This window comes from Hakea prostrata, chromosome 8, assembly GCF_041222555.1.
Source record: "Hakea prostrata isolate BN-2017 chromosome 8, UWA_Hpros_2, whole genome shotgun sequence".
NCBI lineage: Eukaryota > Viridiplantae > Streptophyta > Magnoliopsida > Proteales > Proteaceae > Hakea > Hakea prostrata.
In genome coordinates this window covers 22,906,778-22,978,866 of record NC_142607.1, presented here as the reverse complement: position 1 = coordinate 22,978,866, position 72,089 = coordinate 22,906,778, and positions in this window count along the sequence as shown.

Genomic DNA, 72,089 nt, shown 5'->3' with positions numbered 1-72,089 from the left:
ACTTCAAGGTCTAACATTAAACAAGTCTTTCTTTATCCCAAAAAAATAGGGTACCCCGGGCTAGGTTTGGGCTGGATTTCACATTCTCACCCCCTTAAAATAATTTCGTCCTCGAAATTGGGAGAGTACTAGGATTCTAAGGAGATGGAGGACATTGCTTTTATCTTGACTTTTCTTCTCCCAAAATCTTTGGAAAACAATTAACAATAAAACTTTTGTAAGAAAACAAGGGATAAATCTAACATGCCTTGAAATCAAATCAAAAGTATGATAATGGCTTCATGAAGACTTCACAAGGATCATGGCAAAGACCAATATGAAGATCATAAAACCCTAAGAATGAAAGGAGATTGTAGAAGAGATGGTTGCAAGGATGCAGCATCTTCTTCATAGTCTCAATTACAAAGAATAAAAAAGTAAGATCATGGCTTTATGAAGATTTCATAAGGATCATGGTAAAGATCAATATGAAGATCATAAAACCCTAAGAATGAAAGGAGATTGTAGAAGAGATGGTTGCAAGGATGCAACATCTTCTTCATAGTCTCAATCACAAAGAATAAAACATAGTAAGAGTAAAGTAAGATCATGGCTTTATGAAGATTTCATAAGGATCATGGTAAAGATCAATATGAAGATCATAAAACCCAAAAAAATGAAAAGAGATTGTAAAGAGATGGTTGCAAGGATGCAGCATCTTCTTCTAAATCTCAATCACAAAGGGTAAAACATAGTAAAAGTAGATCAATACAATACAAGAGAGATTACTAACCTTTGATTGAGGAACAGGGGATGAAAAGCTTGAAGTCTTGAAATAATTAGAAGGAATAACAAATCATGAAGATCACACTTGATTTCCTTTCGAAATCATCATGTGGGGAAAACACAAGGTTATAGGGTGTATGGAGGTCCACTCTAGAATAGCAGGGATAGGAGGATCAGTCATGGGAATTACTTAAGATCACCCTCCTATCAAAGGGAAATAAAAGGCACAAGAAGAAATAGAGGGGAGAAAAGATCAGCTTCGGGGTGAACTTCTACCAAACAAAACTAGGCAACTCATACGACAGTCGACAGAGAATAAATCGAATAATGCATATGGTAGGTATGGATTTGGCACAGTAGCAAGGTTAGGATTAGGCGGGATTTCACACCAACCATGGATTGTCCGGAGGGTTTCAGGACCCATTTACCCGGCTTGAGTGATTGAGACCCACCTAAAGACGTATGGTGCTATGACTTAAAGCATGTCTACCATAGAGACTAGCATGTGTAGAGTTAGTATCATATTTGCATCATGTGTTTCATATCATCTTGCATCATGTTATGACTTGTATCATATGGTTTATGTATTATGGATTAACCGCCTTGTTGAGTTCTTTTGAACTCACTCCTTTCTGTGCAATTGTTTTGTTAGACTTCTCTGTAGGTACTGACAAAGCCGATGGCTCATACTTTGAGACGGACCAAGATCTCGCATACTACACTGAAAGTCTTGGCCATTATGAAAGTTACGGTGAAGGTGCCGAGGGTGATTACCCTCCGTACCAAGATTAGCTTGACTTTGGTGTGGGAGAAGCCTTGCTTAGTTTCCTTCGTGTACACTTATGAAGACACATTGTATAAGACCGAGGAGACCCTAGCTTAGGCTTTATGCTGTTCTTTTGGAACTTGGATCTGTAACCTAATATTCACTAATATACTCTTTACATTTTGGGATATGTAACTTTACTTGATTGACTACTTTCCGCTGCCATTGAAGGAGTGACTTCCGATCGCTCTCTCTCTTTTGAGATTATATTTATAATTTTGGTATCATCTTTATTCCGCACTCTGATTTTTTGTTCTTATCTTATTCATGATTTCTTTTATTATATGCTTTTACCTTGATTATTATTGTTCATGATTGTATTATCATGTATGTGAGAGGCATGGTTGCTCGATACTTGATCTTCGGGACTGTGGATCACATACCCGGGTATGCTTGGTAGGGTGGGTGGATGTGATAGAGTGGTATCAGAGCCCAAAGTTCAAGTAAAACCCCAACCATAGAAACGATAATGGAACATTCCTGAGTCATAGATCCAGAAGTGACTCCTGTATTCTTAGAGTGAATAATAGATAACGTGGATTAGAAACTTAATTAATGAAGCATAAGTGATTTGTTGAATAATGTACAATAATTATAATATAACAAACGTCACTTAATGAAATAAAAAGAAAAGTGAATAATGCACAATAATAAAGTGAAATAAAAGCGAATTTCATTAACTTAAGAAAGTTTTACATCAAACTACATGTGAAAGCATAAACTGAAATCCTAGTACAATATGTCTATCTAGGAGACCGCCTTTGATCCCTAAATGCCCTGACATCATTCGAGATTTGTGTGAGCTGAGACTGTAGCTGATCCTGTCTGGACTCTATCTGTGTATGCCTCATCTTTATCGTCTCATACATTTGTGTATGCCTTGCCTCCATCATCTCATACATTTGTGTCTGTCTCGACTCTATCCTCTTATACATCTGCTCCTATCTGACCTCCATCCTCTCTAGCATGGAAGTCATGGAAAACATCTGTGCATGTAAGTTAGGTGTCTCTGGAGCGGCATGTGATGGGCCCCCTGTCTCAAAGTGTGATGCAGGACCTTGATCATCCTGACCAGCATCAGGCATCTCTGCATCCTCTCCATCCTAATCATCTGAATCTAACCCATCCTGTCTAGACCTGTAAACGGACTGGATTCGGCTCGGATACACTAGTATCTGAATCCGAATCCGATTAGCAATTGCGCTATCCGAATCCGAATCCGACAAAAATTTAGAGAAGGCATCCGAATTCGAATCCAAAACTTTATCGGATATCCGATAATAATTCGATCCGATAAAATATCCGATTATTGATTGATAATTGTCACTTTTTTTACATTTTTTATTATAAATTTCTAATTTCCGATTACCGAATACTGCTATCCAAATCCGATTATCGGTATCCGAATCCGATTATCATCTATTTTTAAAGAAAAAATGTTAAATACTTTACTCTATCCAGATAAAAATTTATCCGGATATTTATCCGATCCGATAAGCAATTATCTGAATCCGGTTACTTAGCGGACGGATACATAGATTTTCCGATAAGAAAAATTTTGGATACGGATACCCTTAAACGAATAAGAATGCGAATTCGGAGGCGAATTTCGGCTATCCATTTACAGGTCTAATCCTGTCCCTCAACCACTGGTGCCACCTCATCCTCATACTCGAACTTTGACTCATTCTCCGGACCTAGTGATCTCACAACATTATCTAGTTGCATGAGTCCAATGGTCCTAGTGCCGATTAGATATCCTGAACCTCTGGTCATCTCCTCACCCTCGAATCCCACCCCAAAATGCTGAAGATGAGTGTCAGTAGTCGTCCAAAACATAGATTCCTCATACTCAAGTGCTCTACAATATCGATCATGACATTCTGTATAATATATACCAGATCTATCTCAAAACCCATGTAAATGGAATATATAACTAAGGCCTCCATCACTGTGACCCGATGGCGATGTCCTGCCTTGGGCATAATGTTCCTGCCCACAATTCGACCAATCACCCTTGCAGCCGGAGTCATCTCTCCACTGATCTGTGGACTATGGCATCGATCGTCATCCCATAGTGTGGCACATATCTCGTGCAACTCATATGGAAGGACATGTCTGTCCACTCTACCACTGACTGGTATCCATGTGCAAGCGTGCGGGTAGAAAGGTACCCTGAAAATCTCTGCGAGTGTGCGGGTAGTGAAGCAAATCCGTGTCCCCCGGACCTGACTAACTACTACCAGCTGAAGCATATCTACTCCCAACCCCTCCTCAAATGATGTCAAATTGTTGTAGAACAGCCGAACCAACTCCAGATAGACCGGTAAATCCTCTGTGAAAAGGTGTGTCCATCTCAGCTTACCAAACCGTCGTCTGATCCTAAAGGTCCTCAAATCTCGCAACTGAAGTGCTCGATTGTGCTCAATGTGGCAATGTCCGAAATAAGTCTCATGTAAAAACTGTGAAATCCAGCCCAAACCTAGCCCGGGATACCCTATTTGTTTTGGGATAAAGAAAGACTTGTTTAATGTTAGACCTTGAAGTTGGACCTTGATTTCATTGTTGTTATCCTTAAAAGCCTTAGGAGGCCATGTCTGGCCTTATCCTTACCCTGACCCGGCCCGGAATTTATATTGTCTGTAGATCCAATGACTCGAAGTGGTGGAAAAATTCCTTTTGGACCCTTTTGGTTGATGATTTGGTGTCGGAACCCAAGCCCATGAACATTGACAATGATGCCCCTCACTTGAGAGCATTGTCAGTGTTAGTTTTGAATCTGCGCACCAAAGAGGGGTGAATTAGTTGAAATACCTAATGAACTTCTGTGCACAATCCGAAGGTATTTCCAGAAACTAGACTTCTTGATGGACTTGTAGGAGAAAACCCCACTCAATTTGACCCCATATAGCCCCCCAAATCCCTGTCCGAAGTTGCTGAACTATGTCTGGCAAATCCTGCTTGCGCATCGAAGAAGGTGAGCTTAGTTGGTGGACCTAATGAACTCTCATGCTTGATCCAAAGGTATTTATGGAAACTATACTTCTTTATTGACTTGTGGAAGAAAACCTCACTCAATTTGACCTTGTATAGCCTTCCGAATCCCTGTTCGAAGTTGCTGAACTATTCTTGAAAATCCTGTTGAGACTTTGTTGGTCGATACTATCAACCAAAGGTATCGACCAAAACAAGCCCAGAATTGTGAAAAAGGTGCTTTTGGATATTCTTTTATCCTTTTAAGTGAAACCTCGAACCTAAATCATTATTTCACTCTTTTCAACATCTGAGAATGTGGGAAAGCTCCTCTAAGCCTCCTCCTTGGCTTGGGTGTTGATCTTCTTCAAGAATCATTGTCTCTCTTCTCTAATCTCTTCTCCAAGGTATGTAATCTCTCACTCTCTCTCTAATCTACTTCTACCTCATCTTGTTCTTGCTACTAAGTTCGTGAAGAAGGTGCTGCAACCTTGCAATCACCTCTTCTACAAGCTCTCTTGGGTTGATTAAACCTCTCTTCATTCTTTCCATGCTATGTTTCTTATACTTGATGTTCTTGCTTTCTTATTTTGATTTCCTCTTCATGGAAACATGAGTTCATCTTCTTAATCTGATTTCTTTAGCAAATAGATCTGATTATATGTTAGTAATTGTTTATATTCTGTTGTTCATCATCCTATTGCTTAAATTCCTAAGTTCTCTTGCAATTGCAATCGATTTCATTGAAGAACATGATTCTTGCAAGTTTGAACCTAGGACCTCAAATTGGGGGTTTTCAATTCGACCATTGGATCATGTTAATTCTTGCTACGTAGTCTCCTGCTACTGTTCTTAAGCATCCCTCCAAGTTTCGTATCGATCCGAGACCCGGAACACCAATTTTGAGCCAAAACCCAAAAAGCCAGCTTGCTGTCTGAAATTCTTTTGGTCGATGCCAATTGGTCGATATTATTGACCCAATGCATCGACCAACAAGGTTGCTGTCAGCAACTTTTTCCCAATTTTGATTCGTTCGATCTCCGATTGTTCTGATTTCTTCTCTAATCCTTCATGTATGTTTGTTTAGGGCTTAAGACTATAATTGGACCATTCTCTTGTGACTTTGGATCATCTTCTTCACAATTTGAGGTAAGGACGGTTATTGCCATATAACATAGACTGTATGACTTTTACACTATTGTTGGTAACTTAGTAGACTTAACTTATTAATTGATTTTATACATCATATGACTACTGTAGTTACCTTATGACAGTAGCAACCATGCTTAATTACTTGATTTATCATGTGCACTTATTCTTGTCATTTATTTATATACTGCATTATGAGATGTTATGATATGTTTTCAATATGATAATGTATTGTTGATATGTAATGCATGGAAATAAGCATGTGATTGCTTAGGTATGATTTGGGGTTGGGGAGTGCCCTATTGGTACTTCTGTCCTTGGACATCGGAGGGAATAGTATGGGATGTTTTCCGAAGATGCCCATCGACGCTTTCCTGGATCATTGGATTACATACATAGGACTTGTCTAGATGTATGGCTAGGATGTCCCTGTCATATCAGACCCGAATCGGAAGGGCATTGAGACCGAACGACCTGTGGTAGTAGTGTGGATTTGTGGGCGCTCAAGACCGGTAACCACTCCGTGAGAGGACATGAATTGCATTGCGGTTACCCGAAAGGGGCCATTTATTGGTAGGGTTGCAAATGGCTAGACTTGGGCTCACGGGCGCTCAAGACCGGTGAAATGATCCGTGAGGGGACGTGAGAGCTTCCCGTCTACTATTTGTGGATGACCAATAGGGTTGATGAGTCCGGTGAGTAATATCCGTGACTCTAGTGTGAAGGATACCAAAAAGGATCCCGAGAGGGGAGGAATGGACGTATCTGGAACTGACATTATATGACTAAGTAGATGACTTGCATTGGGCTAGGCTTTACCTTGACATGCTCCAATACTTAGACCAAATGGTGATGTGAGAGAGTGGTGACCGAAACCCCCAACCATGGATTTGTCCGAGAGGGATGCAGGACTCAATTTCCCCCCGGTGATGAGTGACTGAGAGTACCTAAAGAAGTATGGTGCTATGACTTAAAGCATGTCTACCATAGAGACTAGCATACTTAGAGTTAGAATCATATTTGCATCTTATGTCTCATATCATCTGCATCATTTCATGATTGATATCATATGGCTTATGTATTATGGAATAACTTTCCTTGCTGAGTTCTTTTGAACTCACTCCTTTTTGCCACATATTTGTTAGACTTTTCTGCAGGTACTACTACTGTTGACTGTGACGGTCAACACTTTGAGGACTAAGTTGGTGACTCATACCACTTTGGCTATGGTGACTACATCGGTGAAGGCTATCAGTTCAAGACTCATATTTGTCAGGAGTAGATCCGGCCTGGCTTAGTTTCTTGTGATTATGTTATTGAGGAGACATTGTATAAGTTAGAAGAAACTGTAACTTAGTTGCTTGCTTACCTTTTTATTTCCCTTCTTTGGAGATCTGGTTGTAACCTTTACCTTATTTCGATCTACCTTCCGCACACGTTTGTAGAGTGTATTTCCGCTATACTCTATAGTTGTCTTTTGATTTGGTACTTGTTATTCCGCACTCTGATGTTCTTTGTGATCCTTCTATGATCATTTCTTAACTTTTATTATTAGATTACTTGAATACTATAAATTGTTCTTGCTTTTGATTATATTATTGTGATAAGTGGATATGATCGTTCCGAAATTGGATCTGTTGGGTTGTGGATCACTCCTGAGTAACCCAGATAGGGTACCCCCTAGGTGGAATTGGGGCGGGATGTGACAAAAACTCTGCCTGTGGTGTTGTAAATCTATGTCTGTCTATGACCTCCTCTCGAGGCTGAGGCGGAGCCTATCCTCGACCTCTCTTGGCCCCTGCTAATCTACCTCTACCACAGTCTCCTCCTCGTCCTTGTCTATCCATGATGACTGTACCTATAGAAAAGATTAAACAAGTCAATGTTAGAGAATTACCAAAGAAGTTTGTACAAGAAGGGTATTTTCGTAATTTTTGGAAATTTTTGATTTTGGGGAAAATTCAAATTGAACATACTAGCATGTGCATATTACCTTGAATTTCATGCTTGTGAAGTTTACTTGAAGAAAACCCCTCGAAATTGCGGCCTAAAGCGAAAAATTCAGCAAGTAGAAGATGGGATTTTGGCTTCTTTGGTCAAAATTGGGGATTTTTAAAATATCGAAATTGGTTGAAACGAATTGCATGAGTACCTCTAGCATATCATTTCTAGCATGTGACAACTGATTTTATGTTTGATGCGTCCAAAATCTGCTCAGCCCTTAGATCTCCTCGTGATAACCTGTAAAACGAAAGCGTCAGATGTGGCCCGACCGCTGGGGTCGAGAGTCCACCTCCGAAGGCTAAGTCAGTTGATGAACTTAATCACAAACGGCTCTGCTAGAAGCATAGAGCTAAAGAACGAAGAACTGGGAAAGGTGATCTAGATAGCAGAACGCTGATAGTTTAAGTCTATCAGAATGTATTTGAACCTGAGTCTCAGATCGTGTGTTTTCGATCCCCTCACCTAGTATGGTAGTGAGGATTATATAGAGTGTACCTTCAAATCTCCTTCGTTGGATGCACTTGAGCCTTCTTCGGGTAGTCGTTGGATCTTAATAGTTAGATCCGTTGAGCAATAGACTTCTACTAGTTTGGGCTAGTAGAGGACTCCTGAGATAACCTTTAGGTTATGTGATGATTATCCCTTCGCTAATGATTATCCGCAGCCGTCAATTCGAGTCTGCCATCATTAGGGTAATTACCCTAATCCATAAGTAGGATTAGGGCACGCTTGTAGCCGAATAAGCTTTCTTCTTCAGCAAGCCATCTTCCGGATCCGGTTCGCTCGGGAGCGAGTTGGTTCCCTCCATCTCGATTGGGGTCGAGGGTCGGACCATGTATGAACCCGGTTTGATCATAATTTCTCCATATCACGAGCCCCCCAGACCAAGCGTTCGGTCGATCCCGAGGGCTTGGTTTTTAACTGGGTTCTTCGTCAGGCGATAATCTCTGCGTGCTTCATTAAATGTCATATCACATTTAATGCGGTGGTCACTTTTCCTCGAGCGTTGTGAGTGTAAGGCCACGTGTCTCCTTGCAGTCGATTTGTTGTGGCTCACGTCATCCAAGCGACGGTTTCCGAACGTGAGTTCAAACTTTCAAAACGTCTTTCAATCTCGATCGTTGATTTTGAATCAATCTTGATCGTTCAGATTCCCAAACACTCGTGCGGGGGTTTTAAAAGCGGTTCGTTGTCTTCGTAGGTTTCATTCTTCCTTTCTGGAATTTGAACCTTTGTTGTCTGCTTCGCGCCTTCTTGCTCTCAAGCTTCTGCCTCACTGAATCAGTAAGTTTACTGGTCTTTTTCTTTTTGTAGTTTACCGAAACAAGTAATGGCGGACGACGGGGCTTCTCTGGTACCCAGTGTTGGTAATAGCAGTGAGGCTTTTGCTTCTCCTGCTCCCGAACAATCGGATAGTGATAACAAAACCCTAACTGTCCTCTGGCGCGAGTTTGCTGAAGTTTCTCAAAAAGGTTTAGAGAGAAAAACCGAAACTCCTCCTGCCCTCCTCAAGTCTGGATCTTCCAAGATTGTCGAGTCTTCTAGGCAGCCTCAAACTTCCAAGTCCGATGGTGGACCTGGCTCTGTTCCCTCCATCTATAATGAGGAAACCCTTCTTTCAGCCATCCAAGATTTTGATTTTCCTTCCTCTTATCAGGTTAGGGCTCCCCACCCTGATGAGAGAGTTGATTCAAACCTCTCGAGTGAATTTTCTCTGTATATAGATGCACTGGAAAGCGGGGTTCGCTTTCCCTTTTTTAATCCTTTGTTCTCCGCAGTTCTGAATCATTGGGACATTTGTCCCGGAATGCTCCTTCCCAATAGCTGGCGTCTCATCGTCGACTTCTTGGGTTTGTGTTTTGAACTTGGCATTACGCCATCTCTTTCTCTCTTTGTACATTTTCATGTTCTTTCTATCTCCCATCCTCCCGGATGGGTTTTTTCTGTCCAAACGCAATAAGGCTGAACTTGATTGGAGGGGCAGCATCCTTGTTAAAGGAACTTGCCCTTCTAACCACAAAAGATGGCGCGAACGATACTTTTTCTGTCGAGCGCCTCCATCAGATCTTAACTTCCCAACCGCCTGGAGGAGGTGTACTTCTTCTTCCGAGAATAACCGAGGTCTTCCCTTATCCAGAGAAGACGAGGCGGCCGTCAGGAAGATCAAATCCATTCCATGGTATCAAGAGATACATGGACTTGAAGTGGAGTATAACTCCATTCTTCAGTACTGGGGCTTGGCTCATTGTGAGCTTCTAACCACCATCCTTTAATTTTACTGAAGTGATATGTCTTTAATTCTGACTCTTGTCATTCTTCTTTGCAATGCCTCCAAGAATGAACCCCGAGAGCTTGCGAGTGAAGGCCGCTAGGGCCGTTGTGTCAGCTGAGCAACGATCACCTAGAGCCTTGACCGTAGATCAAGAGGCTTCTATTCCCTCTCCCGACCCCTCCTATAGGGGTATCAGGAATATCAAGCCTGTGGCTGATGCTTCGGGTAAAGGGAAGAAACCGATGGTGGAGAGGTCTAATGTCTCTTCCTCGCCCGAACCAAAAGGAGGCATGACACAATTGATGCTTCCTCCCACAAAAAATCCAAAGCTTCAACGGATTGTGAGGAGGTCTTCACCCCCCAGTGGACCCTGAAGCTGACCGACAGGGTGACTCGGGATCCTGAGAAAGCTGCAGAGTGGAGCTCTCTCAGTCTTGCTCCTTCTGACCGCCAGGAATTTGAAGCCCTAGATGACATTTCCCTTGTTAGTCAATCCACAAGGTACCAGTCTTCTTGCTTACTTATTTTTTTATAATTTCTTATGACTTCTTTTGATATTTTCCTCCTTCCCAAGAATGCTGTGTTGAGCTTTTATCAACACAAGGAAGCATTGAGCCGGGTTGGTCGCACCAGCTCCTTGCTGCAAACCTGTGAAGAGAATTTGGCCAAGGCCAATTCTGAAATAGACCGGCTGACTGCAGCTTCTGAGGAGCTGCAGAAAAAGCATGAGGAAGAAGTGATCTCCCTCAAGGAAGCCCTCGATGTGTCGAAGATTCGTGCCGCTGCTGCCGAGCGCGAGGCCAAGAAGCAAAAAGCAGCTGCCACGTTGTTTGGTGATAAAGCCATAGCTTCGGAAGGAGTGTGTTCGGAAATACCTGAACAGTGTACCTTTCTCCGAGCTGCTAGGTGCCTACAACATTCAAGCTTATCGCTTGGGGCAGAACGACGTTTGGGAGCGAATTCTCGCGTCAATTCCTTCCTTCAATACTGCTCCCTTTCGTGAGGTGTGCCACAAAGAGGTCTTCAGGAAAGTTGGCATGGATCTCCCAGACTGGGCTCGGGAAGAAGATGATCCTTTTCCAGCTGACCCTCAATATGAGGCATACTTGGCTGACGAGCCGGCGCTTCCAGAGGAGAAATCACAAGTCGAGGCTCAAGATGCTGCTGTAGAGGACTCAGCCGATGCCATTCTTGAGGAAGGCTCTTCTCAAGATCCTGAGAAAAGTCCTCCCGAACAGGGTCCCTCGGGCAACAATGAAGAAGGCTTAGGGAGTTATCTTTTATTGTAAAGATTTACCCTCTTATTAATGAATAGACATTTCTTTTTCATGTTGGCCTTTACATTTCCCCGTCTCCTGTCGAAATCTTGCCTTGAATATCAAAGTATAAATGATAAAACTTATCACTTAACTTTACATTCCTCGCCGAATAATAATCTTGTAGAAACATTGTGAAGATGCGTTTCGGAAAGATGCATTAATCTTCCCCACTACTTCATTTATTGCAAAGTCCGCAAGTTTCCCTTCTGCGAAGTTCAAACGTTTTCTTGCTTTTGTATACCATTCACTGTTTCCAATGAATCGGAAATACATCTATTATTTTAATGGCGGTGCGACGATTGGAGGTATCTCTGCATCAGGTGCTCGTTTCCACATGTTTCCATGTGGCATTCCTCTGACCGTTGATCTTGCTTTCTGCAGATTTCGAAGCGTCATTTCGATCTGGGTCGTTGGTTGTCCAGCACCTTCAATCGTTGTCTTAATACCTGAGGCTATTTAAAGCCTTCGTGGGTACTCTCCATCTATCCTGCTATCTGCAAGTTAGATTTTTTAAAGTGCTCAAGCGACATTCCGTCCTTCTGCCTGCTCCCGTATTCCTCATACTCCAACAACAGCTCTATCAGCTTCTGAACAAGTGAGTTTTTTGATTACTCATATCTTTCCCCACTTCCCCCCTTGAGTAAACTGCACAGTAGTAGTACTTGGGGTTTAGTTAATCGGGTTTTTCTGAAGTGATAGAGAACTAGGGTTTTCCCTCTTTTTGTCGTCGTCGTTGGATTTCTGTACTGATTCGGCTTTTTTTTTTTTTTTTTTTTTGCATAGTGGCTCCCAAGATCAACCCGAACTTTATCAGAGTGAAATCTAGCAAGAAAATCGTTCCGTCGGCGGTGGTTGGGGCCAGTGAGGTGGTTTCAGCTAGTGAATCCTCCAAGCGTAAGGCGACTGCTGTTGGTGAATCTTCAAGTCAGATTCCCCCAGTTTCTATTGATGCCGTCCCTGCGCCTCTTTTGCCTGAAGTGATCGCTTGTCTTTCCCAGGAAGATCTTGATCACTTCGTTGTTGATGGCGCTACCGACACCCCTGCTGGTGAGACTGTTGGTGCACCCCCGAAGGAGACTCTTCGGGCATCTGAGGCAACTATGTTGGCGTCTGATGAAGGTGTGGTCCCAGCAGGCGCCGCTCCTGTTTCCAATTCTAGTGCTTGTTTGGCATCCTCCTCCTCTCCTTCCGAGTTGGAGGATTTTGCCACCAGGAAGCGCCGTCGGGTGACAAGTGATGCAGCTCATCTTTCTCTTGATGTAGCTCATCCTTCTCATCCTTCGCCTGAATTAGTGTCAAACGAGTTTGACAGAGCGTTGGCATGGTGTACTGCTGCTCGAATGACTTCTGAGAGCGCAGTTCTTTCCAAACTTCCAGATGAAGTCTTTACGAAGTCACTGGTGATGTAAGTCTTTCTTCATTATCTTTCGATTTTGAAAAATTACTCTTTTGCTCCTCTTTAACTCGGAAGTTGTTTGCAGGAGTCTTACTGGTAACTTCCACAACCAAGTGGAAGCAGTTTCTAGGCTCAGTAGGTTGAGCAATGAAGTTTCTAGGCTTCGGGAAATCTCTGAAGCTAAAGATGCTGAGATTGCTTGCCTTCGGAAACTAGCATGGGAGGTGGTAGGAGAAAAGATTCGATGATCGGTCGTCTTCAGTCGGACTTGGATGATGCCAGGGAGAAGATCCGACGACTGGAACGAACAGTTGGAAAGTCAGGAGCCAAAGGATCTGAGACATTACCTCCAAGGCAAGCTGTCGTTCATCTGCCTGAATCCCTTCCAACTGATGTTCGCAGAGCCTGCGTCTTCAAGTATTTACACAGTAAGCCCTTTGTTGATATGCTGAATGCTTATAACTTGCAGGCGTACCGGGATGGTGAGAACGAAGTATGGGAATCAATATTAAGGAAGGATCCTCATTTTGATACAACTCCCTACAGTGCTGTTTGCCATCCTGAAGTATTTACCGACCTGGGTATTCCTCCTCTTGACTGGACCAAAGATAAGATTGATCCTCCACCTTCCGTTCCAGATATTATGCATTATCTAGAAGATTCTCCTGTTTATTCTCCCCTGGAAGAAGTCAATTATGACGAGCTCGTCTTGAATGCAAGTTTGGTCGAGGACCATACTTCTCCTGGACAAGCTGGACAAAGAGTATGAAATTGCGGAGGATTTTATGCATACCGAAATATTTTTTGTAATCCTCGTTTCTTCTCTTCTTTTCCTTGAATCCACACCAATGGTTGACTCATATGTTTGTTCTAGCAAAGTCGCGTCGTTCTTGTAGAACTTCTTAATAGTCACCTATGATGACTTTCTTTTTTGACCGAAGATTGTATCCAGCTTTTGTAATTGTTTTGATACTGGCCTCTTTCAATCTTTTGAAGAAATAAGAAATTAACTTCATCTTGAACATTGCAAGCCCCTTTAATCGCTGTTGAATTAGGTCTTAGTTGTTTGAAACAATGCCTTTACTTAAAGATTTCCGGAGAAATACAATAAGTCTGAGAAGGAACTCACTCGGGTTTTAAACCGATGCCCTTACTTAAGGATTTCAGGAGAAATACAATAAGTCTGAGAAGGAACTCACTCGGGTTTTAAATCGATGCCCTTACTTAAGGATTTCCGGAGAAATACAATAAGTCTGAGAAGGAACTCACTCGGGTTTTAAACCGATGCCTTTACTTAAGGATTTCCGGAGAAATACAATAAGTCTGAGAAGGAACTCACTCGGGTTTTAAACCGATGCCTTTACTTAAGGATTTCCGGAGAAATACAATAAGTGTTGAAGGACCCACACGAATTTTCATCCGATGCCTTATAGTTGGATCTTGTTCTTGAATGTGGTGTATGATGCCCCCCAATCAAAAGATAGTTTGTTGAAAGCCAAAAATTGCATTGATTGAGTTGAAAATGATTACATCGCGAACAAAATTGAAATCATCATCAAGGATAAAACTTTTTGAGATGCCTAGCATTCCACGAACGATCCAACTCTTCTTGGGTGTTGATGTTCTTCAGCCTGTAAGCTCCTGGACCGACCGGTTTCACAACCATATAAGGTCCTTCCCAGGAAGGGTCCAATTTTCTTTGGTGACATGGGTCGGAAGCTAGGGTGTTTCTCAACACCAAATCTCCGACTAAGTATCGACGATTCTTCACTCGAGTATATAATGAGACGCTATCCTTCTTTGATAATGTTGAGTTCGTGCTATTGCTTTTGCCCGAACTTCGTCCAACAGATCAAGACTATCAAGCAGTCCTTGTTCATTTGCTTTTTCCTCGAACTCACAATCCCGTAATGTCCCCGCCATTATCTCCACTAGTGCCAATGCTTCGGATCCATATGCCAACCTGAATGGAGTTTCTCCTGTGGGCGTTCGAACCGTAGTTCTATAAGCCCACAGTACATTATGAAGCTCTTCGACCCAAGAAGCTTTGTCAGCTTCGAGTCTTCTCTTTATTCCTTCCAGTAGCGTTCGGTTAGTAACCTCTACCTGTCCATTGCTCTGGGGGTATGCCATTGAGGACATACGATGCTCGATCATATATGTTCCGCAAAATTGCTCAAATTGAGGACAGTCGAACTGAGTACCATGGTCAGTGACGATAATCTTTGGAATCCCAAAGCGATATATGATTGATTCAAGCACGAATTTCTCCACTTTTTTCTCAGTAATCGCTGCAAGTGCGCTGGCTTCAACCCATTTTGTGAAGTAATCAATTGCTACTATCAGATATTCCCGTCCGCCTGACGCCTTGGTGAATTTGCCCATGATATCAATTCCCCACATTGCAAAGGGAATGGGATCCAGAATTGAAGTTATGGTTTCCGCCGGGCGCTTCGATACTGTAGCGTGAATTTGACAGTTACCACACCGACGAACATATTCCATAGCAGCTTCTTGGACCTTAGGCCAATGTAACCCAAGTCTCAGAATTTTGTGAGCCAGGGCTCGTCCACCCATGTGAGCTCCACAAATTCCTTAATGAACCTCAGCCAAAGCTGATTTTGCTCCTTCGGGGCCTATACATCTCATAAGGGGTCCAGAATAAGATCTTTTGTATAGTCTCCCATTCTGAATGACAAATCTAGCTGATCGAATCTTGATCAACTTTGCCTCTTTGGGATCCTCAGGTAATTTGTCATCTCTTAGATACTCGATTATCGGATCCATCCAGCAATGTTCTGCTTCAATATAAGAAATTTCTTTCTCATGATAACTTGGAAAAGTTATCTCTTCATCATAGATCGAAGGGTCTAAATTCTTTTCTTTGGCATTGGCTAGTCGGGATAGCTCATCTGCCACTAAATTTCATTCCTCGAAATCTGAGATATCTTCAAATTTCGAAATTGGTTTTGAAATGCCTGCACTATCTCTTGATATTTCTGCAAGCGTGGTTCTTTAATACCATACTCCCCCTGGACTTGGTTGACTATAAGTTGAGAGTCACTATAAATAGTAACATCTGTAATAGACAATGCTTTTGACAACCGAAGTTCAGCTATCAGAGCCTCATATTCTGCTTCGTTATTACTTGCTTCAAATGCAAATCTCAAAGCATATCGAATAATAAATCCTGCTGGACTTTTTAATAGAATTCCAGCTCCTGCTCCATCTTTATTACTCGAACCATCCACATATACCTCCCAAGCGGTTGGTATAATGGGATCCTCAATGGTGGATTCCACCGGTGCAGTAGTTTCTACTACAAAATCGGCTAATGCCTGAGCCTGAATTGCAATTCTGGGCTTAAAGCTTACTTGGAACTCACTGAGTTCAACTGACCAGGACACCATCCTTCCAGACAAATCAGGTTTATTAAGAACTTTACTAAGAGGAAAAGTTGTAAATACCTCAATTGGATGAGCCTGAAAATATGGCCTTAGCTTCCTGGCGGCCATCATGAGAGCCAGAGCCTGCTTCTCAATCTATGAATATCTTGTCTCCACATCTAGCAACACGTGGCTTACTGTGACACCCAGCCCAAATCTAGCCCGGAAACCCGATCTATTTTGCGTGAAGTAGGGTTTGTTTAATGTTGACTTTGAAGTTTGACCGTGATTTCAGTTTCACTATCTTTGAAAATGAGGAAGATGTCTTTGTGGGCCGTCTCAGTAGAAGATATGGTGTTTGACCCAAAACCCATGGATATTGATGATGGTGTTTCCTTATGGAAACCTTACTTGATTTGGTGTTGAACTATTTATTTGTGAAGAAGAACTTGGTTGGTGGACCTAAAGCTTAGTTGGACCTGGTTTGAAGACATCCCTCCATACTAGGTAAGTAGTACGATGTATTGAAAGAAGCCCATCCAAAAATATTGAAGTTAGGCCCATTAAATCCCTAATTTTGAACAAGCTGTCCAGGCAATGGCATTTTGGTAAATATCTGTGTTGAAGGTTTTCAAAAGCTTTATTTCCTTTAATTTCGTGGTAAACTATTTCCACCATGTTTCTAAACCTCTAGATAGAGTGGGATCGACCTTTGAACTTCCTCTTTTGCAACCAATCAACCATCAGGGTCAGTTTGGTCAGTTTGGTGAAACCCTAGTAACTCTTGAACTCTTTGTGCTATTTAAAAGGGGGAACTCCATGTGTTTCACTCTCAATCTGTTTCTAAGCCTTGGGAGAACGTGGGAAGATCCCTATAACCTCTCCTTCGAAGCCAAGAAAGATCCTCAAGCATCTCTTCAGATTTCTTCATCGGTTTCTCTTCTAAAATGTTGGTATTCAATTCGCCTCTTCTTTAATTCTTTTAGCCCTAGAGTGAATCCCCCAATTCACTCTATGATCTTGAAGCCATATGGCGATGATCCTTGAATTTGATCCCACCAAAGCTCTTAATGATACTTTCCCTAATTTCCTACCTATCTTTATTATTGTGGGGAAGGTCTCATATTATTACCATGACCTTCCCTTGTGTCCTCATGATTGATGAGTTGATCCTTGTTTTTCTTTGGAACAATTGGCAACTTTTTTTATTTCCTATTAATTCATTGGACCCTCCCCAAAACCTTTCTTGATTGTAAATTCCTTGCCCTAAGGGTGAATCTTTATTCTCCTTAGTCTTTTCGTGGGATACACGGATTCTTGTTAGTAAATCCCTAATTGTATGATTTGAATTTGTTTCCCTTCACTTTAATTGAGAACCTTATTTTCTCTCATTAGTAGACCCTTTCTAATTCCATTCTTTATTTTGAAATACTAATGAGATTTTCCTTTATCTATCTTGGGTTGTTTTTGTGAGAATTAATTATGGGTAACTCTCATGAGAGGTAACCAACTCTTATGAGAGGTAACCATATATGAAACCCTATTGTTCTTTTATTTTTTGGAAACTTCCCAACACTTTTTCAGATTGTGCATTCTTTGTTTCTCTTTCCCATGGGTAAATCTTGATTCGTTGTTTCTCTTTCCCTTGGGTGATATTTGTGTTAACCTAAACTTGATCACTATATTTTCTTCATGATCCATGTTTAACCTAATTAGGATTTCTAATTATTCTTTCTTCGTTCTTGTTCTTGATTGAGATCAGGAAGAAGATGATGCATTCTTGCAACCATCTATTCCATGATCTCATTCTATTCTTTGAGATCTATGATCATCATCATGATCTTAACCCTAGCTAATAGATTCTTGAAACCTTAACCCTAACCCTTGAATGATCTTTTCGGAAACCTCTTGTAACCTTCCATGTGAGGGAAACCTCATGGGTAATGTTTCGTTAACATAAACTAGATTTCCTATGATTTCTTGTTATTTTCTTGATAACAATCATTCCCTCTCTTTCCGTGATCATAACCTTTTCATGAGCCATATGTTATGATTAAACCCTAACCTCTTTGTTACAAACCTATTATGATTGATTTTTCGGACTATGATCTCCCCCATGTCTTCATTTGGGTTTGGTTGTACTTGGTCTTCAACCCCATGAGCAAAGCACCCTTGTATGGCAAATTTCATGGGGGCGGTTACTAGTGGCGGTCGCTTAACCTAGCGACGGCAGCGCCGCCCGGTCTGTTTCGGGGATTTTGCCCTATTTTGCCCCGGACTTCTATAAAAGGCAACCTCCGTCTCATTAACGATTAATTTATTCGTTATTTCTTATTTGGGAGTTAAGCGGCTGCGGGGAAGATCCGAAAGAGTCTCGGAGTCCGACGGTGGTTTGGAGGATCGGTTCTCTTCTTCGGCTTTTCGGTGTGAGGTATTGAGCTAACCCTTCGTTCTCTACTCTCTTATCTCCGTTAGTTTGATTTTACCCTTTTTCCTCGTCATGTGATTACCCCTTGGTTATTCTTTACCTTTTTTTATCTGCGTGAGATGGAATAACCATAAACGAACCACGCCGTGAGATGGAAAATCCAATAAAGGAGAGGGTTAGGGATAATCCACCGATGATAGGGGATTGTTTTCTCTTACCCTTTTGGCTTAGGGAGTGTTTAATTCGAGACTTAGGATGAGATTACTCGAAAACCGGATTGAAATCGAGTAATCGAAGCTGAGTTTCGATTGAAGCTCATGTTTTGGGGCGGTCACTAGTGGCGGTCGCTTAACCTAAGCGACCGGCACAAGCGACCGGCTGGTAAACAGTGACCAAATAGATTTCGGTTTTGATTCAATTTGGTTTATGTGACTTATATATTCTTGTAACCCTCTATATAGGTGTTCTCTGTTTCAAGTAGAAGTCTTATAATAGTTTCTGGAATTCAAGTTAGAGGAGTTTTACTAAATTACAGGTAAGGACATGCATTCTTATTTATATGCAATTACATATACATGATGTTTCTGTTGTTCTATTTACTATTCTTTGATCATGTATCTTGCTGTAATTGTATAAAGCATGTGAATCTTATTGTATACTCGCTGTTTGTGGTATTCCTTGATGTACTTCATCTTTTATGATATTGCACGGTTGTTCATGATATGATAAAGAGTGATGTAGTGTGATTGTGATGGAAGGGTATTCCATTGGGATATCTTGGCTTGGGATATCGAAGGCCGTGGAATGGGACACATGCTGCTGATGTCTCCAGCACTATCATGATTCTGGGATGACATACTTAGGGAGTCTAGAATTGCATGGCTAGGTACCCCACATGCTATTACCCTTTCGGCGGGGAATTGAAGCCGGGTGACCCGTGACAATGGTGACGTGACTATGTTTCATCCAACAGCGGTAACCAGTCCGTGCGGAGACTCAGTGGTCCACTATTGGTCATGTAATGGTAGGGTTGCATATGTTAGGGTTGGGCTCATGGACGTCCAAGGAGCGGACCGGGTGTCGCGAGGAGTCATGAGAGCATCCGCCCCAATAATATGTGGATGACCATAGGGTTAAGGAGTGGAGTCCAACAGAGGTAGCCAGTCCGTGAGGATTCACACTCCTAGGTTGCGAAGGATACTGAACCGAGTTGGTTGGTGCCATAGGGGAAGTATCTGGACTTCATATAGTATGTTACCATTATGACCTTGCATTGGATTAGAAACCCCGACATGCGCCAGTACTCATTGCCAATGGTCGTGGTGAGAGAGTGTTGACTTAACCCCCGCCCACGGTTTTGAGAGCCAGGTGTGGACTTACCCCTTTGCCCGGGATCCCTACAGAGGTAACCAGTCCTTGCCGGATCGAGTGATGAGACTTACCCAAAGGAGGGCTGGTGTATATCTTAAAGCATGTCAGCCATTAGAGACTTGCATAGTTAGATCTTAGTAGCATTCATATTTCGCATATCATCCATATCATTTCATATGTGCATTCGTGGATTGTATTGACATATATATGAGAATTGCTTGTTCCTTACCGAGTTCGTTGGAACTCATTCCTTTCATTGTATGTATTATATAAACTGTACGAGATAGTTGCACAACGTCGGAAGTTGGAGATGATTCGTATGAAAGAGCCTTCTCGTTTGAAGCTGATGTGGCACAGACAGTGGTACATGGACTTGCAGAGCATGAAGCCTCCTGAAGATGAAGATTATCTAGTTATTTATTTTGCTTCCGCTAAACTCGATATTACATTTGATTCTTGATTCTTTCCTTTGATTCTGTCTTGGATATTCATCGGAGTATTTGGACTCCTGTAACCTGTTTATTAATTATTGCACTATTCTTGCTCTTGATTATCTGTATTTGTATTTATTATTATTGATAGACTAAAACCATGGATCCTGTGACGGTTCACATCCGCGGGTTGTCGGGTGGTTAACCGGGCCTGGCGGGCGGGGTGTATCAGAGTGGTATCAGAGCCTTGGTTTTACAAAGTCAATAATAGTTAATACAAGTATTAGATGAGCAATCTGAGTCATAGATCCAGAAGTGACTCAAGTTGTCTTAGAGGTGAATAATAGAGAACTTTGTATTAGAAACTTGAATAAATGAAGCATAATACATCTTTGTTGAATAATGCACAATAATTAAAGTTTATGACTGGTACTTGGGTAGTAGTCATGGGTTAAAGTTGAGTTGTCAGTTATTGAGTATGTGTGTCGAGTCATGAGTTGTCCTTGTGAGTGAGTTTTGTTGTGAGATGTTGTTGAGAGTAAGTCGTCATATGAGTCTGAGTCATGTTGTCGTCATTTGTTGTCGTATGAGTCTGAGTCGTGTTGTCGTCATGTGTTGTCATACGAGTCCGAGTCGAGAGTTGTCGTTTTAAGTTGTCGTTGGGAGTAGTGGTTGTGAGTGGTTGTTATAAGTTATGAGTCATAACTAAACATTGAACGATTATTAATGCAACAAAAGAAAAGCATAATATACAATAACACAAGTGATACAAATTTAACTTCACTAATCACTTAGGTTTACAAGTCTGAAAGTGAATACATCTGTGATGACATAAAAAGGAATTCCTAGAACTGTCTGTCTTGGTAATCGTTTCTGAGGATCAAGCTGATCTTTCATAGTTTGAGACTCCTCCTCTACTCGTGTCAGTCAATCTTCTATAATGTATATGTGTGTCTCCATCCTCTCTTGTTGAGTCTCTATCCTTTCTTGTGTGGAGTTATCGTTGACAACTGAGAAACCACACCCGATGCCTCGAAAGTTGAATTTGATGGACCTCTCACCTCAAACTATCGAGCTGGAATAGTTTCCTCCTCATCTTCTTGAATCTCCTAATCCTGAGTTTCATCCTGAGCTTGAACCTCATCCTAGTGCTCATTCTTTTCCTCAGTATCCTCGTCCTTATCATTACCCTCATCAATCATCATCTTCATCCTGAGCCTAAATCTGATCTGAAGTTTTGACTATTGCTTTCTTATCCTCGTATAATCTCTGCTTGTGTGTTCTGTGATGTGGAAGACCTTGGAAACCCTATAATCTTTTGGGAAGCCTAGAAAGCTTTTCTTTAGGTTCGTTATTCGTAGCCCTTGTTCCTATCTTCGTTCGATTTGTCACTTGTACATCTCTCGCATTCTCATCATCTGCTTTGTTTTGAATTCCACTTTGCCATTTATAAAGTCAGCCAAGAGTCCAATGTTCCATACCCAATCCTAACCTTGCTGCTGTGCCAAATGCATACATACCATATGCATTGTTTGATTTATTCTCTACTGTATGAAGTTACCTAGTTTCGTTTGGTAGAAGTTTACCCCGAAGCTAACCTATTCTCTCTTCTATTTTTAATGCCTTCTATCTCCTTTTGATAGGAGGGTGATCTTAAATCATTCCCATAACTAATCCTTCTATCCCTGTTGTTCTAAAGTGGATCTCCATATACTCTTTAACCTTGTGAGAATTCTCCACATGATGATTTCGAAGAGAAATCAAGTGTGATCTTCATGAATTGTTATTCCTTCTAATTGTTTCAAGACTTCAAACTTTTCATCTCCTTTTATTCAATCAAAGATTAATAATCTCTTTTGTATCGTATTGATCTACTCTTACTATGTTTTATTCTTTGTGGTTGAGGCTAGGAAGAAGATGTCGCATTCTTGCAACCATCTCTTCTACAACCTCCTTTCATTCTTATGGTTTTATGATCTTCATATTGATCTTCGCCATGATCCTTGTGAAATCTTCATGAAGCCATGATCATACTTTCGATTTGATTTCAAAGCATGTTAGATTTTCTCCGTTGATTTTCTTCCAAAAAAAAAAAAAAAAAAAAAAAAAATTTTTTGTTATTTGTTTTCCGTTATTTTTGGGAGAAGAAAATCAAGATAAAAGTAATGTATCTCTATCTTTTTGGAAGCCAAGCACTCTTCGAATTTCGAGGACGAAATTATTTTAAGGGGGGAGAATGTGACACCCACCAAATCTAGCCGGAAACCCACTTTTGTGAAGTAGGGTTTGTTTAATGTTGACTTTGAAGTTTGACCGTGATTTCAGTTTCACTATCTTTGAAAATGAGGAAGATGTCTTTGTGGGCCGTCTCAGTAGAAGATATGGTGTTTGACCCAAAACCCATGGATATTGATGATGGTGTTTCCTTATGGAAACCTTACTTGATTTGGTGTTGAACTATTTATTTGTGAAGAAGAACTTGGTTGGTGGACCTAAAGCTTAGTTGGACCTGGTTTGAAGACATCCCTCCATACTAGGTAAGTAGTACGATGTATTGAAAGAAGCCCATCCAAAAATATTGAAGTTAGGCCCATTAAATCCCTAATTTTGAACAAGCTGTCCAGGCAATGGCATTTTGGTAAATATCTGTGTTGAAGGTTTTCAAAAGCTTTATTTCCTTTAATTTCGTGGTAAACTATTTCCACCATGTTTCTAAACCTCTAGATAGAGTGGGATCGACCTTTGAACTTCCTCTTTTGCAACCAATCAACCATCAGGGTCGGTTTGGTCAGTTTGGTGAAACCCTAGTAACTCTTGAACTCTTTGTGCTATTTAAAAGGGGGAACTCCATGTGTTTCACTCTCAATCTGTTTCTAAGCCTTGGGAGAACGTGGGAAGATCCCTATAACCTCTCCTTCGAAGCCAAGAAAGATCCTCAGGCATCTCTTCAGGGGCAATTTCTTCATCGTTTCTTTCTAAAATGTTGGTATTCAATGCCTCTTCTTTAATTCTTTTAGCCCTAGAGTGAATCCCCCAATTCACTCTATGATCTTGAAGCCATATGGCGATGATCCTTGAATTTGATCCCACCAAAGCTCTTAATGATACTTTCCCTAATTTCCTACCTATCTTTATTATTGTGGGGAAGGTCTCATATTATTACCATGACCTTCCCTTGTGTCCTCATGATTGATGAGTTGATCCTTGTTTTTCTTTGGAACAATTGGCAACTTTTTTATTTCCTATTAATTCATTGGACCCCTCCCCAAAACCTTTCTTGATTGTAAATTCCTTGCCCTAAGGGTGAATCTTTATTCTCCTTAGTCTTTTCGTGGGATACACGGATTCTTGTTAGTAAATCCCTAATTGTATGATTTGAATTTGTTTCCCTTCACTTTAATTGAGAACCTTATTTTCTCTCATTAGTAGACCCTTTCTAATTCCATTCTTTATTTTGAAATACTAATGAGATTTTCCTTTATCTATCTTGGGTTGTTTTTGTGAGAATTAATTATGGGTAACTCTCATGAGAGGTAACCAACTCTTATGAGAGGTAACCATATATGAAACCCTATTGTTCTTTTATTTTTTGGAAACTTCCCAACACTTTTTCAGATTGTGCATTCTTTGTTTCTCTTTCCCATGGGTAAATCTTGATTCGTTGTTTCTCTTTCCCTTGGGTGATATTTGTGTTAACCTAAACTTGATCACTATATTTTCTTCATGATCCATGTTTAACCTAATTAGGATTTCTAATTATTCTTTCTTCGTTCTTGTTCTTGATTGAGATCAGGAAGAAGATGATGCATTCTTGCAACCATCTATTCCATGATCTCATTCTATTCTTTGAGATCTATGATCATCATCATGATCTTAACCCTAGCTAATAGATTCTTGAAACCTTAACCCTAACCCTTGAATGATCTTTCTGGAAACCTCTTGTAACCTTCCATGTGAGGGAAACCTCATGGGTAATGTTTCTGTTAACATAAACTAGATTTCCTATGATTTCTTGTTATTTTCTTGATAACAATCATTCCCTCTCTTTCCGTGATCATAACCTTTTCATGAGCCATATGTTATGATTAAACCCTAACCTCTTTGTTACAAACCTATTATGATTGATTTTTCGGACTATGATCTCCCCCATGTCTTCATTTGGGTTTGGTTGTACTTGGTCTTCAACCCCATGAGCAAAGCACCCTTGTATGGCAATTTCATGGGGGCGGTTACTAGTGGCGGTCGCTAACCTGCGCCGCCCGCGACCGCCGGTCTGTTCGGGGATTTTGCCCTATTTTGCCCCCGGACTTCTATAAAAGGCAACCTCCGTCTCATTAACGATTAATTTATTCGTTATTTCTTATTTGGGAGTTAAGACGGCTGCGGGGAAGATCCGAAAGAGTCTCTCGGAGTACCGATGGTGGTTTGGAGGATCAGTCTCTTCTTCTCTCGCTTTCGGTGTGAGTTATTGAGCTAACCCTTCGTTCTCTACTCTCTTATCTCCGTTAGTTTGATTTTACCCTTTTTCTCGTCTTGTGATTACCCCTTGGTTATTCTTTACCCTTTTTTTTATCTGCGTGAGATGGAATAACCATAAGAAACGTCGTGAGATGGAAAATCCAATAAAGGAGAGGGTTAGGGATAATCCACCGATGATAGGGGATTGTTTTCTCTTACCCTTTTGGCTTAGGGAGTGTTTAATTCGAGACTTAGGATGAGATTACTCGAAAACGGATTGAAATCGAGTAATCGAAGCCGAGTTTGAATTGAAGCTCACTGTTTTTGGGGCGGTCACTAGTGGCGGTCGCTAACCTAGCGACCGGCACAAGCGACCGGTTGGTAAAATGATGACCAAATAGATTTCGGTTTTGATTCAATTTGGTTTATGTGACTTATATATTCTTGTAACCCTCTATATAGGTGTTCTCTGTTTCAAGTAGAAGTCTTATAATAGTTTCTGGAATTCAAGTTAGAGGAGTTTTACTAAATTACAGGTAAGGACATGCATTCTTATTTATATGCAATTACATATACATGATGTTTCTGTTGTTCTATTTACTATTCTTTGATCATGTATCTTGCTGTAATTGTATAAAGCATGTGAATCTTATTGTATAACTCGCTGTTTGTGGTATTCCTTGATGTACTTCATCTTTTATGATATTGCACGGTTGTTCATGATATGATAAAGAGTGATGTAGTGTGATTGTGATGGAAGGGTATTCCATTGGGATATCTTGGCTTGGGATATCGAAGGTGTGGAATGGGACACATGCTGCTGATGTCTCCAAGACTATCATGATTACTTGGATGACATACTTAGGGAGTCTAGAATTGCATGGCTAGGTACCCCACATGCTATTACCCTTTCGGCAGGGGAATTGAAGCCGGGTGACCCGTGACAATGGTGACGTGACTATGTTTCATCCAACAGCGGTAACCAGTCCGTGCGGAGACTCAGTGGTCCACTATTGGTCATGTAATGGTAGGGTTGCATATGTTAGGGTTGGGCTCATGGACGTCCAAGGAGCGGACCGGGTGTCGCGAGGAGTCATGAGAGCATCCGCCCCAATAATATGTGGATGACCATAGGGTTAAGGAGTGGAGTCCAACAGAGGTAGCCAGTCCGTGAGGATTCACACTCCTAGGTTGCGAAGGATACTGAACCGAGTTGGTTGGTGCCATAGGGGAAGTATCTGGACTTCATATAGTATGTTACCATTATGACCTTGCATTGGATTAGAAACCCCGACATGCGCCAGTACTCATTGCCAATGGTCGTGGTGAGAGAGTGTTGACTTAACCCCCAGCCACGGTTTTGAGAGCCAGGTGTGGACTTACCCCTTTGCCCAGGATCCCTACGGAGGTAACCAGTCCTTGCCGGATCAGAGTGATGAGACTTACCCAAAGGAGGGCTGGTGTATATCTTAAAGCATGTCAGCCATTAGAGACTTGCATAGTTAGATCTTAGTAGCATTCATATTTCTGCATATCATCCATATCATTTCATATGTGCATTCGTGGATTGTATTGACATATATATGAGAATTGCTTGTTCCTTACTGAGTTCGTTGGAACTCATTCCTTTCATTGTATGTATTATATAAACTGTACAGATAGTTGCACAACGTCGGAAGTTGGAGATGATTCGTATGAAAGAGCCTTCTCGTTTGAAGCTGATGTGGCACAGACAGTGGTACATGGACTTGCAGAGCATGAAGCCTCCTGAAGATGAAGATTATCTAGTTATTTATTTTGCTTCCGCTAAACTCGATATTACATTTGATTCTTGATTCTTTCCTTTGATTCTGTCTTGGATATTCATCGGAGTATTTGGACTCCTGTAACCTGTTTATTAATTATTGCACTATTCTTGCTCTTGATTATCTGTATTTGTATTTATTATTATTGATAGACTAAAACCATGGATCCTGTGACGGTTCACATCCGCGGGTTGTCGGGTGGTTAACGGGGCGGGGGGGGGGGGGGGGAAAAAAAAAAAAAAAAAGGGAGAGTTTTTTTTATTTTTTAAAAAAAAGCACCGACCTCTGAAAGGGACATCGCTAGATATAGCTGTAATATTTCCCCCTTCTCTGGTCTGGACAAAATCGGTGGTTGTCCAAGTGCTTCTTTTAACTCCTCGAAAGCTTTCTGGCACTCTTTAGTCCATTCTGCTTCCTTACTGCCCTTCAGGTCTTTAAGTGCCTTGAAGAAAGGCAAACATTTTTCTCCAGATTTGGAGATGAATTGATTCAAAGCAGCAACTCTCCCTGTTAAACACTGCACATCACGAACAGTTTTGGGAGCCTCCATATCAACCAGAGCTTGTATTTTCGCAGGATTAGCCTCAATTCCCCCCTGTGATACCATGAAGCCCAAAAATTTACCCGAGGAGACTCCAAAGGCACACTTTTCTGGGTTTAGCTTCATTTGATATTTAAGCAGTACTGAGAATACCTCAGTCAAATCCGCAATATGATTTGCTTTTGTAAAGCTTTTCACTAGCATGTCGTCAACATAAGCTTCAACATTCTTTCCTATCAGCTCTTTGAAGATCTTGTTGACGGCCCTCTGATATGTTGCTCCTGCGTTCTTCAGGCCAAAAGGCATGACCTTATAATAATAGCTTTCACGATCAGTCATGAAAGCCGTAAACTTCTCATCCTCCTTATTCATAAGGATCTGATTATACCCGAGTAGGCATCCATGAAACTTAAAGTTTCATATCCTGCAGTCGCATCTATCAAGAGGTCAATCCGAGGCAACGGATAGCAATCTTTGGGGCAAGCCTTGTTAAGATCTGTGTAGTCTGTACACATCCTCCACTTCCCATTCGCCTTTTTTACCATTACCACATTGGCCAACCAAGTTGGGCATTCAATTGGTTCTATGAAACAAGAATTCTTGAGTTTTTCAACTTCGCTACGAACGGCTTCATATTTTTCAATGGAGAAATTTCTTCTTTTTTGTATCACTGGTTTCGCCTTAGGATCTATCCAGAGTTTGTGCTCCGCGACGGCCCGATCGATTCCTGGCATGTCCTCAGCAGACCATGCAAATACATCTTTATTCTGTTGAAGAAATAACTTCAACTCATCTTTAAATTCCTCCATTGCTCGGACCCAATATAAGTAATCTTTTTCTCATCCTCGGTACACACTGGATTTGTTCCAGCTTCTCCACTGTTCGGGTCTTTGCATCTCTGCCTCTTCCCGATCGTCTCGAACTTCTATAGGTAGGGCAGTTACCTTCCTCGGGCCCTCCTTGTCTTTTAAATAGGCAACGTAACACTGCCGAGAAATCTTCTGGTCAGAAGAGACTTGACCAATTCCCATATTAGTTGGGAATTTTATCTTCAGGTGCTTTCTCGAAACAATAGCACCTATCTTGGATAAAGATGGTCGCTCGAGGATCATATTATAAGCTGGCAGTTCCCGAACCACCAAAAAATTGATTCGGACGGTTGTTTCCTTGGGAAAACTTCCAATAGATAAGTCCAACTGGACCGATCCTTCCGCCACTGCAGATGATCCTGCAAAACCATATAGATGTGTGGATGAAGGTTTCATCAAGTCCTGATCCACCTTCTACTTTTGATACACTTCGTAAGAAATTAGGTCAGCTGCAGACCCTGTATCAATCAAAACTCTATGCACTTCCCGACGTGCAATCTCTACCTTGATGACTATGCCATCATCATGAGGTAAACAAACATCTCTTTCGTCTTCCTCGCTAAAGGTGATAGAATCTTCACCATTCAGCTTCTTCTGCTTCAGCGTCTCTCCGGTTCCAACAAATTTGGATTTTGTTTTCAGACTCTGGAGTGACTCGAGCTCTGGTCCCCCGAAGATGGTAAGGATCGGTGACTGAGTAGCTTCAATCACCTCCTTGCCCTTCTTAGACTTCGGGGCCTCCCTCGATCGTTTCGAACTAACCGAACGATCCCTTTTAGGAGCAGCCGTATGTGGCTCACGTGGCTCCTCCCTCCTTCTGCTAACAAAACTGGACAGATGTCCCTGAGAGATTAATCTCTCAATATCAGCTTTCAAATGACGACAATCATTAATATAATGACCATAGTCCTTGTGGAATCGGCAATACTTTTCTCGATCCTGCTGCTCTCTAGGTTTCAAAAGAATTTTAGGCGGCCACTTCAAAATATTTTTTCTTTTGAGGATATTTAAAATATCAGCCCGAGGAACATTCAATGGAGTGTACTCACTTTTACCGGGGGACCTTTGGCGCCAAGCCTGAGATTTTCCAACCCGATCACGGATATTTTTCTTTGGCTTCTGCTTCTGCTCAGGAGCCTTCTGTTCCTTATCGGAGACTTTATTATCTCCTTGGCGTGCGTCTAGAATCTCCATGACTTCAGCCTGCTTCTGCCATCTCTGTACCAACTCAGCATAAGTTGCAGGCATATCCTGTAGTAATAACTCCAAGAGTTTCCGATTAGTGAGTCCTGTGAATAGAGAAGTTTTGGCTACTTGCTCATCCAAATTTTCTTTCTACATCGTTACTTTGTTGAATCTTTTCAGAAACTCTCTGATTGATTCGTTCTTTCCTTGTTTGACAGTAAACAAGGTTTCTTCCATTTTCTTGACCTATATTCCACTCTGGAATCGCCCTATGAATTGGCGCGCTAATTCGTCAAAGTTTACGATCCTTCCAGAGGGGAGGTTTGAAAACCACTTTTGTGCTGCTCCAGTTAGAGATGAACCAAAAACCCGCATAAAATTTCATCAGAATTACCTGAAACTACCATGGTCTGTTGGTAATAACCGATGTGAGCTGTTGGATCTCCGGAGCCATCGAATGTTGAAAAGGTAGGTAAACGGAAGTTACGGGGAAACTGATATCCCGCAATTGGCTCGACAAAGGGAGTCTTCCGAATGACTGAGTAAATATCCTCAGTTATTCTTCCCTTAGCCAACTGCCCTAATTTCTCATTGATGTTGGCCAATTCCTGACCAAACTGGGTCGGGTGATCTTCAGCAATATGATCACGACCTCGATTAACACTATCATCCCGTGCTACTCGATCATCACGAACAACCCGTCCTTCCCGAGCATTCCGCTTGTCGCGAACTGCTCGATCATCACGAACGGTTCTTCTGACAGTGGGTGAGTGAGTTCTTACCCATGTATCCAACCTTGTATTTGAATCAGTTGTACTCTCTTGCGGTCTGTCGAACCGATCGTCTCACCTAGGTTGATCATCAATCCTCCTAAGTCCTCGGTCTCCTTCCCGAAAATTCTGACCGATATTCCAGTCTTCAGCCAATCTCTGATCACGTGCCAATGCACGTCTCCCTGAATCGCGCTGATCAGGTTCTTGTGGTAAAACCACTCGTCTGGTGAGCAGGCGGAGTGCTTGACTCATCTGCAACAGTTGAATCTTTACCTGATCCAATTGATCTTGGAGTGTATCAGGAGGAGGATTATGTCCTTCCCGGCCACCATCTACCTCGATAGGATTTTGGCTTCCCTGGGGAATATCTGAATTATTCGCTCCAGGGATCTGAACACCGGAATTGCGCTGTGCAGCGGCTGCTGACCTAGTCACCATGGCTTTTCAAGTCGTTTCCCACAGACGGCGCCAAATGATGCGTCCAAAATCTGCTCAGCCCTTAGATCTCCTCGTGATGACCTGCAAAAAGAAAGCATCAGATGTGGCCCGACCGCTGGGGTCGGGAGTCCACCTCCGAAGGCTAAGTCAGTTGATGAACTTAATCACAAACGGCTCTGCTAGAAGCACAGAGCTAAAGAACAAAGAATTGAGAATGGTGATCTAGATAGCAGAACGCTGATAGTTTAAGTCTATCAGAATGTATCTGAACCTGAGTCTCAGATCGTGTGTTTTCGGTCCCCTCACCTCGTATGGTAGTGAGGTTTATATAGAGTGTACCTTCAAATCTCCTTCGTTGGATGCACTTGTGTGACACCCAGCCCAAATCTAGCCCGGAAACCCGATCTGTTTTGGGAGAATTAAGGTTTGTTTAATGTTGACTTTGAAGTTTGACCGTGATTTCCGTTTTACTATCTTTGAAAATCTTAGGAAGCCATGTCAGACCTTTCCCTTAGGTTTGATCCAATGTCCCAAAATGAGGGATGATGTCTTTGTGGGCCATCTCAGTAGAGGATATGGTGTTTGACCCAAAACCCATAGATATTGATGATGGTGTTTCCTTATGGAAACCTTACTTGATTTGGTGTTGAACTATTTATTTGTGAAGAAAAACTTGATTGATGGACCTAAAGCTTAGTTGGACCTGGTTTGAAGACATCCCTCCATACTAGGTAAGTAGTATGATGTGTTGAAAGAAGCCCATCCAAAAATATTGAAGTTAGGCCCATTAAATCCCTATTTTTGAACAAGCTGTCCAGGCAGTGGCATTTTGGTAAATATCTGTTTTGAAGGTTTTCAAAAGCTTTATTTCTTTTAATTTCGTGGTAAACTATTCCCACCATGTTTCTAAACCTCTTGATAGTGTGGGATCGACCTTTGAACTTCCTCTTTGGCAACCAATCAACCAACAGGCTCAGTTTGGTCAGTTTGGTGAAACCCTAGTAACTCTTGAACTCTTTGTGCTATTTAAAAGGGGGAACTCCATGTGTTTCACTCTCATTCTGTTTCTAAGCCTTGGGAGAACGTGGGAAGATCCCTAGAACCTCTCCTTCGAAGCCAAGGAAGATCCTCAAGTATCTGTTCAGGTTTCTTCTGCGGTTTCTCTTCTAAAAGGTTGGTATTCAATTCGCTTCTTCTTTAATTCATTCTTTCTTCTCTACTTCTGATTTTCTGATCATGAGAAGGGTATTACACTACTGTAATGACCTCTTCTTTAATTCTTTTAGCCCTAGAGTGAATCCCCCAATTCACTCTATGTTCTTGAAGCAATATGGCGATGATTCTTGAATTTGATTCCACCAAAGCTCTTAATGATACTATCCCTAATTTTCTACCTATCTTTATGATTGTGGGGAAGGTCTCATATTATTACCATGACCTTCCCTTTTGTCCTCATGATTGAGGGGTTGATCCCTAATTTTCCTTGGACCATTGGAACCCATAAGGGAGAGATTTTGAGGGGAAATTCTTGGGTAACTCTTATGAGAGGGTAACCAATTGGCAACCCTTTTATTTTCTATTAATTCTTTGGACTCTCCCCAAAACCTTTCTTGATTGTAAATTCTTTGCCCTAAGGGTGAATCTTTATTCTCCCTAGTCTTTTCGTGGGATACACAGATTCTTGTTAGTAATCCCTAATTGTATGATTTGAATTTCTTTCCCTTCACTTTAATTGAGAACCTTATTTTCTCTCATTGGTAGACCCTTCCTAATTCCATTCTTTATTTTGAAATACTAATGAGATTTTCCTTTATCTATCTTGGGTTGTTTTTGTGGGGATTAATTATGGGTAATTCTCATGGGAGGTAACCAACTCTCATGAGAGGTAACCATATATGAAACCCTATTGTTCTTTTATCTGTTGGAAACTTCCCAACACTTTTTCAGATTGTGCATTCTTTGTTTCTCTTTCCCATGGGTGAATCTTGATTCGTTGTTTCTCTTTCCCTTGGGTGATATTTGTGTTAACCTAAACTTGATCACTATATTTTCTTCATGATCCATGTTTAACCTAATTAGGATTTCTAATTATTCTTTCTTCGTTCTTGTTCTTGATTGAGATCAGGAAAAAGATGATGCATCCTTGCAACCATCTATTCCATGATCTCATCCTATTCTTTGAGATCTATGATCATCATCATGATCTTAACCCTAGCCAAATAAATTCCTTGAAACCCTAACCCTTGAATGATCTTTCTGGAAACCTTTTGTAACCTTCCATGTGAGGGAAACCTCATGGGTAATGTTTCTATTAACCTAAACTAGATTTCCTATGATTTCTTGTTAGTTTCTTGATAACAATCATTCGTCTCTTTCCGTGATCATAACCTTTTCATGAGCCATATGTTACGATGAAACCTAACCCCTTTATTATTGACCTATTGAGATTGATTTTTCGGACTATGATCTCCCCCATGTCTTCATTTGGGTTAGGTTGTACTTGGTCTTCAACCCCATGAGCAAAGCACCCTTGTATAGCAATATACATGGGGGCGGTTGCTAGTGGCGATCGATTGAACCAAGCGACCGCCTGGAGCGACCGCCCGGTTCTGTTTTCAAGGTTTTGCCCTATTTTGCCCCCTGTTTGTTATAAATAGCATCCCTCGCCCTATTAACGCATTATTATGTTCGGGATTGCTATTTTGGGCCATTAGGCGGCTATGGAAATGTACGAGATTCAGGTCTGAAGTGCTGTTAATGTTATGGAACCTTTTCTCTTCTATTCTTGGTGATTCTGATTAAGGTAATGAATCTCCATCTACAATTCTCTTCTTTTTAACCTCTGATTGATATGAACCCATCCCCTTTTTGTTAGTGGTTACCCATTTAATTTGTTGTACTCCCTTTCCAATGTTCTTGATGAGATCCTGTCCAGAAATGAATCCCTGCATTTGTTAATGGATAGATCCAGTCAAGGGGATAGTTTCTGGGTAATCTATTTATGTTGATTGTTAGTTTTCCCTTCACCTAGTGTCTCTTGGAGTGTTATATTTGAGACTTTGGCCATGATCACTCGAAATCCGGATTGAAAACGGATGATCAAAAGCCTGAGTTTCGGATCTATAACTCTCTGTTCTTGGGGCGGTCACTAGTGGCGGTCGCTCAACCTAAGCGACCGGCCCAAGCGACCGGCCGGTTTCCAGTGTCTGTGTAAGTTTGATTTTGGATTTGTTTTGACTTTTGACTCTTTTATATTCTTGTAACCCTCTATATAGGTGTTCTCTATTTCAAGTAGAAGTCTTATAATAGTTTCTGGAATTCAAGTTAGAAGGATTTTACATAATTACAGGTAAGGACATGCATTCTTATTTATATGCAATTACATATACATGATGATTTTGTTGTTCTATTTACTATTCTTTGATCATGTAACTTGCTGTAATTGTATAAAGCATGTGAATCTTATTGTATACTTGCTGTTTGTGATATTCCTTAATGTACTTCATCTTTCATGATATTGCACAATTGTTCATGGTATGATAAAGAGTGATGTAGTGTAGTTGTGATGGAAGGGGTATTCCTTTGGGATATCTTAGCTTGGGATATCAGAAGGCTGTGGAATGGGACACATGCCAGCTGATGTCTCCAGCACTATCATGATTACTGAATGTCATACTTAGGAGTGTCTAGAATTGCATGGCTAGGTACCCCACATGCTATTACCCTTTCGGCAGGGGAATTGAAGCCGGGTGACCCGTGACAATGGTGACGTGACTATGTTTCATCCTATAGCGGTAACCAGTCCGTGCGGAGACTCAGTGGTCCACTGTTGGTCATGTAATGGTAGGGTTGCATATGTTAGAGTTGGGCTCATGGACGTCCAAGGAGCGGACCGGGTGTCGCGTGGAGTCATGAGAGCATCCGCCCCAATAATATGTGGATGACCATAGGGTTAAGGAGTGGAGTCCAACAGAGGTAGCCAGTCCATGAGGATTCACACTCCTAGGTTGCGAAGGATACTGAACCGAGTTGGTTGGTGCCATAGGGGAAGTATCTGGAGTTCATATAGTATGTTACCCTTAAGACTTGCATTGGATTAGAAACCCCGACATGCGCTAGTACTCATTTCCGATGGTCGTGGTGAGAGAATGTTGACTTAACCCCTAGCCATGGTTTGAGAGCCAGGTGTGGACTTACCCCTTTGCCCAGGATCCCTACAGAGGTAACCAGTCCTTGCCGGATCAGAGTGATCGACTTACCCAGAGGAGGGCTGGTGTATATCTTAAAGCATGTCAGCTTATAGAGACTTGCATAGTTAGATCTTAGTAGCATTCATATTTCTGCATACCATCCATATCATTTCATCTGTGCATTCGTGGATTGTATTGACATATATATGAGAATTGCTTGTTCCTTACTGAGTTCGTTGGAACTCATTCCTTTCATTGTATGCATTATATAAACTGTACAGATGGTTGCACAATGTCGGAAGTTGGAGATGATTCGTATGAAAGAGCCTTCTCGTTTGAAGCTGATGTAGCACAGACAGTGATACATGAACTTGCAGAGCATGAAGCCTCTTGAAGATGAAGATTATTTAGTTATTTATTTTGCTTCCGCTGAACTCGATATTACTTTTGATTCTTGATTTTCCCTCTTTCGTTCGTTCTTGGATATTTATTGGAGTATTTGGACTCCTGTAACCTTTTTACTAATTATTGCACTATTCTTGTTGATTATCTGTATTTGTATTTATTATTGTTGATAGACTAAAACCATGGATCCTGTGACGGTTCGCACCCACGGGTTGTCAGGAGGTTAACCAGGCCCGGCGGGCGGGGTGTGACAACTTGAGCCTTCTTCGGGTAGTCGTTGGATCTTAATAGTTAGATCCGTTGAGCAATAGACTTCTACTAGTTTGGGCTAGTAGAGGACTCCTGAGATAACCTTTAGGTTATGTGATGATTATCCCTTCGCTAATGATTATCCGCAGCCGTCAATTCGAGTCTGCCATCATTAGGGTAATTACCCTAATCCATAAGTAGGATTAGGGCACGTTTGTAGCCGACTAAGCTTTCTTCTTCAGCAAGCCATCTTCCGGATCCGGTTCCCTCGGGAGCGAGTCGGTTCCCTCCGTCTCGACCGGGGTCGAGGGTCGGAACAGGTATGAACCCGGTTTGATCATAATTTCTTCGTATCAATGTTAAAATTCCAAGCGGTTTGAGAGTAATCAAGTTTTTCCCAAAGTTGGTGATTTCGGCTGTGTTAGCATAAGCAAGTTGGTGTTTTTGTGTTTGCTTGATGTTTAAGGCTTATTTTTGCATAGAAACTATGGGATTATGTTGCTAAGCATGCATGAACATGTTTCTAACCTAGAACAACAAGTTAAACATGGATTTTCATGGAATCTAAACAAAGAAATCAACTTGAGAAGATGATGAATAGTGTTTACCTTGTTTGGATCTTCTAAGTGTGTTGTGTTGATGTTGTTGAAGCTTCTAGACACTTTGGAATCTCTTTGGAAACCTTGGCAAGATGCTTCTCCAAAGCCCTTCCTTGAAGATTTTTGAGTTAGAAGTGAGAAATGAAGTGGGAAATGAGGTTTAAAGCCCCAACATTCGTGGCTGATGTTGCTTGGTCGACTAAACCAGTTGAGCAAAGGAGGACAGAATGCCCTGTTTTGGTTTTTTCTTGGATTTTCAGCTCGATTTTTGGATTTTTGACCAATGTTTGATTATTTGCTCATTATGTTGATGATTCTAAGTATGTTTAAGCATTCTAATCACTTGGTCTTGAAGTTGTTGACGAATCTTCGATGTTGGTGTTGTCATCTTTGTTTGCAGAATGTTTGTCCTGAGAAACCGACTTGTAAGTTCCGATAGCACCGGTAATGGTGAGACGCCTGCTGGTACTTCAAACCAACAGACACAAGAGAATAATCACACCACTACTGACTTTCTAGGTGCTCCTAGGATCGGAAGCTTTCGGAATATTGCTAATGTTATGAATTACATGATGTAGCAACAGGCAGCCCAGTTCACTCAAATGATGACAAGCTTCATGGCGGTTCATGGTGGGAATTGTGCTGGAGGGCAGGGAAACCCTAATGTTGCAGCTCCGTATGTAGAGAGGTTCGCTAGAACCCCGCATACTAGGTTAATGGAGAGTTTCCTGAAACTGCAAGTGCCATCTTTCACTGGTGTGACAAAGGATACTCTTTTCCCTAACAAATGGCTGAGGGAATTAGAGAAAGCATTTTGGAATTTGCAATGCTCAAATGCACATAAAGTTCTTTTTGCAGAACATAAGCTTCAGCATAAGGCTGACGCATGGTGGATTTCGACTAGACCTATCCTTGAAGATCTCCATGCGGGCGTTGTATCTTGGGAAGTATTTAAAGAGGCGTTTTGTAAGAATTACTTTCTTGAGGCAGTGAAGGATGCCAAGGAGGCTGAATTTATGGCATTGGTTCAAGGTTCCTTATCCGTGCTGGACTACTAGCAGAAGTTGGAAGAGCTATTCTTTTTCGCCCCTGATTCGATTAAACCTGACAATGCGAAGGCGAAGAAATTCTTCAAAGGACTGCGGCCATCGATAAAGGCATATCTCACCATTCTCCCTCTCGAGAGCTATGCCCAGGTAGTTCAAAATGCTAAGAAGTTAGAAGAGGCAAAAAGAGAAAATGTTCAGGTCTAGAGGCCTTGGCAGCCAAAGAACCTTGGTTATGTTGACCGCTCTGATTGTAGATTTGTGAGACCCACTCCGTATCCCACTCCTACCTTCAGCCAAGGAGTGTTGGACAGAGTTCATGTGTTGGTCATGAGGGCCAGCATAGTCATCCTGTGAAATCCATCCCAAACCTAGCCAGGACACCCTATTTGTTTTGGAATAAAGAAAGACTTGTTTGATGTTAGACCTTAAAGTTGGACCTTGATTTCAATGTTATTATCTTTGAAAGCCTTAGGAAGTCATGTCCGACCTTTCCCTTTCCATGTTCCGAAGTGAAGGAAGAAGTCCTTGTGGGCCCTCTTTATGGAAGACATGGTGTTTGACCCGAAACCCATGGACATTGATGATGATGCCCCTCACTTGAGTACATTGTTAGTGTTTAGTAAAATTCTGCGCATCGAAGAGAGTTGAATTAGTTGAAGTACCAAATGAACTTATGTGCTCAATCCAAAAGTATTTCCTGAAACTAGACTTCTTGCTGGACTTGTAGGAGAAAACCCCACTCAATTTGACCTCGTATAGCCCTCAAAATCCCTGTCCGAAGTTGCTGAACTATTTCTAGATTTTTCTGCTGAACTGCCTTTGGTCGATGCCATCGACCAAAAGCAATAACCAAAGTTTCCTAGACTCAAAGTTAATGATTCTTTTGGAATATTCCCTACTCTATTAACCCTATTACACTCTTTGCAACTCTTGAGAACGAGAGAAGGATCCTCTTAGCCTCCTCCTTGGCTTTGGTGAAGGTTTCTTCAAGAAATCTTGGTCTCTCCTCTCAAAATTCATCTACAAGGTATGTGTTCTCTCACCTTCTCTCTATTCTACTACTATCTACTATTGTTCTTGCTACTGAGTTCATGAAGAAGGTGCTGCAACCTTGCAACCACCTCTTCTACAAGCTCTTTTGCTTTTATTAATCCTCTCTTCATCCTTTCCATGCTATGATTCTCATACATGATGTTCTTGCCTTCTTATTTTGATTTTTCTCTTCTTTACAACATGAATTCATCTCTTAATCTGATTTTCTCATTCAATTAGGTCTGATTACATGTTAGTAATTGTCTATATTCTGTTGTTCATCAATCTATTTATTAAATCCCTAAGTCCTCTTGAAGTTGCAATGATTTTCATTGAAGACTATGGTTCTAGCATATAGAACATAGGATTTCAAATTGGGGGGTTTTCAATTGGGCCATTGGATTATGATAATACTTGCTAGGTAGTGTTTTTATACTGTTATTAATCATCCCTCCAAGTTTCGGATCGATCCGAGCCCCGGAAGACCGATTTCAGACCAAATCACCAAAATCCACCTTGCAGCCCAAGACTGTCTTGGTCGATTCTCCTTGGTCAATGCCATCGACCAAGAGCATCAACCAAACATGTTGCTGACTGCAACTTCACCCAGTTTTGACCCGTTTGACCTCTGATTTTTCCGATGTCTTTTCTAATCTTTCATTTATTGTTGTACATGCTTTAGAATAGTAATTATATATTCTTGTTATAATAAGTAGTCATTCTTGTTACTTATATATATGATGAATCATTGCGATGTTATGACTTAACTTCTATTATGATGATGTATCATTTGTGTATGGTATGATGGACTTGAGCAATGTGATTGCTTAGGTATAATTCGGGATTGGGGAGTGCCCTACTGGTACCTCTGTCCTTGGACATCGAAGGAATAGTATGGGATGTTCTTCAAAGATGCCCATCGACACTTTCCCGGATTATTGGATGACATATATAGGGCTTGTCTAGTGGTGTTTGGCTAGGATGTCCCTGTCGTATCAGACCCGAATCGGAAGGGCATTGAGATCGAACGACCTGTGGTAGTGTATGGTTTGATGGGTGCTCAAGACTGGTAACCAACCTGTGAAATCCAGCCCAAACCCTAGGACACCCTATCTGTTTTGGGTAAAGAAAGGTTAGTTCAATGTTACACCTTGAAGTTAGACCTTGATTTCAATGTTCTATCTCCTTCTTCTCTCTTTTCTTCTTCTTACTGTTCTATCTTGATGTTTTGATTGTGGAGAAGGTGTTACACTACGATAACTACCTATTCTCTAATCTCCTTATGTCTTAGAGTGAATCCCCAATCACTCTATGCATTCCTTGAAACCACATGGTGAATCTCTTCAATTCTTCATTGATTTTGATTGAGTTTTAGATAGCATGATCATTCTACTGTAGCTTCTTTTCTAATTAATGTTTAACATATTTGATCTTAGCCTTTACTGCTTTTCTAATGTATTTCATCTATTCGAATCAATTCCCCTTTCTTTCTAGCCATTTTAGCCTTCTATGTTGACCATTGATATAAGCATTCTAGTAAGTTTCTATTTTTGATTCCTCTCATTCTAGGATTAGTATTCTTTTGATTTTCTATTTAGTTATTCTTGCCTCTGATATGTTCTTGATATTCCATTAGAGTGAAGCCTTGTTCTCTCTAATTCTTCCCTTGAATCCATGGTGAGTTTGCTATGAGAACCATGTTGGTTCCAATTTAGAAACTCATGTTCCCAATTTATAAAGTACTGATTTTTGGACCTTGGATGATGTCCAATTCATGCTAGATAGTCTTAGTATGTTTGTGTGAAGTTCCCTTTCGAATTTTGGATCAATCGGACTTCAAACGAAGAAGTTATGACCAAAACAGTGCATTTCTATACTTTGCTGTCTCTATTGGTCGACTGATTGGTCGATTGGGACCAGTAGACCAATCAATCGACCAATGAGATCTGTTTTGCTGAATTAGGTCTTGGCTGCTCTATTTAAGTGCATGCTCGAGTTCTTTTTGCCTCCTCTGCCTCCTAAGCCTCTGGAACGAACCAGAGCTCTCCCCAAGTCATCTCCTTTGCGCCTTTGGTGGTTTTCTTGTTGGATCTTCATCATTTCTCTTGCTCTTGCAACACAAGGTATGTGATGACCCTCCTCTCTTCTCCATCTTTAGTTTCTTTACTTTTTCTTTCCTTTTTGGGCTGAGACAGTAGAGAAGATGCTGCATTCTCTGTTGCAAGCATCCCTCTACTCGTCTCTCATGATTTCCTAAGGATTAATGGCTAATGCAATGATCTTAATCATGATCATTGCAAGCTTTTGAAGGAATCATGATCTAAATCATGATCTTGTCTTCGTTCATCTTTTGATTCAAATTCTGATCTTCTTAGATTTGTTTTATTGATCATATTAATAGTCAATCGCTGTGTTTTCTTTACAATAGTTGTAACGTATCAGTCTCTAGTTCTTTCTTCTTGATCATACCATGCTTTCTTTGAAAACCATGACTGATACATTTATGGTAAGTTTTGTTGCCTTATTTGTGTCTTTAGATTTTTTATCAATGATAGTATTAGGTTTGTTCCTTAGCACTAGAATACTATCATGATAATTCCTTTCTTGTTTGGTGGCAATTCGAATCACAAAATTTGGATTTCGGATAAAAAAAATCCCTGTTTTTGTCTATCACTGACCCTGTTGGTCGACTGATTGGTCGAATGGGTCAATAGACCAATCAATCGACCAATGAGGACAGCAACCTCATATTTGGTCTGTTTTGGATGATTTGATCTCTTACCTTTTAGGTTTTTTTCCTAATATGATATATATACTTGTTTAGGACCTTCTTGCCAAGTTTGGGAAGATTCTCCTTGATCGTTTGAGATTCTCTTCAAGTTATATAAGGTAAGGATGGTTACTTCTATAATAGCATAGATTGTGTGATTTTAGTTTCTATATTAGAATCTTTCGGATTTGTTAACATAAATAGATTCTTTTTGATATACTATTGTTGCACTTACTTTAATTACAATAGCTTTATTTACTTGTATTCTTTAGTTTATGAATGTCTTTATTTGTCAATTGTATATGAGATGGATCTTATTATGGTATATTTTCTATATACTGTAAATGTATATGATATAATTGATTTGTGATTGTGACTGATTAAGTATGGTTCAGGAAAGAGAGGTGTCCTTTTGACAATTCTGTCCTTGGACATCGGAGGGAATAGTATGGGATGTTTTCCGAAGATGCCCATTGACACCTTCCAGAATTGTTGGTTGTCATACTTAGGGCTGTTTAGCAGTGTTTGGCTAGGAATACCCGGTTATATCAGACCCAATTTGAAAGGGTATTGAGACCGAACGACCCGTGGCAGCAATGGGGAATCATGGGCGCTCAAGACTAACCAACCCGTGAGAGGATGTGAATCACATTGTGGGGGCCATTTATTGATAGGGTTGCATATGGATAGACTTGGGCTCACGGACGCTCAAGACCAGTTACCAATCCGTGAGAGGACGTGAGAGCTTCCCGTTTACCATATGTGGATGACCTATAGAGTTGATGAGTCCGTAGTCAGGGACTATGAGGACTCTAGTGTGAAAGATACCGGAAAGGATCGCCAGGGGTGAGGAATGGACGTATCTGGAACTGAGTTGATATGACTATGTAGAAGACTTGCATTTGGCTAGGCTTAAACCTGACATGCGCCAATAGTTATACCAAATGGTGTGTGAGAGAGCGGTGACTTAAACCCCAGCCAAGGTTGTCCGGAAGATGTTCCTACCCACTACCAAACGGCGTTGTGTGATGAGACCTACCCAAAGAAGTATGGTGCCATGACTTAAAGCATGTCTGCCAATAGAGACCAGCATACCTAGAATTAGATTCATACATTCATTGTTTGTTTCATACCATATTGCATTCATGTTTTGCTTTGAAATCCTGCTATTTATGTTATTATGGATTTAACTGCCTTACTGGGTTTCTTTCGAAACTCACTCCTTTTGTACCGTATCTTTTGTTAGACCTCTCTACAGGTTCGGATTACTATGATGGTATGTATGAGGAAGCACAGGGTGAAGAAGATGAAGACTGAAGAAGAAGAAGAGCTGACTGAAGATGTGGATTAGATTTTTGTTGTTTCTTCTAGACTTATCTTTTACGTTATTTGTATTAGCTTAAAGCTTTACTTAGATTTCGATCTACCTTCCGCATATGTTGTGGAGTATATTTCCGCTATACCCTACAGTTGTCTTTTGATTTGGTATCTTGTTAATTCGCACTCTGATATTCTTAGTGATCCTTCTGAGATCTTTTCTTGAATTTTATTATTAACTTATTAGAATACAATGATTTGTTCTTGCTTTTGATTGTGTTATTGTACTAAATGGATATGATCGTTCATAAACTTGATCTTTTGGGTTGTGGATCACTCCCCTGGGTAACCCAAGTAGGGTATAGGCTGGGTGTATTTGGGCGGGATGTGACACAACCCGTGAGAGGACATAAACCATACTATGGATACCCGAAAGGGGCATTTATTGGTAGGGTTGCAAATAGCTAGACTTGGGCTCACGGGCACTCAAGACCGGTGAAATGATCCGTGAGGGGACGTGAGAGCTTCCCGTCTATTATTTGTGGATGACCAATAGGGTTGATGAGTCCGGTGAGTAATATCTATGACGCTAGTGTGAAGGATATCAGAAAGGATCCAAGATATCTTATATGGTTGAGGAGGAATGAACGTATTCGGATCTAATTTGATACGACAGAGTATATGACTTGCATTGGGTTAGGCTTTATTGTGACATGTGCCAATACTTATACCAAATGGTGATGTGAGAGAGTGGTGACCAAATCCCTAGCCAAGGAATGTTCGAGAGGGATGCTGGACCCATTACCAACCGGCTGCCAAGATATCTTAAATGGTTGTGGGAACCCAAGATATCTTAAATGGTTGAGGGTGTGAGCGGACCTACCCAAAGAAGTATGGTGCTATGACTTAAAGCATGTCTGCCTTAGAGACTAGCATTCATAGAGTTAGAATCATACTTGCAACATGTGTTTCATATCATATTGCATCATGTTATGGTTTGTATCATATGGCTTATGTTTTATGGAATAACTGCGTTGCTGAGTTCTTTTGAACTCGACTCCTTTTGCAACATATTTTGTTAGACTTTTCTGCAGGTACTACTACTGTTGACTATGACAGTCAATACTCTGAAGACCAAGTTGGTGACTCGTACCACACTGGTTATGGTGAACACATTGGTAAAGACTAGTAGTTCGAGATTGGGACTTATTTGGAGCAGTTCGGTTTTGCACTTATGTGTTAGGGATGGGACATCATCTCATTCCCTTTTTAACCTTTTATTTAATTAGTCGAGACCGTAGTTTAGTTTGTTCCCTTGTCACTTTGGGAACCGGTTGTAACCCTTATTTTTAGTCGATCTACCTTCCGCTATTATTATAGGATGGGTTTCCCCCTCATTATCACACTTTGACTATTTATCCTATTTGTATCATTTCCGCACTCTGATGTTCTTTGTGATCTTTCTGAGATCCTTTATTGACTTTTATTATTAAAGTAATTGAATATAAAGATTTGTTCTTGCTTTTGATTATGTTATTGTGCTAAGTGGCTACGATCGTTCCTAAACTTGATTGGCGGGAGCATGAATCACTTCCCCGGGTAATCCAGATAGGGTACTCCCTAGGTGGATGTGACACATCCTACTGGAGTTAGACCTATGGGAGCTATTATTCCTTCTCGGCCTGGGATTGCTAATCCTAGACCTGGATTTCAAAGACCTCCCACTGTAGCGACTCCTGTTGGACAGAAGGACTCTTATTGTTTCTTGTGCAAGCAGCTCGGTCATTATGCTCGTTTTTGTCCAAAGAAGCCCGCGCAACCTCTTGCCCCTGTTGTAAGAAGTGCTCCAGTTCCTGCCCCTGCTCCTCCCTCTGGTAGAGTATTCAGCATGTCTGGTGTTGAACAGGATCCTTGTCATAATGTTGTTACATGTACATTGTTAGTTGCTTTATTTCCAGCATTTGTTTTGTTTGATACGGGTGCATCTCATTCGTTCATCACATCTACTTTTGCTTCGAAGAATAACCTAACACCCCAGTGTTTATCTAGTTGTTTGTCGATTAGTACCCCTGTTGGGCCTGTTGTTAAGCTAGATAAAGTGTTAGAAGGATGTTCTGTGTTGATTTGTGGAAAGAAATTGAAGGCAAACTTAGTGTTGTTTGATATGAAGGATTTTGATGTAATCTTGGGAATTGACTGGCTGACATCCCACAAAGCTGTGATCTTGTGTTTTTCAAGGAGAATTCAGTTTTGCTTGAATGAGGATTCAACTTTTGAGTTCCAAGGAGAAAAGGGAAGGATTAGTAAGAAGACTTTGACCACATTGATGCAAGTCTGTGCATTTGTGGAAAGTGCTTCACATGGAAGCAAGGTCAAAGAAGGCAAGAAGCTAGAAGAAGTTTCGGTTGTGTGTGATTTTGCCGATGTGTTTCCAGATGATCTGTTAGGACTACCCCCTGATAAAGAAGTTGAGTTTTCCATTGACTTAACTCTTGGAGCCGCTCCGGTATCCAAAGCTCCGTATAGATTGGCACCTACCGAGTTAGAAGAGTTGCAAACACAACTGAATGAGCTCTTATAAAGAGATTTTGTACAGCCCAGTGTATTCCCTTGGGGAGCTCCAGTCTTGTTTGTGAATAAGAAGGACGGTAGCATGCGTCTATGCATTGATTACCGGGAGTTGAACAAATTGACCGTCAAGAATAGATATCCGCTACCCTGGATTGATGATTTTTTGATCAGTTGAAAGGTGCAGCTGTGTTCTTGAAGATTGATTTGAGGTCTAGATATCATCAGTTGAAAGTGAAGTCAAGTGATATCTTCAAGACAACATTTAGAACAAGATATGGACATTATGAGTTTAGAGTTATGCCTTTTGGTTTCACTAATGCTCCTGCTATGTTCATGGATCTCATGAACTGAGTATTTGATGATGTACTTGATAAGTTTGTGATCGTCGTCATTGATGACAACTTGATTTATTCGAAGAATGAAGAAGAGCACGTGAAACACCTAAATTTCACACTGCAAAGGTAGAGAGAAAAGAAGCTCTATGCTAAGTTTAGCAAGTGTGACTTTTGGCTCTCAAGGGTAGTATTTCTCGGCCATGTAGTTTCAGCCAAAGGTATTCGTGTTGATCTTGAAAAGGTGCAAGCCGTTTCCGAATGGGAAAGACCGAACACTATGACTGAGATTAGAAGTTTCCTTGGATTGGCGGGATACTACAGAAGGTTTATTGAGAACTTTTCTAGGTTGGTTGCTCCTATGAATAAGCTAACTAGAAAGGAAGAGAAGTTTGTGTGGACTGAAGTTTGTGAGAAGAATTTTGAAGAGCTGAAAGTTAGATTGACAAGTGCTCCGGTTTTGACTATACCCGATAGTTCCGGTGGGTTGACAGTCTACACTGATGCTTCTAAGATTGGTTTGGGTTGCATGTTGATGCAACATGGTAAAGTTGTGGCCTATGCCTCTCGGAAATTGAAGAATTATGAGTGGAACTATGCCACTCATGATTTAGAGCTTGCCGTTGTTGTCTTTGCTTTGAAGATTTGGAGACATTACCTGTATGGTGAGAAGATCGCTATCTTCACAGATCGTAAGAGTTTGAAGTACTTCTTTACCCAGAAGGAAATGAACATGAGACAAAGAAGATGGTTAGAGTTGGTCTCTGATTATGACTATGACATCTAGTATCACCCTGGTAAGGCTAATGTTGTTGCTGATGCGCTTAGCAGGAAAAGTCAAAAGAAAGTGTTGGACTTGAATGCCTTGAGTTAACCTTTGTTGTCTTCGATTGCTGACTTTGGTTTGGAAGTTGTTTTAGAAGGCTCGGATTTTGTTCTTTTTGCCATGACAACAAGATCCACCTTTAGAGATAGAATTGTTGCATTGCAAGGTTCTGACCTAGAGTTGAAAGAGAAGATTGAGAAGATTACTTTGAATCCCGAAATGGACCCTAATTTTAGTATGTCTATCAATGGTACTTTGTTGTTTAGAGATAGACTTTGTGTGCCAGCTATTGATGAAATCAAGAAGGAAATATTGAAGGAAGCACACCAGTCAATCTTTACAGTTCACCCTGGAAGTACCAAGATGTACAAGGACTTAAGGGAACATTTTTGGTGGAGCGGTTTGAAAGTTGATGTTGAAGATTTTGTTGCCAAAGTGTGAGATTTGCCAACGTGTGAAAGTCGTTCGTCAACCCCCGTTGGGATTACTTCAACCCCTTCCTATTCCTAGTTGGAAGTGGAAAGATATTTCTATGGACTTCATGACTAGCTTGCCTCGGACAAGTAAAGGTAATGACACTGTGTGGGTGATTGTTGATAGGTTGACTAAATCAGCTCATTTCATTCCTATGAAGATCACTCATACCTTGTATAAGCTAGCTAGGCTTTATGTGGACAATGTAGTTCATCAGCATGGAGTTCCCGTGAGTATTGTAGTATTGTTTCTAATGGTGTCACATCCCGCCCTAATCCACCCAGGGGTTACCCTATCCGGATTACTCTAGGAAGTGATCCATAGTCCCGCCGATCAAGTTTAGGAACGATCATAGTCACTTAGCACAATAATATAATCAAAAGCAAGAACAATTCTTTGTATTCAAATAATTTAATAATAAAAGTCAAGAGAGGATCTCAGAAGGATCACAAAGGACATCAGAGTGCGGAAAAGATACCAATAAAATAAATGACCAACATGCAAAAATGAGGTGGAAATTCCCTCTAGAACATTAGCGGAAGGTAGATCAGATAAAATTAAGGGTTTACAACTGGTTCCCAAAGTGACAAGGGAACAAAATAAACTACAGTCTCAACGAATAAAAACAAAAGGCTAAAAAGGGAATGAGACGATAACCCATCCCTAACACATAAGTGCAAAACTGAACTGCTCTAGATAAGTCCCAATCTCGGACTACTAGTCGTTATCAACTTGTACACTGTGACCAGTGTGGTATGAATCATCAACTTGGTCTTTAGAGTGTTGACCATCATAGTCAACAGTAGTAGTACTTGCAATAGAGTCTAACAAAAGATGTTGCAAAAAGGAGTGAGTTCAAAAGAACTCAACAAGGCAGTTATTCCATAAAACATAAGCCATATGATACAAACCACAATATGATGCAATATGTTATGAAACACATGATGCAAGTATGATTCTAACTCTATGAATGCTAGTCTCTAAGGTAGACATGCTTTAAGTCATAGCACCATACTTCTTTGGGTCGTCAGTCACTCCCCCTCAACCCATTCCGTATCTTGGGTCTGTCGTGGTAGTTGGGTAAAGTCCTCTCAAACCATGGTAGGGGATTCGATCACCACTCTTTCACATCACCATTTTGTATAAGTATTGGCGCATGTCAGGGTAAAGCCTAGCCCAATGCAAATCATCTACTCAGTCATATCAACTCATGTCTAGATACGTCCATTCCTCGCCTCGGGCGATCCTTTCTGGTATCCTTCACACTAGAGTCAACGTAATCTCAGATTAAGAACTCATCAACCCTATTGGTCATCCAAAAATAGTAAACGGGAAGCTCTCACGTCCTCTCATGGGTTGGTTACCGGTCTTGAGCACCCGTGAGCCCAAGTCTAGCTATTTGCAACCCTACCAATAAATGGCCCTTTTCAGGTATCCGTAGTATGGTTTATGTCCTCTCACGGGTTGGTTATCGGTCTTGAGCGCCCATCAAACCATACCCTACCATGGGTCATTCGGTCTCAATGCCCTTCCGATTCGGGTCTGATACGACAGGGACATCCTGACCAAACAACTAGACAATCCTATGTATGCCATCCAATAATCCGGGAAAGTGTCGATATGCATCTTCAAAGAACATCCCATACTATTTGTGAAATCCCCCAGATTTCTACCCCTTTAACCCATGGTTTTAAGACCGAGAACCTGGGCCTTGATTCGGCGACAATTGTGGACCATTCAATTCGAGCCCGAAGGATTGGAAATTAAACAAATGTTGGTAGATGACCCTTATAATGACTCAAAAACTCTCTTAGAGTTTAAGTGAAGAGAGAAGATTAGTCTCGATAGTGTAAAAATGATAATTTTGGAATATCTGTAGATCAGTGATGGAGAATCCAATTGACGTAAATAAGATATCAAATCGAAGATTGTCGAAAGACCTTTCCATCGAGCCAAAAATCATCAAAATCGAAGTTCGTTTGGGGGTCCAACCATGAGCCAGAAGTTTGAGCCGTTTAGGGGAACCAACCCCCACCCTATTTTCTATTTAGGGGCAAAATTGGAAATTCGGATTTTAAAACCCTATTTATGTTTTATCTCATTTGTAAACGCATTTTTGGAGGCCACAAAGAGGCGGAGGCTTTGGAGAAAAGGAAAAACGAAAGAGAGGAGCGATTTCCATTCTACCGAAGGTGTCTGTGATCCGAATCTTTGCAAAATCATTACGAAAGGTTAGTTTTCTTTAATGCTTCTCTTACTCACAATTTTGTGAGTATTTTCTCTCTTTTCCTTTTGAGGAATCTTGAAAGGGAAGGTTTTTAGGTATCTTGGTTGCTTTCCTTTATTGTATTAATGTCCCTTCCTAGTTTGTGGGAATGATGTCTTTTCTCTTCTATTGAGGGATCTATGAAAGGGAATAATGATAGGTATCATACAAGCTATATTTTCTTATATTAATGTTTCCCTTGAGTTTGGGAGTAATGCTTTATCCTCTTGCAAAAGATTTTAGAATTTTGATTCTCTAGGTCACCCACGGGTGATTTATGAGAGTCAAATTTGGGGCTTTTTGAGATGGGTCAAATTTAATAAAATTGAAAGTACCCGTAGGATCCTTTTGTTGTCAATTAGCTTTCCCCAAAATTTCATTTCGTTTAGACTTCGAATTAGTGACCATTCACTAGCGAGGTTGAGAACTACCCATTTTAACCTAGTTTTCAGATTTGGGTTTTTGTAGGAAGATTTTAGGATATCCTTTGAAAAACAAATTGGCTCTAATTTGTGATAATTATTTCTTTTGCATGAATAGGTTAATATATCTTTACTCACTAATTTGTGGGAGTGGATTCTTGGATTTGGAGGAAGAACAAAGTAAAAGGTGAGGAATATACTTAACTTTATATTACATGTGTAATGATGTTAGTTACTTTTCATTATTGATATCTTATATTGCCTTAGTATTATCTTGTGGTTATTTTCTGTCTTGTGCTAAATATGAATTGCTATAATTTATATTTTTATTACTTCTGATGTTCCTCCTTGCTTTGAAATCTATTATTGTTGTTATGAAATGGAATGTGATTGTATGAGAGGAAAACTATTATTATTTCTTCTACCTTGTATTTTCTACTAGGGTCGTGGGTTCACCCATTGCCCTAGTGACATTATATGATTGTTTTTATTGTGGTTGGGAATGGGGAATGTCCTTTGGGCATTTCTTCCATAGGATACCAAAGGAGGCGGTATGGGACGCATTCCTATGGTGCCCTTGGCTCTTTCCCGATTACTGATTTACATGTTTAGGGCATGTCTAGAAGTGTTTGGTTAGGTGACCTCATGAGTACTACTACCCTTTCGGCAAGGGTATTGAAGCCGGTTAACCCGTGATTTTAGTGGCTGGGTCCTGTATGTCAAGCAGGCCCACTATCATTATAGAGAGGTAGGGTTGCATATAATAGATAAGGGCTCATGGACGCTCAAGACCGGTGAAATGACCCGTGAGAGGACATGGAGATCATCCTGTCCATTATATGTGGATGACCACTGGGTTAATGAATGGGGTCCAACAGATGCCTCCATTGAGGATTCCATTCATAGGTGGGAAGGTATTGAACCAACAGAGCACTAGGCGTGAGGGGAGATATCCGGACCATATGTAGTACGAGACCATATGACTTTGCATTGGGCCTAGGATTATCCTTGACACGCGCCAGATCTTATACCAATGGTGATGTGAGAGAGTGGTGACCTAATCCCCAACCATGGCTTGACAAGACTTTACACAACAACCGCGGAGAACCCAACAAACGTGCATCAGAGCCGTGAGGGATGAGTGATGAGACCGCCCAAAGAAGACTGGTGTGTGACTTAATGCGTGTCTACCATAGAGACTTCATGATAGAGTTAGGAGCATAATCATTCACATATCATATCATTGTCATTAATTACATTATTGATATTTATGTTATATGTGTGGTGTGGAATCTTGAGAATGAATGTGTGATATGATGTTGAGTTGACCTCACTGAGTTCTGTTGAACTCATTCCTTTTATATGTCTTTTTCTATTAGATTATATTGCAGGTTATGAGGACTTCTTCCAAATGGAGGATTCGTTGCTAGTATATCTTCTTGAAGGAGTGACCGAAGAAGAAGTGGACGCACATGGAGCTTTATGCCAGTATCAAGACTATTCTTTTGGGTGGGATTCCATTAGAGAACTAGTCAAGTTTAGTTTATTTTTCCGCTGCGAATAAAACTACTCTCTTTTCTTTTCAAAACTCTGATGTTATACCTTTTATTTTGAAGTAATGGATGACTGTAACCATTATTTCGATTTTGATAATTTATTACTTGAACTTGATTTATTCTTGTCCATTTAATTATGCTATATCATGTTTTGTATGGATTTGTCACTGAACCTAGATCTTGCGGTGTATCACCCCCACGGGCATTCGGGTATGACCGGATCCGGCTGGGTGGGGTGTGACAAAAGTGGTATCAGAGCCTAGGTTCATACAAGTCCTAACATTATATGATACAGTAGGGGCATCCTGATTCATCGATCCATAAATGACTCTATTAAATAGAAGTGAATAATAGGCTCAACATGAACTTAGAAAATTTATTGTAATGTTGCGTAATGAATCAACTTGAATAAGATAAAATAAGTATATGAAACACAAAGTCATGAATGTCATTAATTAAACAAAAGCATAAAACGGAATAAAGCATATGAAATAGTAAAGTGCATAGTTTATAAAATATTTAGATTCTAAAATATCATAACCCAATATCAAGTGAAAGAGCGTGGACAAACACGCATAATAAAATATGTTTGAAACATAATAAAGCCGAGTGAAGTTACCCGGTATATCTGTGATAGTAGAAGGTAGAGTCAAGGTTGTTAACGCTTGGGTGGAGGTTGAGGCATTTTGGACGAAGGAAGTTCTCCGAATTCTCTCCCTCTATTTCTCCTTGTTAGTGAAATCCATTCCGAAGTGTCTGAAGATACGGGTCAAGCGACACCCGTACCCAAGGTTGGGTACCTTGAGATGATGCATGTTGAATGATATATGTGAGATCAATGAGGATACCTCACATATAAGCGAAGATGGTGTGTGGAGAAAGTTTGCATTTGATTTCATGAAGGAGATGTAGTTAAATATCATGTTTGAGCGTCGCATGGGGTTAGATCTAACCTAGAAGTGTAGTAGAACCACCCCCAAGGCAAGAGTGAGGGTGAGAGAATGTGAAAAGGGTTAAAGAATGGAGAAAGAAAAAAAAAATTGGGCTGTGGGCGCACTCGCGCGCGCAGCAGACACGTCCACGCGCGCAGCGCAGACGGCCAAGCCAGAGCCCCGCGCGCGCACAAAAAGGAAATACAAAAAAAAAAAAAAAAAAAAAATTTCTGTTTTGGCAGGTCTCTGATTTCCAGAGACCTACCGGGCGGGTGGCCGGGCGCTTGAAGCCACCGGCCCAACCCCCCATTGTTTTTCAAAAAAAAAAAAAAGTTTCTTCTCGAGACGCTGTTTTTTTAGAGACACCCGGGTTTTTTTAAAATAAAAATTAAAAATAAATATTTTTATATATGTATATAAAATAAAATAAAAACATTTTTTTTGGGCCCTTAATTTCAGAAACCTCCCGGGTCCCACCAAAAAAAAAAAAAAAAAGTTTGAAAGAAAATTTTTCTTCTTCTTTTGGGCATGTGATTTCAAAAACCACATTTGGTTCCTTTAAAAATAAAAAATAAAAAGAACATTTTTTTTTGGGCCCTTGATTTCAAAGACTGGGTATTTATTTATTATTATATATATATATATATATATATATATATATTTATATATATATATATATATTTGGGTCCTAATTTCAGAAACCCCTAGTACTCTTGGAAAAAAAAATTGAAATTATTATTATTATTATTATTATTATTATTTCTCTTTCTTTTGGCCCTCTTATTCCAAAGACCCCCATGGGATTTATTAAAAAGAAAATTTTGGAATCCTTCAAGCATTTCTATTGATTTCCAATAATAATAATAATAATATAAAATTAATTAATTTTTGGGGGACCTTTTAAGCGCTTCAATTGATATTTATTTTTGTCTTAAACTCAAATGGTTGGTTGGTTTGCTAGTAGTTATTACAAGAGATGGATGTATGGGACAAGTGTTTGTGAAGTTGGGATTTTGGTAAAGTGAATAGTGAAATTTGTGCAAAGTGTGGGAAATCTTTTTGTTGAAGCTTGGCTTGTGCGGAAATTGGTTGGAGCATGTTTCTAAACACCCCTAGGCATGTTTCTAACCAATATCAGCAAGCATTTTCCAGTTCTGAAGAAAATCATGTTGTTGATAATGAAATTGAAAAGAAAGATAGGTAAAAATGAAGGTTTTCTTGTGTTGTTGATCTTGATAATCTGTATGAAGTGTCTATGAGTGTTGTTTTGAGTTCCTCTTAGCTGTTTAAGAAGTCAGCCTAGAGTCCAGCGCTCTTTACCCATTAGACCTATTCTTCGTTGTACTTTCCATCCCCTTTGTAAAATTCGGTGGAACAATCACACCCCTGAAGAAGTTCCTCATCTTATTAGGAGTTCAAGTATGTTTTCAATTTCGAGGACGAAATTATTTTAAGGGGAGGAGATTGTAAAATCCCACCTAACCCTAACCTTGCTACTGTGCCGAATGCATACCTACCATATACATTGTTCGATTTATTCTCTATCATATGAGTTGCCTAATTTCGTTTAGTAGAAGTTTACCCCAAACTTAACATATTCTCTCTTCGAGTTCTTCTTGTGCCTTCTATGCCATGACTGATCCTTCTATCCCTGTTGTTCTAGAGTGAATCTTCATATACTCTATAACCTTGTGATTTCTCCACATGATGATTTTGAAGAGAAATCAAGTGTGACCTTCATGATTGTTAACCCTTCTGATTGCTCCTGATTTTAAAGCATGTTAGATTTACTCCTCTGTTTTTATTACAAAAGACTTATTTTTATTTGTTTCCCGTAGATTTTCGGAGAAGAAAGTCAAGATAAAAGCAATGTATCTCCATCTCTTTGGAAGCCTAGTACTCTCCCAATTTCGAGGACGAAATTTCTTTTAAGGGGGGAGGAATGTGAAATCCCCCAGATTTCTACCCCTTTAACCCATGGTTTTAAGACCGAGAACCTGGGCCTTGATTCGGCGACAATTGTGGACCATTCAATTCGAGCCCGAAGGATTGGAAATTAAAAAAATGTTGGTAGATGACCCTTATAATGACTCAAAAACTCTCTTAGAGTTTAAGTGAAGAGAGAAGATTAGTCTCGATAGTGTAAAAATGATAATTTTGGAATATCTGTAGATCAATGATGGAGAATCCAATTGACGTAAAATAAGATATCAAATCGAAGATCGTCGAATGACCTTTCCAACGAGCCAAAAATCATCAAAATCGGAGTTTGTTTGGGGGTCCAACCATGAGCCAGAAGTTTGAGCCGTTTAGGGGAACCAACCCCCACCCTATTTTCTATTTAGGGGCAAAATTGGAAATTCGGATTTTTAAACCCTATTTACGTTTTATCTCATCCGTAAACGCATTTTTGGAGGCCACAAAGAGGCGGAGGCTTTGGAGAAAAGGAAAAACGAAAGAGAGGAGCGATTTCCATTCTTCCAAAGGTGTTTGTGATCCGAATCTTTGCAAAATCATTACGAAAGGTTAGTTTTCTTTAATGCTTCTCTTACTCACAATTTTGTGAGTATTTTCTCTCTTTTCCTTTTGAGGAATCTTGAAAGGGAAGGTTGTTAGGTATCTTGGTTGCTTTCCTTTATTGTATTAATGTCCCTTCCTAGTTTGTGGGAGTGATATCTTTTCTCTTCTATTGAGGGATCTATGAAAGGGAATAATGATAGGTATCATACAAGCTATCTTTTCTTATATTAATGTGTCCCTTGAGTTTGGGAGTAATGCTTTATCCTCTTGCAAAAGATTTTAGAATTTTGATTCTCTAGGTCACCCACGGGTGATTTATGAGAGTCAAATTTGGGGCTTTTTGAGATGGGTCAAATTTAATAAAATTGAAAGTACCCGTAGGATCCTTTTGTTGTCAATTAGCTTTCCCCAAAATTTCATTTCGTTTAGACTTCGAATTAGTGACCATTCACTAGTGAGGTTGAGAACTACCCATTTTAACCTAGTTTTCATATTTGGGTTTTTGTGGGAAGATTTTAGGATATCCTTTGAAAAACAAATTGGCTATAATTTGTGATAATTATTTCTTTTGCATGAATAGGTTAATATATTTTTACTCACTAATTTGTGGGAGTGGATTCTTGGATTTGGAGGAAGAACAAAGTAAAAGGTGAGGAATATACTTAACTTTATATTACATGTGTAATGATGTTAGTTACTTTTCATTATTGATATCTTATATTGCCTTAGTATTATCTTGTGGTTATTTTCTGTCTTGTGCTAAATATGAATTGCTATAATTTATATTTTTTATTACTTCTGATGTTCCTCCTTGCTTTGAAATCTATTATTGTTGTTATGAAATGGAATGTGATTGTATGAGAGGAAAAATATTATTATTTCTTCTACCTTGTATTTTCTACTAGGGTCGTGGGTTCACCCATTGCCCTAGTGACATTATATGATTGTTTTTATTGTGGTTGGGAATGGGGAATGCCCTTTGGGCATTTTGCCATAGGATACCAAAGGAGGCGGTATGGGACGCATTCCTATGGTGCCCTTGGCTCTTTCCCGATTACTGATTTACATGTTTAGGGCATGTCTAGAAGTGTTTGGTTAGGTGACCTCATGAGTACTACTACCCTTTCGGCAGGGGTATTGAAGCCGGTTAACCCATGATGTTAGTGGCTGGGTCCTGTATGTCAAGCGGGCCCACTATCATCATAGAGAGGTAGGGTTGCATATAATAAATAAGGGCTCATGGACGCTCAAGACCGGTGAAATGACCCGTGAGAGGACATGGAGATCATCCTGTCCATTATATGTGGATGACCACTGGGTTAATGAATGGGGTCCAACAGATGCCTCCATTGAGGATTCCATTCATAGGTGGGAAGGTATTGAACCAACAGAGCACTAGGCGTGAGGGGAGATATCCGGACCATATGTAGTACGAGACCATATGACTTTGCATTGGGCCTAGGATTATCCTTGACACGCGCCAGATCTTATACCAATGGTGATGTGAGAGAGTGGTGACCTAATCCCCAACCATGGCTTGACAAGACTTTACACAACAACCGCGGAGAACCCAACAGACGTGCATCAGAGCCGTGAGGGATGAGTGATGAGACCGCCCAAAGAAGACTGGTGTGTGACTTAATGCGTGTCTACCATAGAGACTTCATGATAGAGTTAGGAGCATAATCATTCACATATCATATCATTGTCATTAATTACATTATTGATATTTATGTTATATGTGTGGTGTGGAATCTTGAGAATGAATGTGTGATATGATGTTGAGTTGACCTCACTGAGTTCTGTTGAACTCATTCCTTTTATATGTCTTTTTCTATTAAATTATATTGCAGGTTATGAGGACTTCTTCCAAATGGAGGATTCGTTGCTAGTATATCATCTTGAAGGAGTGACCGAAGAAGAAGTGGACGCACATGGAGCTTTATGCCAGTATCAAGACTATTCTTTTGGGTGGGATTCCATTAGAGAACTAGTCAAGTTTAGTTTATTTTTCCGCTGCGAATAAAACTACTCTCTTTTCTTTTCAAAACTCTGATGTTATACCTTTTATTTTGAAGTAATGGATGACTATAACCATTATTTCGATTTTGATAATTTATTACTTGAACTTGATTTATTCTTGTCCATTTAATTATGCTATATCATGTTTTGTATGGATTTGTCACTGAACCTAGATCTTGCGGTGTATCACCCCCACGGGCATTCGGGTATGACCGGATCTGGCTGGGTGGGGTGTGACACTATTCCCTCCGATGCCCAAGGACAAAAGCGTCAATGGGACACTCCTAAATCCCAAGTTATACCTAGGCAATCACATACTCAAGTCAAATCATAACATCGAAATGATCCATCATACATACAAGTTGCAAGAATAATAAATTATTATAACAAGATAATATGAAATCACATTACTACTGTTCTAAAACATGTATAGCAGTCCTATGATATTCAAAAGCAATTAAGAAACTATGTTCACTAAGTTATAAGCATCAAAACATAAGTATGTGTTTATGGCGATAACCATCCTTACCTTAGGTTGAGTTGATGACGAATCAAGAGTTACCAAGGAATGATCCAAAAGTAGTGTTAAGACCCTAAACAAACATAAATAAGAGGTTAGAGAAGAAATCAGGAAGATCGGATGTCGAACGGGTCAAAACTGGTTGAAGTTGTTGTCAGCAACAAATTTGGTCGATGGTCTTTGGTCGATGGCATCGACCAAAGAGGATCGACCAAAATTGTCTTCGGGGCTACATAATGGGTTTTGGGGATTTTGGTCCGAAATTGGTCTTCCGGGGTTCGGATCGATCCGGAACTTGCGGGTGATGCGTCCAAAATCTGCTCAGCCCTTAGATCTCCACGTGATGTCCTGCAAAACAAAAGCGTCAGATGTGGCCCGACCGCTGGGGTCGGGAGTCCACCTCCGAAGGCTAAGTCAGTTGATGAACTTAATCACAAACGGCTCTGCTAGAAGCACAGAGCTAATGAATGAAGAAACGGGAAAGGTGATCTAGATAGCAGGACGCTGATAGTTTGGATCTATCAGTATGTATCTGAACCTGAGTCTTAGATAGTATTCTTTTTGATCGATTGATCCCTCCCTCACCTTGTATGGTAGTGAGGTTTATATAGAGTGTACCTTCGAATCTCCTTCGTTGGATGCACTCGAGCCTTCTTCGGGTAGTCGTTGGATCTCATCAATAAGATCCGTTGAGCGATAGACTTCTACTAGTTTGGACTAGTAGAGGACTCTTGAGATAACCGTTAGGTTATGCGATAGTTATCCCTTTGATGATGATTATCCGCAGCCGTCAGTTTGAGTCTGCTGTCATCAGAGTGATTACCCTAATCCATAAGTAAGATTAGGGCACGCTTGCAGCAGAATAATCTTTCTTCTTCAGCAAGCCATCTTCCGGCTCCGGCTCGCTCGGGAGCGATTCGGTTTTCTCCGTCTCGACCGGGGTCGAGGGTCGGACCAGGTATGAACCCGGTCAGATCATAAACTCTCCATATCACGAGCCCCCCAGACCAAGCGTTCGGTCGATCCCGAGGGCTTGGTTTTTAACTGGGTTCGTCGTCAGGTGATGATCTCTGCGTGCTTCATTAAATGTCATATCACATTTAATGCGGTGGTCACTTTTCCTCGAGCGTTGTGAGTGTAAGGCCACATGTCTTCGTTGCAGGTTATCTGTCGTGGCTCACGTCATCCAAGCGACGGTTTCCGAACGCCTATTTCGGATTCGTGAGTTCAAACTTTCAAAACGTCTTTGAATCTTGATCGTTGATTTTGAATCAATCTCAATCGTTCAAATTCCCGAACACTCGTGCGGGAGTTTTAAAAGCGTTCGTTGTCCTCGTAGGTTTCATTCTTCCTGTCTGGAATTTGAACCTTTGTTGTCTGCTTCGCGCCTTCCTGCTCTCAAGCTTCCGTCTCACTGAATCAGTAAGTTTACTGGTTTTTTCTTTTTGTAGTTTTTTGTAACGAGTAATGGCGGACGATAGGGCTTCTTTAGTACCCCATGTTGGTGATAGCAGTGATGCTTTTGCTTCTCCTGCTCCCGAACAGTCGGATAGTGATAACAAAACCCTAACCGTCCTCTGGCAGGAGTTCGCTGAAGTTTCTCAAAAAGGTTTTGAAAGAAAAACCGAAACTTCCCCTGTCCTTGTCGAGTCTGGGTCTTCCAAGATCGTCGAGTCTTCTAGGCAGCCTCAAACCTCCGGGTCCAATGGTGGGCCTGGCTCTGTTCCTTCCATTTATAATGGAGAAACCCTTCTTTCAGCTGTCCAAGATTTTGACCTTCCTTCCTCATATCAGGTTAGGGCTCCCCACCCTGATGAGAGGGTTGATTCATCCCTTTCGGGTGAATTTTCTCTGTACATAGATGCACTGGAAAGCGGGGTTCGCTTTCCCTTTTTTAATCCTTTATTCTCCGCAGTTTTGAATCACTGGAACATTTGTCCCGGAATGCTCCTCCCCAATAGCTGGCGTCTCATCGTCGGCTTCTTGGGTTTGTGTTTTGAGCTTGGCATCACGCCATCTCTTTCTCTTTTTGTACATTTTCATGTTCTTTCTATCTCCCATCCTCCCGGATGGGTCTTTCTTTCCAAACGCAATAAGGCTGAACTTGATTGGAGGGGCAGCATCCTTGTCAAAGGAACTTGCCCTTCTAATCACAAAAGATGGCGCGAACGATACTTTTTCTGTCGAGCGCCTCCATCAGATCTTAACTTCCCGACCACCTGGAGGAGGTTTACTTCTTCGTCCGAAAGTAACCGGGGCCTTCCCTTATCCAGAGAAGACGAGGCGGCCATCAGGAAGATCAAATCCATTCCGTGTTATCAAGAGATACATGGATATGAAATGGAGTATAACTCCATCCTTCAGTATTGGGGCTTGGCTCATTGTGAGCTTCTAACCATCATCCTTTGATTTGACTGAAGTGATATGTCTTGAATTCTGATTCTTGTCCTTCTTCTTTGCAGTGCCTCCCAGAACGAACCCTGAAAGCCTGCGGGTGAAGGCCGCTAGGGCCGTTGTGACAGCCGAGCAACGATCGCCCAGGGTCTTGACTGCAGATCAAGAGGCTTCTCTTCCATCTCCCGACCCCTCTTACAGGGGTATCAGGAATATCAGGCCTGTAGCTGATGCTTCGGGTAAAGGGAAGAAACCAATGGTGGAGAGGGCTAACGTCTCCTCCTTCGTCTGAACCAAGAGGAGGCATGACACAATTGATGCTCCCTCCAACAAAAAATCTAAAGCTTCGACGGATGGTGAGGAAGTTTTCATCCCCCAGTGGACCCTGAAGATGACCGACAGGGTCACTCGGGATCCTGAGAAAGCTGCAGAGTGGAGCTCCCTTAGTCTTGCTCCTTCTAATCGCCAGGAGTTTGAAGCCCTGGATGACACCTCCCTTGTTAGTCAATCTACAAGGTACCGGTCTTCTTGCTTACTTATGTTTTCATAATTTCTTATGACTTCTTCTCATATCTTCCATCTTCCCAAGAATGCTGTGTTGAGCTTTTATCAACACATGGAAGCATTGAGCCGGGTTGGTCGCACCAGCTCCTTGCTGCAAACTTGTGAAGAGAAATTGGCCAAGGCCAATTCTGAAATAGACCAGCTGACTGCAGCTACCGTGGAGCTGCAGAAAAAGTGTAAAATCCAGCTTTTACCTAACCTTGACCCGACCCGGTCATTGTTATGTTTGTAGGTCCAAAGACCCAAAGTGGTGGTAGGAGGGACTTATGGGCCCTACTGGTTGATGACGTAATGTCGGGATTCCAGTTTATGGACATTGATGATGCTGCTCCTTCCTTGAGCACATTACCAGTGCTAAGTTAGAATCTGCGCACTAATGAAGAGCGAGACAGTTGAAATAGCAAACGGACTCCTGTGCAGCATAATCCGAAGGTACTCCCTGAAACTAGACCTCTTGAGTGAACTGTAGGAGAAAACCCCATGCAATTTGACCTTGTATAGCCCTCCAAGTCTGCACCTAAAGTTGCTGAACTATTCTGTAAAATTTCTGCAGAGATTGTTTTGGTCGATACTATTGGTCGATAAAAGGTATCGACCAACAAGTCTGCTGAGCCCAGATTTAAAGATTCTTGGAATATTCTTTTCTATTTATTTATTCCTCGAGACTGGAGCCCTATTCTCACGTTTTTAACATCTGGGAACGTGAGAGAGCCTCCCAAGAACTCCTCCTTGGTAGTGGTGAAGCATCTTCTTCATCAATCATTGCCAACCACTCATTCCTACTTTCTTGTTCCACTTTAAAGGTATGACTCTCTCTCTCCTAATCACTTTCTCACTCATCTTTTCTCTATTTTACTGTTGGGACCATGGCCAAGGTGCTGCAACCTTGCATACACCTTGCCATGAACCTTCTAAACCCCATACAATGATGTTTTCACCGATATGACTATGATTGATTCACCTCATGATCATTGACTACACATTTCCATGATTTATTGCTTACCAACTTGCTTTATTTACCAAAACTGAGATGAAGCTCATGATTAACCTAATCTATACCTTGCATATGTGCTCCATGTTACTTCTAAACGATTCCCTACCTAATCCCCCATGTTTTCCCCTAATTTGCATTGAGATATGTCAATTTGGGGATTTCCAAATGGACCATTGGATTATGAAAGTTTCTTGATAATTAGTGTCCCCATATTGTGCTTAGACTATCCTCCAAGTTTCATGTCAATCCGAGACCCGGAAGACCAAATCTGGGCAAGAATCCGAAAAGCCGACTTGTTGTCCGGGGAATTGATTTGGTCGATACTATTGGTCGATACTATCGACCAAATGTATCGACCAATAGAGTTCTTGTATCGCAACTTTTGCCCGATTCGATTCGTTTGATCTCTCGATTGTTCGATTTCTTCTCTAACCTTTCATATATGCTTGTTTAGGACTTTAAGACTATTTGGGCCACTGCTTGTGATCTTGGACCATTCTCTTCTCCGATTCAAGGTAAGGATAGTTATCGATGTAATTACCTAGGATATGGAAATCTTGACTTGGTATTCCTAACCTAGTAAATATAGTTTCTATTTCATATTCTTATCGTGTTAGACTTGCTACATATGTCTTTTAACAGCAGCTTTGTGTTTACATTATATTACTCCAATGTTTTATCATGTTTATCAATTTCAATATATGATGACTTATGTCAATGTCATGAATTGAATGTTTATTATGACGTTGTATCTTGTGAACTGATATGATGAACTTGGGCATGTGATTGCTTAAGTATAACTTGGGATTGAGGGGTACCCTACTGGTGCTTCTGTCCTTGGACATCGGAGGGAATAGTATGGGATGTTCTCCGAAGGTGTTCATTGACACTTTCCCGGGTTATTGAATGACATGCATAGGATTTGTCTAGATGTATGGCTAGGATGTCCCTATCATATCAGACCCGATTCGGAAGGGCATTGAGACCGAACAACCCGTGGTAGTAGTGTGGATTTGTGGGCGCTCAAGACCGGTATCCACTCCGTGAGAGGACATAAATTGCATTACGGTTACCCGAAAGGGGCCATTTATTGGTAGGGTTACAAATGGCTAGACTTGGGCTCACGGGCACTCAAGACCGGTGAAATGATCCGTGAGAGGGACGTGAGAGCTTCCCGCTTACCATTTGTGGATGACCAATAGGGTTGATGAGTCCGGTGAGTAATATCCGTGACTCTAGTGTGAAGGATACCGGAAAGGATCCCGAGAGGGGAGGAATGGAAGTATCTGGAACTGGCATGATATGATTAAGTAGATGACTTGCATTGGGCTAGGCTATACCCTGACATGCGCCAATACTTAGACCAAACGGTGATGTGAGAGAGCGGTGACCGAAACCCCAACCATGGATTTGTCCGAGAGGGATGCGGGACCCAATTTCCCCCGGTGATGAGTGACCGAGACTACCTAAAGAAGTATGGTGCTATGACTTAAAGCATGTCTACCATAGATGACCAGCATACTTAGAATAAAGTCATATTGCATTATATGCCTCATATCATCTGCATCATTTTATGATTATCTTGTGGTTTATGTGTGGTGGGATAACTTCCTTTGCTGAGTTCTTTTGAACTCATTCCTTTTCTGTTGCAATATTTTGTTAGGCTATTCCACAGGTGATTACTCTGATGGCACCCTCCCTGAGGCGGACCCAGATACCTCATACTACCATCCGGAGGCTGGCTACGTTGAAGACTTTGGTGACCATACCGAAGAAGATTACCAGGCGTACCAGGGTTAGCCCCGGAGTTGTATGGGAGCAGTCATGTTGGGTCTCCATGGTCCTCAACTTTGAAGAAGATATATTTATTATGGAGGAGACTTATGAGTAGTTACCCCTTCTTTGTGACAGTATACTTAGAAGAATTGTAATAACTTTAACTTAACTTTATAACTTGAGACTTGTACTTAACTAAATTTTGACCTCACTTCCGTTTGGTGAAGGAGTGGATTCCGCCCACTGCCTTCTTAATTTATCTGATTTGATATTTATTTCCGCACTCTGATTATGTCTAACACCTTATTTCTGAATTCCATGATCATTCATTGTTAGTTTATGATTATTATCTGTTCATGATTGTATTATCGTCGATGTGGATTATGTGGTCCCTGAACTATGGATCTTCGGGGCTGTGGATCACATCCCGGGTATGCCAGATAGGGTACCGGCTGGGTGGATGTGACAAAAAGCATGAGGAAGAAGTGATCTCCCTCAAGGAAACTCTTGAAGCTTCGAGAATTCGTGTCTCTGCTGCCGAGCGTGAGGCCAGGAAGCAAAAGGCAGCTGCCACGTTGTTTGGTGACAGCCTTGAAATCAAAAGTAGGGAGCTCGAAGAACATCTGAAGTTGGCAATCCCTAGCAAGCCTGAGCATATAAAGCCAGACCTTCGGAAGGAGTGCATTCGGAAATACCTGAACAACGTACCTTTCTCCGAATTGCTAGGTTTCTACAACATTCAGGCTTATCGCATGAGGCAGAACGACGTTTGGGAGCAGATCCTTGGAACGATCCCAGACTTCGACACTGCTCCTTTTCGTGAGGTATGCCACCCAGAGGTCTTCGGGAAATTTGGTATGGATCTTCCAGACTGGGCTCAGGGAGTAGATGATCCTTTTCCAGCTGACCCTCAATATGAGGCATATCTAGATGACGAGCCGGCACTTCCAGAGGAGAAATCACAAGCCGAGTCTCAAGTTGTTGCTGTAGAGGATTCAGCCGATGCCACTCTTGAGGAAGGCTCTTCTCATGGTGTCACGCCCTCCCAGCCGGTACCCTATCTGGCATACCCGAGAGTGTGATCCACAGCCCGAAGATCAGGTATCGAGTGATCAACCTCCCACATAAACAATAACATAATCATGAACAATCATAACAAGAGTGCGGAAGATAAATCATAGATCCAATAAAGAAAGAATGAATCATAAATGAATTAGAATACTAAATATAATCAGAGTATCAAACAGATATGTAAAGCGAGGCAAAAATCCCACTTTACAACCAGCGGAAAAGTAGCTCTAAAAGAATAAACTAGACAAAACCTAATCCCAGTAACAAGTACATTGGGTAACTAAATTGTTCTCCACTTTATAGACAACATCCTTGTAAGTGTAAATCTCATAAATAGCACAAGGACGCTTCCACTCAATGGTTGGACTAAGCATCGTACGGAGCATAACCACCCGCGGAATCTTCAGAGTAATTGTGGTAACCGCAATCACCTTCCTGGAGATATGCCTCTTCGCCTTGCGCTTCTTCATAGGGACCGTCATAGTACTCGGTACACTGCAGGATAGTCTAACAAACATTGTACAATAAAGGAATGAGTTTCAAAGAAACTCGGTAAGGCGATTAAAAATCCATAATAACATAAATGGCGGAATTCCAGAACAAACATGAATGCAATATGATATGAGACAAACAATGAATGAATGAATCTAACTCTATGTATGCTGGTCTCTATTGGCAGACATGCTTTAAGTCATAACACCGTACTTCTTTAGGAAAGTCCACTCACATCCTCAACCATTTAAGATATCTTGGATTCTCTCACGGATCATTTCACCGGTCTCGAGCAGCCGATTGGTAATGGGTCCTTCATCCCTCGGGACAAACCTTGGCAGGGGGTTAAGTCAACACACTCTCTCACAACCATTTGGTATAAATCTTGGCGCATGTCGAGGTAAAACCTAGCCAAATGCAAGTCTTCTACTTAGTTACATCAAGTCAGATCCAGATACTTCCATTCCTCGTCCCTGACGATCCTTTCCGGTATCCTTCACACTAGAGTCAGCGTATCCTATGGCACCGACCAACTCGGACTACGGACTCATCAACCCTATTGGTTATCCACATATGGTAAACGGGAAGCTCTCACGTCCTCTCACGGGTTGGTTACCGGTCTTAAGCGCCCGTGAGCCCAAGTCTAATCATATGCAACCCTACCAATAAATGGCCCCCACAATGTGATTCCTGTCCTCTCACGGGTTGGTTACCGGTCTTGAGCGCCCATGAATCCCCATTGCTACCACGGGTCGTTCGGTCTCAATACCCCTCCGATTAGGGTCCGACATAACAGGACATCCTAGCCAAACACTACTAGACAATCCTAGATATGTCATCCAATAGTTTAGGAAGGTGTCCAGAGGGCATCTCCGGAAACATCCCATAATATTCCCGTAGTAGTCCAAGGACAGAAGTGTCAAAAGGACACCACTCCTTTCCAAACCATACTTAAGCATACACATGCATCAATTCATATCATCACATATATGGTAACTTCATATATGGAAAGAAATCAATAATTACAATCATTTGTATAACATTGGTAAGTAAATCATACATGAATCAATTTAATATGAATAAGTAATGCTACTGTAATCAAAGTTATGCAACAGTAGTATATCATTGTAAGAATCTAATTTAGGAATCATATCTATGATATTCAAATATAGAAACTAGATTCATGCTATCTATGTAATTAAGGAAATAACCATCCTTACCTTTTATAACTCGCAAAGGAATCCTAAGAAATCAAGTAAGATCTTGGCAAACTTGAGAAGAAGGTCCTAAACAAGTATATACAACATATTAGGAAAGATCCCTAACAGAAAAGATATCAAAACATCCGAAACAGACCAAATCTGGAGTTGCTGTACTCATTGGTCGAGTGAATTGGTCGAGTGGTTCAGTCGACCAATCAGTCGACCAATGCAGACAGTAGCCTATAAAATCAGAGTTTTAAGATATGAAATCCGAATTTGGTGGTTCAAAAGGGTACTAATCAAGGGGTAGACTACATCAGTAGTATTCTAACAAATAGGGGACCTCAAAACACTAATCCAATCAAGGTATCAAGATCCAAATTAGGAAACAAAAAGTTACCATAATTAAATCAATCATGGATCTTGATGAATTTGAAATAGAAAACAAAGACAAGAACAATAGGAGGATGGATCATTGCTTTCGGTAATGGTATCATGAATACATACATAGATCTTCATGGAATAAGGCTTAGAAGCATAAATCTAAATAAGGAAACAAAACCTACCATATATGTAACTACCATGCATCATGAAGAACACATAGTATGGTAGAAGAGAACAACTAGAAATCTATAGATTATGGATCATGGAAAGAAAACACAGTAATTCACTACTAACATGATCAACATAGAAGATCCAAAGAGATCAGAATTCAGATTAGAAGTTTAATCAAAGATTAGATCATGGTTTGATCATGATTCCTTCAAAAGCTTGCAATGATCATGGTTAAGATCATTGTTCTAGCCTCAAATCCTTAGGATGATCATGAGAACATGTTCAGAGATGTTTGCAACAGAGAATGCAGCATCTCTTCTACTGTCTCAACTCAAAAAGGAAAGAAAAACAAAGATGGAGGAGAAGAAGAGAGAGTAGACATACCTTTTGATGCAAAAAGAAGAGTTTCGACGAAGATCCGTCAAGAAAACACCAAGGATGCAAGAGAGATGACTTGCAGAGGTCTTTGGTTCGTTCCAGAGAGTTTGGAGGCAGCAAATACGAAGTGGACTCGAGATTGGACTTAAATAGAGCAAGAACAACCTAATTGCCAAAGACAAGCACTCATTGGTCGAGTGGATTGGTCGACTGGCCCGATCGACCAATCAGTCGACCAATGCTGACAGCAAGACCAAAACAGGGAATTGAAGGTCCAGATCAAATCCAATCTTAAAGGGGTTTTGCACACAAGTCAAGTGACTTACCTAATAGGTAGAAATGCCTTCAAACCAAGATAGAGAGCACTCCAAGTCCATCAACTAATTAGATCTTCATCAGGATTCAGTTTCCATAAATAGAACCTCATCATCAACTTTCATGGATTCAAAGCCAGACACCAAGTCCTCTACTGGGATGGCCCAAAGCTGACTTCTTACTTTACTTCGGGTCATCGGACCTACAAATAACAAGGTTTCCGGGTCAAGGTTAGGGCTGGGTTTTACATCTCCCCCCCCTTAAAGAAATTTCGTCCCCGAAATTGAAAGCGTACCTGTGCTTCCAAAGAGGTAAGGAAACTTCTCCTTCATATCTTCTTCCTTCTCCCAAGAAGCTTCTTCAGGGGTATGGTTCTTCCACCGAATCTTCACCAAAGGAATGGCGCGATTCCGCAGCATCTTGCCCTTCCTATCCAAGATTTCGGCCGGTTCTTCATCATAGGTCAAATCAGCACTAAGTCCTTCAGGCGCTTGCTGCAAAATGTGTTCCGGATTCTCTATGTATTTTCGGAGCATCGAAATATGAAACACATTGTGCACACCAGCAAGAGGCGGAGGTAATGCCAATCGATACGCAACAGGTCCAACCTTTTCCAAAATCTCGAAAGGTCCAATGTAACGAGGGCTAAGCTTTCCCTTAACATTGAATCTCATCACACCCTTCATTGGTGAGACCTTCGGAAAGACTTTCTCTCCAACTTGAAATTCCAAATCGGTCCTTCTCTTATCAAGCATAAGATTTCTGTCTCGCGATCGGGCAGACTTAATCCTTTCTCTTATCATATCTACCATAGCACTTGTAGCTTCAATCATCTCGGGACCTAAGACTTTTCTTTCACCGGTCTCGAGTCCAAGTACAAAGGTGTCCTACAAGTACTGCCATACAAAGCCTTGAATGGAGCCATGCCTATTGTCGCTTGATAACCGTTGTTATAGGCAAACTCAACCAAAGCTAGGTGTTCATCCCAATTACCACCCATATCCACCACACAAGATCCGAGCATGTCTTCCAATGTCTGAATTGTCCGCTCGGATTGTCCATCGGACCGTGGATGATGAGCTGTACTCAAGTTCAATTGGGTTCCCAAGGCCTTCGCAAACTATTCCAAAACCTTGAGGTGAACCTAGGATCACGATCCGAGACAATACTCAATGGCACACCATGCAGACGAACCACATTATCCAAATAAAGCCTTGCTAGCTTATCCAGTATGAGTGATCTTCATAGGAATGAAATGGGCTGATTTGGTCAACCTATCAACAATCACCCACACAAGTGTCATTGCCTTTACTTGTCCGAGGCAAGCTAGTCACAAAGTCCATGGAGATATCCTCCCACTTCCAACTAGGAATAGGAAGAGGCTGAAGTAATCCAGATGGAGGTTGTCGAACGGCTTTCACACGTTGGCAAGTCTCACACTTGGCAACAAAATCATCAACATCCACCTTTAGACCAATCCACCAAAAATGTTCCTTCAAGTCCTTGTACATCTTGGTGCTTCCCGGGTGTACAAGAAAGACCGACCGGTGTGCTTCCTTCAATATTTCTTTCTTAACTTCTTCGTTTGCAGGCACACACAATCTTCCTCTAAACAACAAAGCACCATCCATGGATATACCAAAGTCGGGGTCCGACTCAGGATTCGAAGAAATCTTCTCAACTTTGATCAAAAACTCTTGATCGGAACTCTCTGTGAGCAACAATCTTATCTCTAAGACCAGATCTTGCCGTCATGGCGGGAAAGAATAAGATCAGAATTCTCGAGAACGATTTCCAAATCAAAACTCTCAATAGAAGACCACAATGGTAAACTCAAAGCATTCAAATCCGAAGTCTTCTTCTGGTTCTTCCTACTAAGAGCATCAGCAACAACATTTGCTTTCCCAGGATGATACTGAATATCACAATCATAATCGGAGACTAGTTCCAACCATCTCCTTTGTCTCATGTTCAACTCCTTTTGGGTAAAGAAGTATTTCAAACTCTTATGATCCGTGAAAATGGCAATCTTCTCACCGTAAAGATAATGTCTCCAAATCTTCAAAGCAAAGACAACGGCGGCAAGTTCTAGATCGTGAGTGGGGTAATTCCGCTCATAATCCTTCAATTGCCGAGAAGCATAGGCTACGACCTTGCCATGTTGCATCAGTACACAACCCAAACCAATCTTTGACGCATCGGTATAAACTGTCATACCACCGGAACTATCAGGTATAGTCAAAACCGGGGCACTTGTCAATCTATTTTTCAACTCTTGGAAATTCTTCTCACAAGCGTCAGACCAAACAAACTTCTCTTCTTTCCTGGTCAACTTAGTCATAGGAGCAGCCAACCGAGAAAAATTCTCAATAAACCTTCGGTAGTAACCCGCCAATCCAAGAAAACTTCTTATTTCCGTTACTGACTTCGGTCTTTCCCAATCAGCCACAGCTTGGACCTTTTCAGGATCGACACGAATACCTTCGGCTGAAACTACATGACCTAGGAATACCACTCTCTTAAGCCAGAAATCACACTTGCTAAACTTAGCGAACAACTTCTTTTCTCGCAACCTTTGCAAAGTGAAACTTAGATGACTCGCATGCTCTTCTTCGCTCTTCGAATAGATCAAGATGTCATCAATGAAAACAATCACAAACTTATCAAGCACATCATGAAATACTCGGTTCATGAGGTCCATGAACACCGCAGGAGCATTGGTCAATCCGAAGGGCATGACTCTAAACTCGTAGTGACCATACCGCGTTCGGAAAGCTATCTTGAAGATATCACTAGACTTCACTTTCAATTGGTGATATCCGGACCTTAAGTCAATCTTTGAGAACACAACTGCACCCTTCAACCGATCGAAGAGATCATCGATTCCGGGCAGCGGATATCTATTCTTGATAGTCAACTTATTCAACTCACGGTAGTCGATGCACAAGCGCATACTACCGTCTTTCTTCTTGACGAACAAGACCGGAGCTCCCCAAGGTGAAACTCCCTTCTCTTCCTTAACTTTTCCCACCTAGTGTGTCACCTTGGTTTCCCAATCAGAAGCAAGATATCCAAGAACATCATCAACAACTTGCTTCCACTCTTTACTTAAAATCATCAAAAATCCACTTGACCAAATGATTTGAAAACTTAAATCATGCTCAAATATATCCATATAGTCATCAAACAATAATCCATAAGGCAAAAATCACATTTTCCAAAAATTCAACAGCAAATGAGGTCACTGTGACCATTGGTCGAGTGATTGGTCGAGTGACCCATCGACCAATGAGTCGACCAATGCGCAGAGGAATGCGAAAATTCGCATTATAAGCCTCATTTCCACATTCCAACCTCATTCTAACTTCTTCCAAAGGTGAGAGAGCTCTAGGGAAAATCTCCAAGAGTTCCCACAAGTGTTCTTGAGGTGATTTAGTGCTTCAACAACAACACCACAACACACCATCTTCACAAACAAGGTAAACCTCTCAATCTTCCTTCCATTTTCATCTTCTCATGCTTGCATTTCAATAAAACCATGTTTTACTTGTATCCAATGCCAGAAATCATGCTTGGGAATGCTTAGAAACATATTCCCTAGGTTTTAAACACAATGCCATGCATAGACAACAAGTTTTAACACATTGGTGCTCATCTCGCAAAGTTTTATACCGAAATCGATATCTTTAGAAAAATTTCGTTTTCTCTCAAACCGCTTGGAATTTTCGCACGAGATCAAATGCTACATGCTCAAGATGACATTGTAGATAGGTCCATACAATTTGATTTAACCAATTTCAACTTTTCAAAAAATCCAATTTTGACCTAAATTGCAAAATCCCCAAATTTCCTTCTTGCTGAATTTTTCGCTTTAACCCAAGTTTTCGATCGATTTTCATCAAACAAACTTCATAGACATGAAATTCCAAGTATTGTGCACATGCTAGTATGTTCAAATCAAATTTCCCCCAAATTTGAAATTTTCCGAAAAATTACGAAAATACCCTTTTGGCTCAAATCTTAAAATAGCACTAATTGGAATTGTCTCTTGTCTCTTTCACAGATACACTATGCAGAGGGGAGGGCGAGGACGAGGTAGAGGTCGTGGTCGCATCGTAGGTGCTCTTAGGGGCAGAGGTCAAGTTCCTTTCGAGCCTAGACAGGAGGTTAGGAGACCAGACATGTTTGACACACCTCGGGCCGAGTTCCCGTACGAGGCCTACTTCGAGTCATCGTAACATTGAGATGGGACGTCTACTTCACTTACGCCAGCTCGAGCCTTTAGGATTCGGCAGAGGTTCGACACATTACGGTGGACTCATCTCTTCACCGAGGATCTACCGGTATACCCGGAGCTAGTGAGGTTGTTCTTCAGCAACCTTACTTACACGAGAGGAGGCTCGAGGCCAAGGACATCCACTTAGACTTGTCCTCGGGGAGCAGGGTCTTCCGGACTCAGATTCGCTTCTCTACCCGGACACCGGGCCGAGATCTTGCAGGTTCCTTACTATCCTCGCAGTGTGTGTGGATACCTGCAGGAGCAGATCCGGACAGCCATCCGATGCCGTACGAGCTTCGCGAGATATGCTCTACGCTATGGGATAGCCGTCGATGCTTCATACCGTGGACTAGCGGACGGATGACGGGTTCTGCACGTATTATCGGTCGCATAGTCGGCCGAAACATCATGCCGAAAGCCGGACATCACCATCGGGTCACAGGTGATGGAGGCCTTAGTCATCTACCGCATCTACATGGGCTTCGAGATCGATCTCTCCTACATCATTCAGCAGGTCATGCTGGACTTGGTTCTGCGGCCTAGCATGCGGAACCTTTGCTATGGGAGGCTACCGACTTTGATCTTCGGGCATTTCGGGGTGAGTTTTGAGGATACACCAGTGGACACTAGATCACGGGGATACCCTATTGGGACTCGGACCATTCGTCGGATGAGACTACAGCGATCGAGAGAGATCTCCTGGTCCAGAGGGTGAGGATGATGATGAATCGGAGGATGAGGATCGGGGATCGGAGGATGGAGGAGAGGATATCGGTCCCGATAGTGATGATCAGGCCGGAGATGATGCAGATATGCACGAGGCTGAGCCTGTGCATCACGAGTTTCCTTCATCACACTTCGAGGTAGGTGGCCCTTCGCATGCAGTTCCGGAGACTTCAGATCTTGGTGCACAGATGAGATCGATGACTTCCATGCTAGAGAGAATGGAGGTCGGACGAGGAGCAGATGTACGAGAGGATGGAGTCACGACGGGATAGGATAGAGCATCGGGTGACTCAGCTAGCGGAGGAGTTCGAGCATACAGAGATCGGAGCAGATCACCTAGATAGACCGTACCTTAGGATTTCCATTTATGCATTTCAGATGTAATCGTTGTAAAAACTTTTGAAATTAATGAAGTTCATTTTGTTTCTCTTCAATTATTGTATGTTATGCAACTTTCTTTTCCTTGCATTAGTGACATTTGTTCAGGTATAATTATGGTATGTTATTCAGAAATGTTCTGTTATACCTCAAAGGTCAAGTTTCTAATTCAGTGTTCTATTATTCACTTCTAAGAGTAGAAGAGTCATTTCGGATCAATGACTCGGGAATGTTCAGATTGTTGTCTTTTGTGGTTAGGATCTCCTCGAACCTTGGGCTCGATACCAAATCATCACGCCCCTCCCAACCGGTACCCTATCCGGCATACCCGAGAGTGTGATCCACAGCCCGAAGATCGGGTATCGAGTGATCAACCTCCCACATAAACAATAACATAATCATGAACAATCATAACAAGAGTGCGGAAGATAAATCATAGATCCAATAAAGAAAGAATGAATCATAAATGAATTAGAATACTAAATATAATCAGAGTATCAAACAGATAAGTAAAGCGAGGCAAA